This window comes from Camelus bactrianus, chromosome 4 (assembly GCF_048773025.1).
Source record: "Camelus bactrianus isolate YW-2024 breed Bactrian camel chromosome 4, ASM4877302v1, whole genome shotgun sequence".
Taxonomy (NCBI): Eukaryota; Metazoa; Chordata; class Mammalia; order Artiodactyla; family Camelidae; genus Camelus; species Camelus bactrianus.
Window position 1 is genome coordinate 32,019,324 of NC_133542.1, and position 72,089 is coordinate 32,091,412.

Here is a 72,089-nt window from a genome sequence, read left to right on the forward strand (position 1 = left end):
TCTCAGAACCCTCAGGGGTAAAGGTTTAAGTCACCAGCCAAGTGTAAGCCACCGAAACCTGTCTAGTTAGTAGCTGAGGGTAACTCTAGCTAATAGGATGGACAGCGTAGGAGGGAGATGATGAGTAAATACTGCAGCCCCCAGAAGATTCTAGTTTGTCCCACTGCTCACCCTCTTCTAACTCTCCCCTTAGGAGGTGAATTAGAAGGAACGATGGTAATTTACTATATTTAGTTTCTGGTGTACAACACAGTGATTCAGTTATATATATATTTTTTCATTATAAGTTATTACCAGCTATTGAATATAGTTCACTGTGCTCTACAGTAGAACCTTGTTGTTTATCTATTCTGTATATAGAAGTTTGTCTGCTGATCTCAAACTCCCAATTTATTCCTCCCTCCCCTCCCACCCCCACTGGTAATAACAATGGAGGAGCTGTTCCCCTGCTATGGTTGGGGAAGTAGATTTGTGCTATACAAGAGGTGGACCCTGGCAGCCCTGGGTCCAGCCCTGCTCTGATCTCTCTTCAGGAGAGAACCTGCTGTAAGAGGTGTAGTCGGCTGAGAGCCTGCAGCAGCCACAGCTTCAGGCTCCACCACAGCATTCATGCCGGGGCTGTGCTCTTCCTGGGTTGCTCCCAGCCAGTAACAGAGCACCGAGGGGATACTAGAGCCAGGCCATGACTACACAATTCGGATCTCCTTTAATGAGAATCTTTGCTCTGGAGCTCAGTGTTGGCCTAACCAAGAGTTTCTCAGCACTCTGCTACGGCCTAAAGATCTTTCTACCATATTCTTCTCCCTCCCGTCCCTCCCTTCACAGGTCTCAGATCAGCATTATGGCCCGAGGAGCTTCCCTCTTACTCCTGGTCCCTCTCCTTGTCTTTCATAGGCTTTCCCTCCAATAAATGTCTTGTCCTCCTGCTTCTGTCTTGGCATCTGCTTCCTGGAGAATTCAAACTGGCGTAATAGGTTTAGGTTAGTTGGTTAATCTTTTCTCCATCTTAAAAAGAGTTTCTATAGCTTTTAAAGGTAAAATGAGGGGAATAATTAGAAGTTATTAATTCATTAATAAGCTTGGTTATGAAGTCTTTATTGCTCAGAAATCATGGAAGTCACAAGCCAAAATCAGTTACTAGTTTCCAAAGGAAATACCTCTCATAAAGCCTGAAAACAAAATTTAAATAAAAACTTAAACCAAGAACACGTTAACTGTCCTTATTCTAGCTAAAGCCCTGGGCTGGTACGTGCTGCTTGAGTTCTACAAAACCAAAGTGCATTGTAAATGCTCCATGTATAACTAATTTGTGCTTTAAGTGATATTAACTAATCTCTGTTTTTATTTCTCTATCACATGTTGACATGATATTTCATTAAAGGTGGTATTTTAAATGACAGTCGGATACCCTTTCATTTTGGTGATAAGATTTTTTTATGTGGCTCCTAAGGGTGTCACCAAAGAAAGTCAATTAGGAAAAGGTCAATTTTGTGTTTATTAGACAGTAACCACAACATTCTGAAGGCACAATTAATGTGTAGACTATATTTGTGCACTTTTTAGCAAATGTATGGTATTGAAAAACAATCCACTCTACTCAGAAGCAGTTCTTTTTTACTAAAGGAAAACGTGTTGGCAACTGCTCTGTTTCCATGGATTTATGATTCTAATAGGTCCTGAAAATAAAACCCAATCTTTGCCAAAATCTCACTTATGCTTTATATCAATAACATGCCCTTTATCCCTGCTTATGCGTTTGTGAAACAGAGAAACAACACCAATTAGTTAAAAACCCATTAGTTAGAACTCTAAAGAACTGATTTGGAGGGAGGAGAGATGTGTGGGAGCTGACACCTAACATTTTATTTTTATGAAAAAGAGAACAATTACACAAAATCATAATGAATTGGAAAAAAAGTGAACATTTTCCAGAATACATTTGAAAGTGTATAGTTCAAATTTAAACCATTTTCAATATCTAATGATAAATTACTGCAGGTGACCGCAAGCAACAAGGGAGATAGTTATGTCCAAGACAGTCTACTTACAGAAACAAGTGTGTTACACCTTTAATTCTCTAATTCTGATGACTGCAAAAGGGGGGACCAGAAGGTTACAGGGTTTAATCCTCAGTTAACGGGAAAATAAAATCAACAACTTGAACTCTATTCCTTAAACAAGGAACTCTTAATTTTAGCTGCCCCTTAGCATGATCTAGAGGAACTTAACCAAATTCTCAATGTCCAGGTCCCATTTCAGACTAATTAAATCAGAATCAGTGGGGTTTTTTAAAACTCCACAGGTGATTTTGATGTGTGGCCAAATTGAGATCCACCATGTCGGATACTATAATTATTTTATGTTTTAGTTTACTACAGTTAAGCTTTAAATGAAATTAAACAACAAATTAAATCTCTACTGCTGGATGAAAGCATATTCGCTAAGTGACCTTTAATTTTACTAGAGTACTGGAAAAAGAATGAAATCCAAATGCCTGACTAACATTGTGTCTGATGGTCTTCCCATCCTGGGGGTGGCCAAGTGACCCAGTTCTAGGCATTGAAATAGAAAGAGAACCCTGCCAGGTCTTTCTCTTTCCCTCTCTCTCTCCCCCCCTTTCTCTTGCTATGAATCACTCAACATTTACTATTAGCTGATAAATTAATAGGTATTATCAGTTTTGAGATACACAGCAACCCCAAAAGATAAGTGCTCTTACTCCCATTTTACATATGCGGAAATTGTGGCCCATACAAATTAACAATCTTGTCTACAGTCACACAGACCTTGGATCCTAAGCCAGATACATCTGATTCCTATACCAATGCTCTAAATTACGTTACTATAAACCTCTTGGATATGTACAAATCTAGTTGTTCTGATTAAACTGCATGCTATATCATTTAGGAAGAGCAATTTATGCTTCTAGGAATACATAAAATGCTCAACATTTAGATCATTAGATATTTGAAGAATCAATTGGCTTAACTTAGTTAACTCTAAAATTATAGAATAAACTCTTAGTTGTTTTGCAAAACCACGGAATACTTTAAACACTCCAAACAAATAAAACACTCAAGTCAGCCCACTTTTGGACAGCACAGCTACATGGATGAGTCTGAGAAGATATGTGGTGCTGCTATCTGTGGCACTGAAAATATAAATATATCCCCTCCAAGGTCTGTGAGGTAGGGTATATTTGTGAAGGGTTTTTTTTGTTTTGTTTTGTTTTTGGCTAGCACATATCATACTATTTGCCTAAGAGACACTGCTGCTGGTCCTCCTGCAATTCTTGTTCTGTATTCTCTCCTCTTGGGCCTTTACTGGAGAATAATTGAATTAGAGAAAGCAGTCCAGAGGCAGCCATGTTGAGTTTGGAGTCAGACTCACTGGATCAAAACTCCTGAATGTTTCTCCTCTCCATAACATGAGGGCAAAAGATCTATTCAACTGCTCTTATGAGACTTAAATGAGTTTCATCCAAACATACTTACAATACTTAAAGCAGACAGTAAGTCTTTATCAAACGTCTGTTGGCTGAGTAGTGGATAGCTGCCTGGGAAGTAATGATGGCCCCTCCTCTCAGGAAGCATAGTCTAGTGTGTTAACCAGCCTCAAACCTAATTCCTTAAGAGGCAGGAAACTCTGATCTGGAAGACAGTAAAATCTGATGCTCGAAACCGATGGGATCAAGTCCCATTTCTCAACTTTCCAGGTGGCCCTACAAAAGATATGTCAGTGTTCCAACCCCCAGAACCTATGAAAGTGATCTTACTTCAGAAAAGGATCTTGGCAGTTCTAATTTAGTAAGGTTCTCCAAATGAGATCGCCCTTGATTATCCTGATGGGCCTTAAATCCAACGACAAGTTTCTTTATAACACATAGAAGAGGAAAAGACGTAGAAGAGAAAGTCATGCGAAGACAGAGGCAGAGACTGGAGTTAGGCGGCCCAAACCAAAGAACGCCTGGAACCACTAAAAGCTTGAAGGGGGCAAAGAATTCTCCCCTTAAGCCCTCAGAAGGTGCACAACTTTACCAAAAGCGTGACTTCCGACTTCCAGACTCCAGAACTATTAAAAAATAAATTCCGTTGTTTGACCCGATCAAGTTTGTGGTGTGTTTCATCTGTAAAATGGGGATAACATCCTAATTACAGTCTCATTTCCTTAAATGGACACTTGGATAACTTCAGCCTGGAGGAATGCGCAGATATTTACAACCGCAAACATATCTTAAGCGCTTGTCCTGATCAATCACTGTGCTAGGCGCTTTCCATGTATGACTTAGACATCTCTATTTTACTGATCAGGGAACCAAAGCGCAGAGAAATTCAGTAATTTGCCAAATTTGCCACACAGCTAACCAGCGGAAAAAATCAGGATTACAATTCAAGCCCACTCCCGAGGTATCCCTTTAAAGCCCCACGCTAGACTGCCAGTAAGGATGCAAATGAACACACTCTAGCAGCGTTAACTATTTTAACCTCAGTTCCGGCTACAGAACAGCCACGCCAACCAAGTCTCCGCTTCCACAGTTGGTCAGCCCTCGCGAGAAGCCTCTCGCCGGAAGCGACAGGGTTAATGACGTCACTTTCAAGAGCCGCTATCACGTCCTCGCCCCACGGATGCTTTCAAGGGCCAAAACCCGCTATGGCGCAGCCCTCGCGCCTCTGGATGAGGTATAAATAGAAGCGGACCAATAGAAATGCCAAATTTCCGTTTTTCCAGCTAAGCCCCACCCCTTAACCCCAGTTCCGGGGCAGAAGAAGGGAAAACGAGGCTAGGGGGCGGGGCAAGGAGAGGAAGCGGAAGCCTAGGCGCGGAACTGAGACCCGCGCCTGTTTGGGCCACACGTGTGAGGTGAGTGCCGCGAGCTCTGTGGCTGCTCCCGGGAGGGCTTCGCCCCCTGCGTGGCCCTGGAGTGGGAAGGTCTCTTGGCTGGAGGTGTTCACACCTGTCACCTGCCGCGCAGTCTTCTGTGGCCTTTCCTACTCTAGGGGTTTGGGAGTTGACGGGAGCCTGGCGACAAAGGCAGGTTTTCAGCTCCTTTCCCTATCATGCTGCCTTGAGAGTGCTGGGTTAGCTTGAGCTACGTTCAGCCGCTAAAATCCTGGCCGGTGCTAGTCGCTCTCAACCTTTCTGTCTTGTGTTTGACAAACATCCACTCTGCGCCTGTTCGGTGCTGGCTGCCCAGTTTACCACCTGAATATACAGCTGCAAATTGTAAGCCCTGAGAAGAAAACGAGCTGGGTGCTGAGGTGGAGATTAGTCTGAGGGAGTGATTTTTAAACTGAGGACTAGAGCGTAGCGAGAGGCAACCCTGCAATCTGGAAGCCCAGGGAAAACCACTTTCAGCAGAGGCAGTAACTTGAGCTGAGTCCCTGAGGTGGCAGCTGTAGAAGGGGGACCAATGTAGTTGAATTAGAAATTCAGCGATACAAGGTACAGGGGTAGGGTGGGACGAGGCAGGGCTTTGAAGGCCACAGTGGGAGTTTAGGTTTACTCTACGATAGAAAAATACTCCCATTTGTTAGAACACACTGAAGGCTTATAAGCAAGGGAGAAACACAGTAGGTCCTGGTCCTTTTTAGAAAATGTATAATAGTTTGGATTATTATTGGTTATATAGTTGGAGATTATTGATGATAGTTTGAATTAGGGTGGTGGTAGTGGAGATCGAAGTTGGTGGGTTACAGGTATTTTTAAAGGAGACTCAAGAAAATTTACTGAAGGACTGAATGTAGCAGACGAGGGACAGGAAAGTTAAGTCTCAGGTTTCTTCCTTGAGCAGTGGAGTGGATGATGTGCCACACCTGAAATGGGGAAGAATGGGGAGGGGAGAAATAGGTGAGGATGTTATTGTTTTGAATGAGGATTTTACTGTTTTGGGGTGGTTTGCAGTGGAAAGTTAAAGAACTGTGTTTTGGATCTCTTAAGTGTTAAGGTGTCTGGTAGACAAGTAAATGGAGATTTCAGGTAAGCAGATAGATACACAAGTCTGGAGCCCAAGGAGACATTCCTAAGGGAAAAATCGTTTGGAGCCCAGCATAGAAAGTCATAGAACTGGACAAGATCACATGGGGAGAAGTGTGGAGAGAGGGGAGAGCACTTGAGGAATGCCAGCATTTAGAGGTTGGGTATTGAATGTTCACTACTTTAAAAGTACAATGCTGAGTCTGCTGAGAGGAGTGAGAAAACATCAGTCATAGGTCCCTCGACCGATGGGAAATCTTGCTGTTTTCCTTCACAAGGCAGAATTGGGCTCTCAGCTCTGTGACTCTCTAAACACTTTATATATACTCAAGTTATAGTGCTTAATTATGTTGTGTTTCAATTTTCTGCTTGCTTGTCTCCTCTGTTAAACCACAATTTGGTTTTTTCCTATATGTTTTTAAAAACCCATCAGGTTTCTAGCACATAGTTTGTAGGTATTCACATTTCAAGTCCAAGGTGTTATAAGACGGCCATCAAAATATGCCATGGAGATGAGGAGAATCATTTGGGAGAAAAGGAAGTTGTATGGAGGAGGAATGGTAAGAAATTGTCAGTTAGTCTGGGTTTGAAGGATGCCTAGGATTTATATAAATGGAGAATGACTTTAAAGTTTGGTTCCTGAAAGAGAATAGTGAGGGAGTAAGGATGATTTAAGTGTGGTATTTGTGATGTGTGTAATTTTTGAATGACTGTGAATGCCAGACTGAGTTTGAAATACTTCCTATAGGCAGTGGGAAACTTTTGAAAGTGTTGGAGCAGAGAAATGGTGTGAAACAGATGTGTCAGTGGAAGGTTAATCTGGCAGCAGGGAGTAGATCATAGCTAAATGGGTCTAATGGCAGAAAACAATCTGAGAAAGAGATGAAGAGCCTAAGTGGGGTAATAGAGGGAAGGGGAAAAGAGGAAACAGTTTCAAAACACTGGAATGTGGTGGTTGGATGTGATAGTACTGGGTCCCCAAGAGTGCATTTTGCCAAGTGAAAGAAGCAAGACCCAAAAGGCTGTATATTGTCTTGTTCCATTTATATGATATTTTTGAAAAGGCACAAAACTAGAGGGTGAAAAAGCAGCTGTCACTACCAAGACAGGGTGATTGCAAAAGGGTCTCCACAGGGGACTTTTAGGAGTTGTGGAACAGTTCTCTAAGAGGCTGTGGTGGAGGATGCATGATTCTGCATTTGTCAAAATCAGCACTGTCCACCACAAACAATGGACTGGAATGTGCAGATGAAAGAAACCTCAGCTGACATATCTGGAAATGTAATGCAGACTGGGACAAAATGAATCTAACTGCTACAAATGTATAAAATAACCTTGCTGAAGGAGAGGAGGGAAACTGGTTGACCTGGGTAACTGGAAAACTGTGTCTTGAATGGATACTGTGAGGGAAAAGAAATAAAGAACTGTCAGTAAACACAGTATTTTAGTTGGCAAATTTGTTTCTCATGGAGGTACGGTTAGCAATTCTGAAACTACTTTACATGTCTTCTAGGACTGACCAATGCACAAATAAATCATAGATCCTAGGAGGCAGGTTTCTCACTGTCAAAGAAGTTACTAATAAGCAAGAGAGGAAGACTGGAATGAACCCTGTGGCTCGTGATTAGAGTTGGAGACATTAGTACAAACTTGCTTAATAGTTAGATATGAAATACAGGTTTGTGTGTACACAGAGGTTAGTTACATACGTACATTACCCAGCCCTGTCTGGTGAAAAGTTGTAGAAGCAGTGACATCCCAGTGACAAGCACACCTAGCTCTTACATCTCAGCAAAAGGAGCCAGGGTTCCTTCAAGAAATGGCTGATTTTAGGGCTCATGCAGGGAAAATAAAAGGTAAACTTGAAACAAGTGCCAAGAATTAAGGACATGCTGAAAAGAAAAAAGGATGGACCATGTCAAAAGGACACAGAAGCAACCTGAGAGATTTCAAAGCTGAAACAATTTGAGCAACAAAATAAAGATACTCTTAGTCTATAACCCAAGTAACAAAGTATCTGTGAGGCCATACTGATGTAAATAACTGATTAAAGACATGAGAAGGAATGTATTTAATACAGGAGAAGGAATAAACTTTCCCTACAGAAGAATTCAAAATAATAAAGGAGATGTAACGGAGGGAAATAGAAAATCACCATTGAAACACCAAGACCCACTGGAGAATGCTGAAGTCAGTGGGGGACCAGGTATTTGCATGATCTCAAAATATATCATCCAAAATACTTATTAATTGCTGTGGGGATGTTCGTATATTGATTCAAATTCTTTAATACTCCCCCATCTAGGAAGTGGAGCTTATTTCCCCTCCCCTTCAATTTAGACTGAATTTAGTTGACTTCCTTCTAATAAATAGAGTGTGGGAAGGGTAGCCTAGTAACTTTGCAGTGAAGAAACCTGGCAAATACTACTTTCACTAAGTAATCAAGGTTAATATCACTGGTCCTGTTGATACGATGCTCCCAACATGACGTGATGAGAAGGGCCCCTGCCTCTATGGTATTATTCCGCCAAATCTGTAACGCCAGTCAAATCATGAGAAGGTGTCAGACAAACCACAGATGCAGGATGTTCTACAGAGTGCTGATCTCCATGAAACTGCCTCAGTCATGAGAAACAAAGACTGAGAAACTGCCACAGGTTGTTAGGAACTAAGACGATTTGATCATTAAATGCAGTGTATACTGGAACGGAATCAGGACATTAGTGGAAACACTGGCAAAGTCCAAATTCAGTAGTGTCATACTAGTGTTATTTCTCAGTTTTGGTAAATGCACCATGACCAGATTTTAACATTAGAGGAAGCTGTGGGGTATACTGGAATTTCCTGTTACCTTACCCAAGTCTTCTCTAAAACAAATTATATCAAAACAGTTAAATAGACAGAGAAAATGTATCAGTGAATGAATTTGGGGAAACTACATGCACAGAAGAGCTGAGGGATGCAGATGTGGTTATGAAGGCCATAGCCAAGTGGTAAAGTGACCCTGCAGTCGCTAATGTCCAAAGGAAATGGAGCAGTTCAGGGGCCATCCATTTTCCAGAATCATAGTAAAGCCTAGACTAAGAGCTGCTTTTTCCATAGTGTTCTTTGGATCCCTACTGGTCCCTAGAGATGTTCCAGGAAAAACTGGTTCAACCGTGGTTGGAAAATCCCTGCATGCTTTAGCTTGTGCTTGGTGATAAATGGTTTAAAATAGCAGATTTAAAGAGTGCCCCCCCCCTTTTTTTTACGAAGAAAGAAGCTTCATTCATTATTTTCATTTAACTCACTATTTCCCAAATATGTTTCACTCTGGAACTGTTTTTTTCTCATTTACCTATTTAGCTTGAGAAATTTGTTGTTCTTCAATGGAAAATTCTTGTGTAGGAATACCTGGAATTGTCTAGGGATCCCTAGCATCTTACTACAGAGGGTCAAATTCAGAAATTTAGAAATGAGTTGAATATGCAACTTTGGAAGTTACAGAATATACAAATGAAGCATAGTAACTTTTGCTCGGGGTACAGTCTGCTGATTTCAGGAGCCTTGGGTAGCCGAAGAGGTATCTGTTGTTGCCCTGTGTTTGGTGGGGTCTCTGTACCAAGAAGTAACCTGTTAGGCAGATTAATTAAAAGGAAGTATGAAATATTTCAACAATCTTATTTTGGAGGTCATTGAGAATTACTTTGTTGCCTCTTAGAGAATTAACAAATTAAACATTTGAAGCTAGTTTTCTGTTTTCCCTACCTTGGGTTACATAGGAAACTTTTAGATAATCTTTCATTAAATTTGAATATGTGATGAGTACAATGTGTTTCTTGTTCCTGTCTTTTTAGGGTAGAGACCAAGAAATCAAATGGTAATACTGTCAGTTTGTCCTCAGAGTCTTCCACACAGGCTGTAGGAAATGCAAACACTGACAGTTGTATGGTGCTTAGTGTAAATAGTAGTCTATTTTTAGCCATTACTATTGCTAAAATGTTGCCTCCAAAACATCACACATTAGCCAAGATGTGTCTGTGTGTGTGTGTTCTTAGTTTTTGTATTGATACCGTGTTTATTTTCAGTTTTACAATCTTAGAAGCAGTGATTGCATAGTTCCTGGACTCCTGGTGCCTGTGATGTACGCAAATGATTTGTCCTGCATTTGTGATCTCAAGGAGTGCATGTAGCAATGACTACTTAATGACTTATTAGATGAGAGCAGTTCAGTGATCCTCTTTGGATTTTGTCTTTGTTTTACAGAGTTGCTATGATGGAAGTCAAAGGGAAAAAAAAATTCACAGGAAAAGGTACAAAGACATCACAAGAGAAAAACAGACTTCATAAAAACAATGGTAAGACAGCCAAAGCATGCTTCCCATGTGGTTGTTTTGGCCCTCGGAGGGAGGGGTTGGGATGAGGGGGCTTGTAGCAGAACAGCCAGGGTAAGTGGTGGGTGAGACCCCTTTCTCAGCTCGCGGTGCTGTTACCTCATGTTAGTCACACTAATTCATCACATTTTATTTTAACATTTGATAAATTGTGGCTAATTAACACACCTACTTGTAAACCAAATACTCTATCTCCAGGATTTCTCATTGTGATGTCTTTATTATTCCATCAGGTGTCAGTATTGCAAAATAGAAAAGTCAGCAATTGTGTAAATAACTAGTTTCCTAAACAGTCTTTGGTTTGTTTTTGTTTTAGTTTTTGTTTTTGTTTTTGTTTTCTTAGGGCATAGCTCTTGGAGTTTTCATCTCATTTGTTATGTACTTAATTTGCAAGCTTTGTTAACCAAAGATTTTTATCAGATAAAATTTTTTCAAAGCCTATGAAGAAGTTTCCAAAACTAGAAATTTTGAAAAATAAACATTTTAAATTTGTCTATATGATATACTTTCTAAATTTTAAATGTTCATTTTATTCTTAGGCTGCTGTTACATTACTGAACCGTGAATACACATGCACATATATACAAGACCTACAAAGACATATAAATAATATCTTGACCATATGCCTATAACAGAAATATGGCTGACAACAGTTATCTCTAAAATTATGGGTAGTTTATATTATGTATTTCTCTACTTTGTAGGTTTTCTATAATGAACCTGTATTATAATTTTATGATCAAAGAAAGTTTTTAAATTTTGTTTTGATTTTTTTTTAAGTCCCCTTCTGCTCTATATTTGAGATTAAGACAAAGTAGGTTTCACTGAAGAGTGTGTAATTTTCTGTAGCATATACAACCCAGTGGATAAAAGATCTAGGCCCAGGGTCATTGAACTAATAATTACTTATTATTGTCACTAGATTCTGGTTCTTCGAAGACATTCCCAAAAAAAGTTGTTAAGGAAGGTGGACCTAAAATCACAGCTAAGAACTTCGAGAAGAGTGCCACAAAACCTGGGAAAAAAGGTGTGAAGCAGTTCAAGAATAAGCAGCAAGGGGATGAAGTACCAAAGAACAACTTCCAGCAGGCGCGTAAGTTCAACAAGAAGAGAAAATTCCGGCCAGACAGTAAAAATGGTAAGGAGTAATCCTCTTAGCGTCGTTTCCGCAGAAGCCCTGCCTGCCTGAGCTGCTGCCTGAACCTTTGTCCACGGGGACCCCAGAAGTCCGTTAGGGACCTCCCATTCTTGTTCCTCGACAGGCAGTATTTGGAGTGGAGGTGGTTGTGGCACGGTAGGTAGGGTTAAAGAAGCGACAGAAGGCATCTTCTCTGGCCAAAATTGTTCTCTGGTGCTGAGAATTCCTTACTTCCTAGGCCCTTGCTAAATTACCCTAGCTGTGGAGTTGGGCCAAGTTGTAATGCTTTGTACGTTGGAACCGCAATAAAACATTCATTTCTGTAGGCTTAAATTAATGAACTCGTTTATTCAACAAATAAATACTTGAATTTTCTATGCGCTGTCCTCAGAGATGGCGATAAAAATTCTTAGCCAGTAAAGGTGCGGGCCCCAGCTAACCAGCATGGAAGCTGGCCCTAAATAACCGCTGTGTCCCAGGTAGGTACCCACCTTGCTAGGGATGCCCTGGTAAACGAGAAGCGTGCGGCCTGCCGTATGTAGCCTAATATAGTCAGCCCAGCGGATGGCTCAGGCCTGGGGAGCAGTTCCAGGAAAGGTGTAGTATACGCGTGATGGGTTTGGCTTGAATTGGCTCAGGATAGGGTGCTGAGTGATCAGCAGTGTTGGCAGGGCTCCTATTTGTCTATTGAAACAAACTACTCGTCTCTTCATTAGGATGCTCAGGGGGTCATTTCTAACCCAGAGGCTTGCTGTCTGTTGTAGAGCCTGCCCTTGCTGTGCGTTGTCCTGCGCTGCACTCAGACAAGCAGTTTCCAGGTCCCCTGTGCTGACGTACACACACCTGCTCTGCAGCATTCTGAGAATTTCTCTGCTGTCTTTCATCCTCTTTTCCTCCCACATAGTGTATCCTTAACCCTGCTCCTGCCAACTGAGACCGCTGCCAGGGGGCCACGTTAGTCCAGTCCCTCAGCCCTGGTCCCTGCTCTCCGCTCTGCCTAGGGCCGCTCCCTGGAGGGATAGCAGCCTGAAGACAGGGAAGCGTTTCATTATTTCTCATTAGGCCTGTAGGATTCTTTCGTGCTCCAGCCCCCATCTCTCCTCCCCTTCTCTTTCTGCTTCCCTTTCCTAGCTTCCCTAGTAGGTCCTAAATCTTCCTTTCCAGCCTTGAGTTCTTGACACCTGCATTTTTAAACACACACATTCTTATCCTAATGTGGTATAGCCCTGCTTCCATTTGCTGCAGCAGACCAGTTCCTGGCATCTCAAAATGGAACTCTGATTTTATTTTCTTATACTTTTATACCAGCAACTGAGGCTGATTGGATACCAGACATCCCCAGAGTTGTTTATATCTACTGCAGCCTAGCATGGCCTGTGTCAGGGGTGCCCATATGTCTGTGGAATTAAGTGAGCTCCAGATCAGTTACTATCCTCTGCTGTATAGTACCTGATGCCCTGATATTAATGCTAAATATGCCCTTTGTTGCCTGTAATTCTCCATTACCAGGCTGGGAATAAATGAGTAAGCAGTAAGAGGAGTAATTAAATACATGGTAGTATATTGTATGCTGTTAAAAATTATATTCTTGAGAAATATTTAGTTTCATGGAAGGATGCTTGCAACTTAACAATGTTTAAAGATACTAAGATTCTGAATTTTTAAAGAAAATTAACATAAAACATGCATAGGGAAGAAGGCAAGAAGAAAATGTTAATCCCTAGGTTTGAGGATTGTAGGAGAATTTTGTTTTTTACATTTTCCAAGCATTTTATAATGAGTGTAGTTTCTAATTAGAAAGGGAAGTATTTAGGAATAACTAATTCTCCTAAGAGTTCTTTGCACGGTCCTCATGTGAATAATGCCCATTTTATTAAGTTGTTGTTTTGCCTCATTGGGCTTTTTTATTCAGTTGATAAGTTACTCAGATGGTGAAGACAAAAAATAACAAATAGAATGATACCTGACATTTACGGCATGACCCTAACTGGAGAGAACTTAGGGGTTTTGATTGTGCACTGTCCTGGGTAAGAGACAGCAGAGACTGAAGTTTCCGGGTCATCTCTGGGCTTGAATCATGGCTCTGCCACCTAGGAGTTGTGACCTTGGACAAGTACTTAACTGCTTGATGCCTCTGTTTCCCCGACATGGAAAGGGATAATAAAAGTACGCACCTCACAGGGCTGTTAGAAGAATTAAATTGCTAAATGCGTAACAGCACTCAGAATAGTGAATTTTTGAATATTGTTTTTCCTATTGTAATTTGGACTAATTTTTGTCTTCATTGAAAACTGATTATACCTAAAGTCTGATTATTTTAATGGTCTAAAGTAAAATTTTATTTTACAGTTGAAAAAAGATGCTTAAAAATTTTTTAATTGCTTTTACAATCCTTTTAGTTTCCTTTTTTTGTTTTCTTAATAGGTACCCTGTTAAGAATCAATAAATAGGTATTGAATGAATGAACAGTTGGTGTCAACCAAATTTAAAATGTGTAAACTGCTCAGAAAATGAAATAAAGTATAAGCTGATAGGGAGTGATGTTTTTCTCCTGGCTTCCACAATAAGTATTCATCTTGATTAGTGATTTCTGTGTGCACCGCATTTGTACTTGTTTATGGCACTGAGAATGTTAAATGAAATTGAAAATAATTTCTGTAATGACTAGAATCAGCAGCCAAGAAGCCCAAATGGGATGAATTCAAAAAGAAGAAGAAAGAGCTGAAGCAGAGCAGGCAACTCAGTGATAAAACCAACTATGACATTGTGGTTCGGGCAAAGCAGATCTGGGAGATCCTAAGAAGGTAATGCTACCTAATGGCGTCATTATTAGGCCCTTTGAGGTGGTGGAGGAGTAACAGTGTCCCTTGTAAGTAGTGTGATGTCCTAAAATAAATGACGTAGCACTTGGGTTATTTAGGGAGTACTCAGACACTCCGGTAGAGGCATCGGTGTTCGGATGTCTGCCCATGGCAGAAATGTGTGGGATCATTAGGATGGTCGGGTCTGTTTATGAAAATGTATGAGAGTTAAAATGGGTTTGACATCCTTCCTGAAAAATTTCTGAGAAAATGAAGGACAATTTCTTAGCCGCTTGGTTTTGAAATAGTTGAGTATTTGGTGTCTTGGACTTGTTTTATTATTTTCTTTACTTTTGAAGTTCTGGCTGTCAAGATTTAGACTGATACATAAAATTATACCTTGTGAGATGAGTTTCAGCCTTTGAGAAAATTACTTTTCTCTGGCTGCTCTGAAATAGTAATTTTAGTGTCAAAGGTTTGCTGCCTTTGAAGTGAAAATCATACCGAAGTAGGTGAACATACATAGGCTGGTATGGTGTTTAGTTTGGGGTGTTTAAAATAATGTCTTTACTTAGGCTATGTTTTCTACCTCTTCTCATTTATAGAAAAGACTGTGACAAAGAAAAAAGAGTGAAGTTGATGAGTGATTTGCAGAAGTTGATTCAAGGGAAAATTAAAACTGTAAGTAGATGCAGTTTTAACAGTTGAAACTGACTCACTCTCAGTAAAGGGTAGTTGACTATTCATGACAGGTGAAATTGGTTTTGTCCTTAATGTATTTGGGCTCAATTTTCAAATACCTTTTATAATACTGACTAAAAAATTTAATAGTGAGGGAGGGGCCTTATTGCTGGGAAACTGTAAAAAGACTGAAGTATTTGGCTGTTCATTTTTAAATAGTTTACTTAAAGTAAGTCAGTGTTCTTTTAGAGTGGTCTTTAGGGATTTATTAGTTCAGCAGTATTTGTTGGAGTGTCTTGTGTGAACTCTTCACACTTTTGTACATTCCAAGTTGCTGGCTATTTTGTGTATGTGATATGAACGTATGATTACTTTCTTTTCTTCCCTGCTTTTATAAGCATCATGCAAAGATGTTTAATAAATTTGGGAGTTCTAAAGTGATTTTCATTGTTGCTGTTTAGTCCTGTTTTATAGTAAACTTCTGTTGACTCTTGTATATTTGGATAAATACTTAGTGATACTCACTTGTTAGCCAACAGACTCAGTATCTTTGGAGACCCTGGAGGGCAGTCTTTGCCAAACCATGTACATGGGTCTAACCAGATGTTGTGTTGCAGTTTGAAGGACTGTCTTAAAATAGCAAGCTCCCAGCTGCTGCTTCCTTACAAAGCCAGCAAGATCATTTTAGGATAGAACTCCTCATCTCTAGCAGTAGTCTGTTATCCTCAATTTACAAATAATTTGCGCTCAGGATCCTTCCCCAGTTACTGTTAGGTTATTAGTGCATTCCCATAGACTTGGGACTGAGTCTGGTATTCACATCCTCACTCTGCTCTTTAGAATACATGTGCCTTTGGACAATAACAGCCTGTTTATTGATTATTTGCTGTGTGCTGGGAATTATGCTAACCAGTGCATATTTTGTGTCCTTTAACTTAAGTCATCATCCCTATTAGACATTTGATACATCTGGACTCAGGGAAGTTAAGTTTCACCCCCAGGATCACAAGGGTAGCAAGTTATTTAACTTTTCATGAATTTTATTTTCTCATCTATAAAGCGCCAATAACAACAACCCTCTTTTAAAGTTGCTTTGAGGTCTCAATGAGAGAAATATACTTAAAGCACATATGTTGGTTATATAGTAGGTAATCAATATATGCACAAAACAGCCTTTTTTTAAAGAAATTATTTTTTAAGTTTTATCAAAAATGTTTATGCAAATCTCCCGTAAGGAAATTCTGAAATCCATGATTTTGGGTGAAGATACACCTTCGCCTTCTGTTTTGTTAGAATTTAAAAATTTGAAGACAGAGCAACAAATAATAAACACTATTAAAGTAGACTCTTAACATAGCATATAAAAATTGTGTATGACTTATTATTTGTAGTTATCATTTTAGAAAACTGATCAGCAGCTCCTTCAGTGAGGATCTGATCTGTCCAATAACTGTGAAGGGGATTAGACTGGAAAGTCAGATTTGAAATAAAACAACTTTTCTAGAAATAAAACTGAATATATGTTCAGGGGTTATTATGAAAACGTAAGAATTGAAGTGGTTAGCTCATAATGTGATTGCCCCTTTGTGTCTAGATGTAATTATTTATGTAGTGGGACTTTGGCTGCCAATGCCAAACATTCTTACACCATTTATGTCTTAAAAAAAAAAAAGATCGAAAAAGGAAGAAAAAAAGAAACCATCAGGGAGAACCTGCAGCCTTGTTAGACCGATGTTTCTGTAGCGATAATTGTCATGTATAAAAAACAACAGTAACAATAAAGCGACAAATCATTATTATTGAGAAAAAAACCAGAAAATAGAATTATTGAATTGGAAAAGTCCTCTTTTAGGGAAAGTAACTTTCAGAGAAATGAGAAATGCAGTGTGTATAATCACTGGGTAGGTTTGGTTTGGCTTTAATTCTAACGATAGAATCTTGCAAGATAGTTAAATCCCTCCCTGTCTCAGTGCCATTATGGTAGGCGGCCAAGCCAAAGAATGCCATTCTGTACAATTAAAACAAGAATTTCTTCTCTGAAGTAACCTAGGTTTGATTAGCCATGAAGATCCTACTTTTTTTCCTAACAGGGAATTCTTAAAGAGGCAGTAGCACAACATAAATAAGATGACAAAAAAGTACGTCTTCAGGGAAAATTAATCTAAAGACGCCAACTGTTTTCCTGCAGATTGCCTTTGCACATGATTCAACTCGAGTGATCCAGTGTTACATTCAGTATGGCAACGAAGAGCAGAGAAAACAGGCTTTTGAAGAACTGCGAGGTATTCTATATTGAAGATAATTGTGTAACCATTTGTGGAAACTAGCTTGTCTACTCTTGAAATAACCAAGACTGTCCTGGGACAGAATTCTCTTGAGAGGAAGCTGTGTGACTTCTGCCAGACCAGTTCTGTTTTTATTTGTTCTTTGCCTGGAACAAATAGAGAGTTAACTTGTTTGTGGTCCCAGGATTGTGTGTTTATGTGGTTCTGTCCTTGATTCTGGAGGACTGAAGTGAGGTTATCTAATCATTGTAATGTGTTTTGTTTTTCAGGTGATTTGGTAGAATTAAGTAAAGCTAAATATTCCAGAAATATTGTTAAGAAATTTCTCATGTATGGGTGAGTTGTTTTATTTATAAAATATATTTTTACTAGTTTTTTAAAGGTGTGGATAGCAATTGTGTGCAAATAAATGTTACTTAAAAGCCTGTGATTCTGACAGTAGCTTTAGCAGATGCTTGTGATGTTTCCAGGGAGTGTAGTCTTCAGAACAATGATTGAAATTAGTGTAGAATGGGGCCACTGCCTTTAGCATCCTTATGAGTCTATTGTGAAGCCCTGGAAGAAGAGAAATGGTTGTGATGAACTTGTGATTAGTCACCAGTTATTTCGAGGGTGGAGTGTTGGGGATGGGGGAGGGGTAGATGAGTAAACTCAGAGGCAGGGTCACTGGGTTAGGAAGTGTCAGGATGGGAGGATTTCCTAAATTAGGTGGAATTGATACTTGTCTTCCCTTCTCAAGTATAATAAGGTGACAGAATACATTAACCAACAATGAAATGTGTAGTTAACAAATTTTTAATAACTGTATTCCTGACTAGAATTATTGGCTGCTTGATTGTTTTAGGATGGAATAGAAATACTTGTCATTAAGTCTTTTAAGAATCCTAGAATATATTCTATTCATATTTTCCTGCATCTTTGACTTTTACCTTCTCCTTTTCTCCTTCTACCCTACTTCTTTCATGCTGAACAATTTAATCACGGGAGCTGTCATTTACTGAGTGCTTCCTGTGTGCTAGTTCCAGTTCTCAGTGCATCTGAACTCATTTATCCTCCCATCAGCCTTATTGCTTCTGTTTTACGACTGAAGACACTGAGGTGCAGGGAGGTCCAGTAACCTGCCTAGGGTCTCTCAGCTGGGAAGCAGCTAGCTTTCAAACCTAGGCAGGCTGGCCCCTGAGTCACTTAGAAAGCTTGAGGTAGAAACGCAGGGCAACTTGATGTTCCTTCTCGTAGCATGTCTCTAGGTTAGACGCCCCACGCACACAATGATGAGTTGGTCTTAAGAGAAGTAAGTTATGTTTTGTTGCCTCCCAACTTTTCTCCTTCTATCATGATCTTTTCCCACGGTTACGTTGGGTTCAGGAGTAAAGCACAGATCGCGGAGATAATGAGAAGTTTTAAAGGCCACGTGAGGAAGCTGCTGCGGCACGCGGAAGCGTCAGCCATCGTGGAGTACGCCTACAATGACAAAGCCATCTTGGAGCAGAGGAACATGCTGACAGAAGAGCTCTATGGGAACACGTTTCAGCTCTACAAGGTGATGTTGCAGGGCGTTCTTCCCAGAGTGCTTACTTCTTCTGTATGCTGTTGTTTTCACAATGTATTTTCACTTTGGTTGGTCCTTTAAGAGACTCTCATACCCTTTATTCTCTGGGATTATTTTAGTCTCTGGTGTAATGAGCAGGTGATCGTACAATTCCTCCTCCCAGAGCACCGTCTTTCAATCCCCTGTAAGTTAAACTGTTCTTGCTTCTACTTCCCGAGTACTCTGTGTAATGCTTCAGTACGTCTGTTTCTACAGTCAGATAGACCAAGGAAGAAGATTCTTAATAGTCAGTGAAGCTTTGTCAGCACTCCCTGACCAGCTCTGGTTGAATCAAGCTCCCTGTCACTACCTTCTCCTGTGTTTCTCCACGTTGTATCCAGGGAGGAACCAGAGTAGGGAGACCCAACAACCTTGGATTTAGTACAAGGCCAGTAAAGGGACTGGGACAGTTAAAGCATCTCTTTCAGTCCTTAAGACACAAATACACACGTTTATCTCAAGAGTGATGGATTAATTCCTGGGTTGCCTCTTCTAATCAGGTTCAGCTCCTAGGTTGAACTTAGTGCTCTGTTTCTTTTGTACCAGTCAGTATAAGAATATCCAGCTCATTACAGAACAAACACATAGTGGCAAGAATTTGTTAACTGACTGCTTGATCTCGTGATTAGGTACGTGCTAGATGCTTGGCAGGTATGTACTGGCTGGTTGAGTTGGTTTGTTACTCAGCTTTGCTCTGTGGGTACATTGGTGGGTGTACAGACAGGATGAGATAATCAAGAATTTCTCCTTGAGGGTATCTGCTGCCGGGCTCTTGTTACGTAAATATGGGAGATCTGAAAATTATTTTAAGTTTATGTAAAATGACTGATTTTCTTCGTTCTGAAGTTGAAGAAACTTGATTAAATTTAGAGGGGTTTGATTTTTCTTTTGCAGTCAGCAGATCACCCAACACTGGACAAAGTATTAGAGGTACAGCCAGAAAAACTAGAGCTTATCATGGATGAAATGAAACAGATTCTAACGCCCATGGCCCAAAAGTAAGAAAGCTGTTTTTGTTTTGTCTTAACAAATGGCATTCACAGGAAGAAAGTTTTATATAGCCTTTTCTATAGAAAAGGTGGATGGTTTCCCAGTTACAGTCAGTTATTTAAATCGGATTGTGGGACATAAAAGCCCCTGCGCATGGTTGTCTTAGCATCTGTGCCACAGAGGAGTGGTTTGGGCATGGCCTCTGGAACCAGACTTCCTGGTGTGAATCCTCAGTTATTCACTATGTGACCTTGAGCAACTTAACCTCTCTGTGCCTCCGTTTCCATATCTATAAAATTGGGATAATAATAGTACATATTTCATAGAATTTTATGAGGATTAAATGGGTTAATACTTCCAGAATGCTCAGAACAGTGCTTTACCATTAAAAACAACATGTTTTGCCATCTGCTTGGGTACTCCGTGTGTACTTGAAGTCTTTGGTGCCTCTACTGTACCCCTGAATTCACCGAGTGTCACACCAGGAGGCGTGGATCAGTTAGGCATTGTGGCAGTTGCTGCCACTAGACTGATCTATTCAGGTTTTAACTGCTAAAATTATTTTGTGAAACTAACCCACATAAAGGAGGCTTGTCGAAAAGAAAATAGCTATTAAAAAAAAAGTCCAAATGTGGATTTCTCTTTACATGTGCAGTATTAGGTAAAAGAATATGGGTGTCCTTATTTAAGAAAGTCGAGTGTGTTTTGAATAATTTCATGTTTGACAGTTAGATACTAGATGACACTAAATATTTTTAATAGTCCAGGTTTTTATTTTAAGTCTTAGTATTGCTAAAGATACAGTCTATCGTATGCCAGATTACACTCACTAAAACCATTTCACTTGTTTTGAATATTTCAGGACAACCAAGGTTACCTACCTCTGTATTATTGCAGTGCCAGATCTGATGTATTTTCTTTTCTTTTCTTCTGTTTTCAGGGAAGCTGTGATTAAGCACTCACTAGTGCATAAAGTATTCTTGGACTTTTTTACCTATGCACCCCCAAAGCTAAGATCAGTAAGTTCTTGGTTTTGATTTTAAACTGGAGGGAGAGCTGTGTGAAAAAGTGAAATACCGCTTTGATGTATATTGGCTTTTGAAAATTTTAAAGAATTATTTTCTTATTTAGGAACGATAATACACTAAATTTCCTTTGAACATGTCTGCTAATTCCGTTTAGCTTTTTTGCCAGAAGACACTAGAATTGACCATAGTTTTATCAATTTCATTGAATTGTTATACTTTAATTGTAATCCAGAGAGTATCCTCTAGCTTAACCTAACCAGAAAATTAACTAACTAACACATTGGAGGAATATTCAGCATTCAGGGAGTTTGAAATTCACCTGTGTTGATACCAAAAAAATTTATGTTGACTTTAAGAGGTTAGGGGAGGACACTAGGTAAAACTAAATGGACCATGAAAAACTGGACCTTATATGAGAGTGAAGGTAAATTGCACTGCCCTTCAAGACAGTGATGGGACTGCAGATGAGAATTCATTTTGTCCTCTGATACTTGCTTGCCTTATCATTACTGTGAACTCATTGTCAATTTGTTCTCATTCTGATAGTAAGTAATAACCAAATAATAAGACTCACTTTTTAAAAAAATATACCAGGTTAAACATTCATAGGAATTTTGACCCTCTCAAAACTGACATGCAAAATAGTTTTCCAAGAGCAGGCACCTACCTAAGAATGCTGCTGCTTCCCTTTGGGGGATTTCCCATTCCTGCACAGCATAGATCTCAAAGTTCTAGATTTACTGAGGCAGGAGTTTATTCTCAGAACTGAGAAAAATGATCAATTGAATATGTTCAGTAGTGGAAAGACTTTATCTTGTTAGTATTGAATGTGTTTTAGTAATCGCAAAAAATCATTGGGAACTTAGTGTGAATGTAAAGTAATCAGACAAATCTTTCTGGCCCTGGGGCTTTTTCAAAAGGAGACTTAAAAAACCTTTGGAGATAAGGGAAGCATAATTAGAATATATATATAACTCGCCAGTTGGATAACTTTGAAGAGATTCATAAGTTTAGGTATGTAAGCTGAAAGCTGCATTCTTGAGATTCATCCTTGCTAAGGATTATAAAATAGTTAAGGGTGAAATTGCTCATTCCTTATTGATAAAAATGGGATCTACCTTTCTCCCTCCTGGCAGGAGACTTTGTAATAAATTAATGATTGGATTTTTACTAAAAGTTCTTTGGTAAGTGAAGGCCTAGGCTCAGTGTTACTACAGAGATTAGTTCTTTGAGAAATGTTAAGTGTCTTTATTGTGAATTACTAATACGATTTCCAGAGGTAATCCAGTGATAAACTAAAAAAGAAAATCTTTTTCGGCCAGAAATTAGTGTTTTGGTTTTCTTTTTTTTTTTTTTTAACATTTTTTATTGATTTATAATCATTTTACAATGTGTCAAGTGTTTTTGTTTTCTCTTCATCATATATTTGACTCTTTTAGGGAAGAGTTTGTTTATTTCATCTGGCTTTTCTGTTAAAAACTCCCTTCCTTCTCCAGCCAACTCTTAGATTTTTTTTTTTTTTTGAAAAATTTAGAATGTACTATACGCATACACTTGACCCCTGAACAGTATGGGAGTTGGGGGTGCTGACACTCCCATCCACCACCAGTCAAAAAATCCATGTATAATCAATCAGCCCTCCCATCAGCATTTCCGATTGTGGATTTACCCAGCCGCAGATCGTGTAGTGTTGTCATACGTGCTTACTGAAAAAAATCCACATATAAGTGGACCCACGTGGCTCAAACCACATTTGAGGGTCCACCCTACATAGTTTTTTGAATAGTCGTTGGTAAAACTCAGGTATTTTAATAGAAATTGACTGTCAGCAGTATTTGCTGCTTTTAATGGAAAAGAATGTTTCCAGAAAGAAGTTGCATGTTTGCATGCCTATCTACAGAAGTAAAAATTAAAATATTTACTACGTATACTTTCTTCCTTTCATTCTCTGTGCATAACTGCTCCTTAGTAGACAGATTTTGAAAAGGCAGAAAGAGTAAACCAAAGCGCTGACTGCATTTATCCCGCAGGAAATGATTGAAGCCATCCGAGAAGCAGTGGTGTACCTGGCGCACACGCACGATGGCGCCAGAGTGGCCATGCACTGCCTGTGGCACGGCACGCCCAAGGTAAGCGTGTCAGTCAGGGCTTGGCTTGCCTTTTCTCCGACTTCCAGTCTCCTTTGGCTTTTGTGCTGTTCTGCATAAAAGCATTACCTTTGCAAAGTTGTGCCTCAGGAACTCACTGAAATCGGCTCCACTTTGGACCGTGTGATTCTCCTCTACTGGGGTCTTCCTTAAAAAGTTTGAAAACCTTGAGCTGTCATTGTACGGGCAGGGCTCTGTCATACAAGTGAGCACAGTGTTTCTGTTAGGCTTAAGAGTATAGAAGTTGTGGTACCTGTCAGGCTCTTTGATTCCTCATTTACTGATCTTGTTGCCCAGAAGGGAGAGGAAGGAGAAGATACTGAACAGCCACAGGTGTGCTCCTGTGGGTCTTCAGTACTTTGAGGGAAAAGGTAAAGATGTGTATTAATTACAGACGTTTAACAGAAATGATCCTCTTTTCCTTGATCAGTATAATTCTGCCTTTGAAAGACAGTTGTACTTGGTCTACTTTTTAGATTAATGCAAATTTAATTTACCTTCAACAAATAATGTATTGAACGCCATCTGTATGCTAGACCTGTATGCATTTGAAATCAGTTCAGACCTTGGAATAGGGGAGCTCAGTTCTTATTCTAAGAGGAGCTTGTTTCACTAGGTTTGCCTGGCAACTAATAATTTTATGGTTCCATATTTATGTCTCAATGGGTTGTCACATGTGGGTCTAAGATTAGAATAACTCTGAGCGGGTTTGTTACAGTATGTTACATTTTTTTTGTTCTGACTGAATAACTATTTTCACTAATGAAAATTATGCAACTCTGATGAATGTTTAATGTTATAAATAATTTTTAACTACAAAATACTGTACTCTATAACTAAATCTATAAGTTCATTGAGACATTTTTCTTTTTTAAGGACAGGAAAGTGATTGTGAAAACAATGAAGACTTATGTTGAAAAGGTGGCTAATGTAAGTATAGTAAGACTGCGTATTTCTTTTAATTATTTTTCATGGTAAAAAGAATCTCTTATAGAAAATTTGAAAAATTGAGAAGAAAATCCAATAAGAAAATTTCTTATTTTGTTACATCCTGTTTCTATGCATGTGCATGTATTTTATATATTATTAAATTTACACAAAATGAAATTTCTCCTCTTTTTATTTACATTGTACTGTGACAATTTTCCGTTTTTATTAGGTATTTTTTGAAGACCTGATATTTAGTCTCTAGGTAAATTGTACCTCAGAAAGTTGTTACCAATTTTCATTACCACCAAAAACATAACAGAAAGTGAAATTTGTCTCTTTTTCTTAGATTAAATTTGTAGTATGGTCTAAGAAAATTCTCGTTAAGTTTCATAGTTCTTTGGAATCTTTTGGAGATTCTATAAAAGCTTTCCTGATGAAATTAGATGATACAAAAATTGTTTTTTTCTGAGGGATTAATTGCCTCAAAAAATAGTATTTCTATGTATTGAAATACTAAATAGTAACTTTTCCCTGTGAAAAATCCAACAAGAACTACTGCTGTCTAGTGAATCCTTGATATAATAAATGCTGATTCAGACTCAGATAAATTGGTGCTGTGTGACTATATACATACCTGTTGTCTTCTGTAGGGTTGGAGACGAGGAAGGGAATTAGTATAAAACCATGAAGAAGGCAGCTAACTTGGGTATAACAAATGAAATAAGAGATTCTCTAGTGAGTTGTTTTCAGAGTATAAAAAAATGCCATGACCTGTAATTCATCTCTATGTAAATCCTTTTATATACAATCTTAATTTGAGTATTCTGTTAGAATGAGTAAAAATAGAATGTTAATAGAAAGTTCTAAAAGGTATTAATAGTAAAAGATATTCTTTAGTAATAAAGTTAGATTGTTTTAATTTTACAGTTTGGTTACATCAGCAATATTTTTGGAGGGAACCTAATCCCAGCCAGGCGTTGTGATATTAACAGGTTAGCAGGGCAATGCCTTTTTTATCTCAAGGATTTGCTTCTAAAGGGGTGAGATAAATGAATAAAACCAATGGATTTGGTCTGTGGGTTATTTGGAAGTATTTGATTTCCAAATATTAGGGATTTCTTGACATACTCTGTATTATTTCAATCTTTTAAAGTTTATAATGACTTTATTTTATGGCTCAACATGTAGTCTATCTTAATATCTCGAAAGAATGTGTGGTGCAGAGCTGTAGGGTGTAGTACTCTGTAAGTGTTGGTTAGATCAAGGGGCTGATAGTGTTTATCATTTTCTAGTTCTGTTAGTTGCTGAGAGAAGCATGTTAAAACTTCCAGCTGTAGTTGTAGAATTGTCTGTTTCTCTTAAATTCTGACCCAGCTTCTGTATTCACCTATCTATCTCACACTTGTCAATAAGTTTATATTATGTCATTATATGACATTTAACCTTTCCCTACTATTGAACACTTGAGTAGTTTCTAGTTTTTTATTATTTTTATTTTTATTTTTATTTATTTTTATTTTTATTTTTTATTTTTTATTTTTATTTTTATTTATTATTATTATTTCAAATAATACTCCAAGACATAGCCCTCATTATCCTTCATTCATGCATAGAAGCACGCCTGTAAGGTGCCTCCCTAGACGTAGAATTGCTGGGTCAAAAGGTACATGCATTTTACGTTTTTGTAGCTGTTGTCAGTTGCCCTTCAGAGAGGTTGAGCCACTTTACATGCTCACCAGCAACATAAATGTGCCTGCTTTTCCCCACACCTTTGCCAAATTTGTATATTATCAAGGGTTTTCAGTTTTCTGTGTAGAAAGGTGGGAAATGGTAATTTCATTGTTTTAATTATTGTCCTTAATTAATGAACATTATACTTCGTATGCTTAAAGCCATTGGTACTTCTTTGTCTGTGAGCTGACTCTTCATGTTCTTAGTCTGTTTTTAGTTGATTGTTGGTCTTACACATTGTAAAGATGTTAGAGCTTTGTTATTTTAAATGTTATTACCTGCCATGTTGATCAGGTCTGGCTCTGAATGAGTATTGGCTGTTATGAGAAGGCAAATTCCTCTCAAAATAAAAAGAGATTATGTTATCATCTATGATACAAAAGAAGTATACCACAAGCTCTGAAAAAAAATTTTTTTTTACATAGAGTAGAAATTTAAATCTTTGAACAATATCAGCATCATGAAAATAATTCTGTCATTTCAGGATTAACCATTGTGAAAGTCCTAATGTATATTTGTATCATCTCATGCTACTATACTTTCTTAAATATATTTTTATTAGTGTATAGTCAGTTTGCAATGTCAATTTCTGGTGTACAGTATAATTCTTCAATCATATAGGAATATACATATATTCATTTTCGTTTTCTTTTTCACCATAAGGTACTACAACATATTGAATGTAGTTTCCTGAACTATACAGTATAAACCTGTTGTTTATCTATTTTATATATATTAGTATCTGCAACTCTCGAAAGCACTTGTTTTCATCTTATTCTCGTATTCATTATATAAATATATTCTTCTAGGTTTTTTTAATATTTCTATTTTAATTATATAGAATTATTTTAGACAAATTGGACAATGTACAAAAGAAAATGAAAAAAATCATTTGTGATCTTTCAACCCAGAGATGACAGTGTTTTTCCTTGTACAATTTTTTGTGTATGTGTATTATTTATATTTTGTATATATAATTACATCTGAGTTTATACCCTTTCTTTTTTATGATTGGAATACTCTACATAGTTATATATTTATTTTTACTGAAGTATAGTCAGTTACAATGTGTCAGTTTCTGGTGCACAGCATAATGTTTCAGTCATACATATACATGCATATATTCGTGTTTTAATATTCTTTTTCATTACAGGTTACTGCAAGGTATTGAATATAGTTCCCTGTGCTATACAGAAGAAATTTGTTTTTTCTGTTTTATATATAGTTGTTAATATTTGCAAATCTCAAACTCCCAAATTATCCCTTCCCATTCCCTTTCCCCCAGTAACCATAAGTCTGTTTACTATTTCTGTGAGTCTTTCTGTTTTGTAAATAAGTTCATTAGTGTCTTCTTTACTCTATTTAGTTTTATTTGTTGTTTTTTATTTTTTTTTCACTTGTCCTTTTAATTTGAGTTTAATTCTCAAGTAGCTATCCATTAACAGGATACCTATTTTTGAGAGGTGTTAGATCTTAGTTAAAAAAAATGAATCTCAGCTATTTGGTATTGAAGAATGTGCTCTTCAGTTTCTTTTTCTTAACCAACCTAGAGTATAATTAACTAGGTGCGATATGAGAGGACATTTTTTGAATGTTTATCTGTCTCATTTAGATTGTGCAGGAAAAGTTACGGAGTTGGTAACCTTTATAAAGTAACTCCAGGGAGGGAAGAAAAGGGAGAATCTATGCATTTTTTTTTTAACCTTTACTGGCTTCCAATTGTTACAGGGCCAATACTCCCATCTGGTTCTACTGGCGGCATTTGATTGTATTGATGACACTAAGCTGGTGAAGCAGATAATCGTATCAGTAAGTAATTCAGATGGTCTTGAAGTTAAGTTAAATTGTTACATCGTCTACGGGCATGTAAGTTTGATTTCACACATAGATGTGTAAAGACCTTGAAGCATGCTTTCTAACAGTATTTACTATTTTTTAGTTGCTTTAATTAAGCTTATTTTTGTGGGGTTTACTTTATTCCTTTAGAAGCCATCATCTTGAATTTCATATTAATAATTAATAAAATGTGTAAATTAAATATGTAAAATTCTGGTTACATTTGGGTAACATGGCTTTTTAGACCATATAACATACTAAAAATTAACAATGCAGTGTTTGAATTTGGTCAGAAATTTGTTTACATAGCAGTTCTTCAGTTATTCAGGAACTCATGTCCATCCAGATAGAGGATACCCATGACCTTTCTCTCTCCCCCTTTGGAGAAGCTACCTGTGCAGTTTCCCAGTTTAACAGTACTCTGTCCCGAACTGGGCTAGAGAAGAAAAACTGAAGAAGCTCAGTCAGTTGTGCTACTTCTTCGAGCTTCCATGAAAGCCTTCTGTAGAGTCAGATTGAAATTCTTTACTAAAATTAAAATACTAGCTTCCTTTTTACATTTCGGCTTTTGAACCTGGTGTAGGGACCATAGAGTGGGAATAATTGAATGCAGTTTACTTGACCCTAATTTTGCCTTCAGAAAAGCTGTTCTCTTAGAAAAACTCCTCCAAAGTAAAACTACATTATGAAATAATTTCCCTCATTCTGCAGTGACTGCCGCTTTTTCTGACTTTTGATTCTGTGATCCTCCTTCACTTTTCTACCTTTATTTAGTTCTAGCCTGCAAGTGGTGTCAGGTATGTGACAGAGGTGGCAGGCGGTGACCAAACCTGGAAACGTTTTACAAATCACATAATCTGCGTAGACATGGCTTATTCATCTGAAAATTGATACACGTGGATGGGACCCTTGCAGAAATCTTAGTGACAGAGGCTGTTTCCACACCATCTTCAGGGAGACACATATGGATGTTCAGAAAGAGAATTTACCTGTTGGCGTGTGGTGGTGCTGTGGCCTCGCTCTGGAGCCTCTGGACCAGTAGAGCTGGGTGTAGTAGGAGAAATGTCCCCGCTAGTGGAGGGGTGGGGATTTGTTTTCTTAGATGCCAGCTGTAGGTCCCCGTGTGTGTGAATTTCTCATGCCCTTGCTGTCATTTTCCAGCTTTTCCCCGGACTATTTTAAGATTGTGATGACTTTCTCTGGGATAGGATTGTGGGAAGAAACAAGTTGGCAAGACTTTCATGTCACAGACTGAGTGTTTTGACATGTTCCTTGTGACTTTATTACCCTTTTGACTCCAATCAATAATGATTGTTTTTCATTCCAGTGACAGAGATGTGAGGCCATAGATTGGCTAATGAATAAAGTTGTTTCAGGAAAATGGAAACAGACTGCGCTATTGAAAGCCTTGCTTTTGTTTAATATTTTCATGACAACTAAAATTTGCATAACTGTTCCAAATGGATTTTAAGAGAAACCAAACTTCCTTCAGGATTTGCCACAATTGTCTGCTAGCTTAATTTTTTCCAAAGATTTATCCCACTTAATGTGGCTGTTGAAACAGTTTTAATTCCTTGTGCTTATCAGTTTGATTCCCACAACTATTTAACCCACATTCCTAGTGACTTTCTCATACTGAGGGCAGGTTTCCCTGAGAATGGCCTCTTCTGCTGATGTCTTGCCTCGAGCTGACAAACGCTCAGTGGGTTCTGTGTATCATTAAACTCTGTAGCTGGTGATGGAATTCTGGAATGCTAATTGCCCTTGCGTTTCCCCCGCCCATCCACCACAAAGCCTGTTGCAGTATGCAGTGCTTTTTAAAAATAGCCAAGAAAGCTTGATGTTGCTAAGCATTCTGTCCCGGGTAACCAGACTTCCTGAAATGTCAGGTTGAAATCACAGCCTGGTCAGCTGAGCCCTCACCTTTCAACATGGATACACACTGTTCCCCCACCTACTTTACTTTCCAAAGTACCCTGACTTAGAAAAGTTGATCCTGGAATTGTTGGTGTGATGCGGCTGCTTTGACAGCAGTGCTCCTCTAAGAAGGAGGAAAGTGCTGGCCAGTTGCTGTTTGAGAGAGAGTAAGTACTGATGCTTTCTTAAAAATACACTACTTTGAGATACTATGCACAAAGGTATAAAGAATAGTAACAGTGAACACCCAGCCTCCCACCTGATCTGACATAAAGAAATACAACTTGACAAGTACAGTTAAAGTTCAAGCCCTTTGTGTTCCCTTTTTTTTTTTTTGGCCTGTTTCTCCCCCACCCCATACCCACCGTGATGGATTGGTGTTTATTATCTGCACGAATTCCCTTATCCTTTTGCTGTATGTGTAGATGTTTATGGGATTATTTTGCATGTTTACAAATTCTGTATAAGTGATGTCTTGTGTGTTTTGTCCTGCAGCTTGTTTTTTGCTTTTGGCATTGCACTTTTGAAGTTCATCATCACAGGTCAGCAGGCTTTTAAAATAAAGAACCAGATAGTAATTATTTTAGGGTTTGTGGGCCATATATGGTCTCTGGTGCATATTCTAACGAGTTTTGTCTTTGTTTTTTAACAACTCTTTAAAATACAAAAACAAACAAACAAAAGTGTTCTTAGCACACAGGATGTACAAAAACAGGCTGCAGGTAAGAGCCGACCCACAGGCCATGGTTTACTCACTGCCGTTCTAAATTATTCATTTTTCAATGCCGAATAGTTTTCTACTGTATTAATACACTGCAGTTGATTTTTCCATTTTTCTGTTGATGGACATTTGGGTTGCTTACAACGTTTAAAACTTTAAACATTCTTATCATTTTTTGCTATTCTAAGTAATTCTGTAAGCATTCTTTCACGTCTCCTCGTTTCTCTGAGGCATTTACTTAGCAGAACTGCGGGTTGCCAGATACGCTGCACATATATAGAGAGTCATGTGTCTTTGTTTCCCATCCAGCCACTACAGAACCTGTTGCATTATGCAATGCTTTTAAAAATAGCCAAGAAAGTTTAGTGTTGCTAAGCATTCTATTCACAGTAATTGGATTTCCTGAAATGTCAAGTTGAAATCATAGTCTAATAAACACTCCTCCTTTTCTCTTTTAAGATCCAGCTCCAGTTCAACCTCCAGACAATGTTCTCTGGTCTCCCGGCCAGACCTGCTCTCCCTATCCTCTTAGTGCCTGTGGTTTTTGTCTTTGCCACCCATTCATTTGGCAGTTAACCGTGATCTGATGCAGGGCTTACAAACTCAGCAGCACTCACTGACCAGGCAGGTAAACGAGTGAGGCAGGCCAGGAGTGGGGTTGTGCGGGGAAGGGAGAGAATGCTTGCCCTGTCCAAGGTGGCAGCCACCCCTCGGCTCCAGCCCCTGGGAATGTGAGCTGGTAGATCTTCCAATATTTTTTCTTTTTAATTGTGATAAAAATGACCATCTTAACCATTTTTAAGTATGCACTTCAGTAGTATTAAGTATATTCACTTTGTTGTGTGACCAATCTCCAGAACTTTTTTGTCATGCAAAACCCATTAAACCACATTTTTGAGTGCAGCCAAAAAGCCGAACTTCTGGATAAAATCACTGTATATTTTTTTAAAAATTACTCAGGAAGGCGCGGTCACTGCCAGTGCTCTAACCTTTTTACACTTCGTTTTTATCCATTATTTAAATCTCTTATTTTTATTTATTAAGTTTGTCTTACCTCATCCACTAGATTTTAGCTCTCTACGGTCAAAGTCGGCTGCGTTTCTTTTTGTTCCTTACGCACAACTTCCTATAGGGGTGTGTGCATCATGGAGGGGCCTGGTTCTCAGTAATGCTGCGTTTTGCGTGTCTTTCTTTCTTCCACTGAAAATGCATATGCGCTGTAACCCTACTTCCAGTGTGCACCTTTCATTTTGACCTTTACCTTTCCTTTTTAAAAGAAGGTTGGCAAAACAGGAATGCCAAAGAATCTGACTGGGATCCAACACAAGGAGAACGGCTACACATCTTCAGAAGGGAGGTCTTTGGGTCTTCCTGTGCTTCTCTTGTTTACATACCTTCTTTAGAGTAAAACACAAGAGGAGGAGATTACAAGTGACCCTTGTTGTGACTTGCTCTAAGTTAATTCTTATAAGAGGGAGCATGAAGTTGAAAACCTTTACATTTAAGCCTTCATTGCTGGGGTTCTCTCTCTTTCGAGGATGCCAAACTCACAACCCCAGCATCTTTATTTAATCTCCTTAGTTAAAGATGCTGTATACTGAGAGGTGTTCTTCATACGAACAGCATTACTTTACAGCAGTTTTCAGTCTGTAGTGTGAATTTTCTGATTTGCTCCAGTGGTGGCCCACAGGGCAGGCAGGTGTATCATTTGCTTTTGCAGATAAGGGAATTGATGTGTAGAGAGGTTAAAGGATTTGCCAAGGTCTACGCAGCTTGAACCCAGAGATCAAATTCAGCACAAAACCAACTGCACTATAGCTGCCTCTTGTGTCTCTGCATGTTAACTCTTCTAGTTAGTGTTCCCCAGGTGATCGTTGGGAAATTTCTCTCCTTTTTGTGCATAAGCCAGGCTAAAGAGAAATGAATTTACTGTATAATTTAGCAACGCTCATACTGTTTCCTTTTATTTTTTTCAAGATGAATGTTTCTACTGGTAGGAATCTAAGAATTGGGGGGGGGGGGGGTTGGGGGGAGAATGAAAAGATACCACATTTTTAAGTAAACATTTTTTAGTTTCATATGATTGTTAGTTTATAAACATTGCATTCTTTTAAGAACCTTAGACCAACACAAGTTTAGATGCTAAATTCCTTAATTACAAACTGAAGGGCAGTAGAAGTTCAATGAATTTGAGGACTAGTTCTTGAGCAGTATTTTTGCATGAATTTTATTTTATTTTATGTGCATCTTGTGTTGAGGTGAAACCATTTCTGCCCAAGGCAAGTGCGCTGCACTAGTCCTTAAGTGTAGAACCCACAGAGAAGGTCACGTATGGTGAGGAATACATGGCTGGCTTCACGCCACCCCTTTTCTTCCTTATACCAAGAAAAAAATTAACTGAAAGTAAATAGCAGCCATTTATAGTTCTTCACTGCATACTTCCCCTCACACACACGTACACACTTTTTTTCCCTCCAAAAAAGCAAGTGCTTTAAAAGTTTAAAGGTGTAATACCCCAGAGTGCTTTTTAAGGACAGCAAAGCTGTGGGGGTGTTTTAATGATTGTAGAAGTTGGTCTAAGCTATGTATCATTCTCATTCTCTTCTTTCAACAAATTAAAGCATTTGTCTTCTTTTATGAGTCAGTTAAACCTTAAATAGACAAAACCACACTAAAAGGTAGCCCATATTTGTGACACTAAATGCTGCTTTATCAAAAATGCATATACTGAGTCTGCTTTGGGGCATGTTTGCCTTGAAACTGCAAAAGAGCTCCCATCCCCGTGATAAGCTATATATATTTTTTTCCCCGTCTTCCTCTTTATTACTTAAATTTTAAGTTTATTTTTTCTTGGTAGTTGAAATTTATATTCCTTTTGAGGTGGTTGGATCTAATGTACCTAATTTTTAGCTTTTTTTGCACTAAAATTACTGATCTCACTGTCGTTAGTGGGCACTGAAGAGAACAGCAGATCTGAGTATATAGTCTCGTGGAGAACTCCTTTCCTTAAGAGAGGGGTGTCTTGTTTTCTTCGAAAGAGACTAGAATTGGAGTCAGGGGACCAGGACTGGTCACAGGACTTTCACTGACACTCTTACGTCCTCCTACAAGTCACCTCTCCCCTTTCTGGGTTCCTTATGTATAGCCTGGGTGGTTGGACTGAATTCTTTCTGTGGCCCCAGCCAGTTCTGAAGAATCTCTGGCGTTCAAACACACATGGCTTTGAATATTTATTAGGTTTGTTACAAGAAATAGGAATGTTACAGAGGGAAAAGCTTGTGATTTTTCTTTTGCATATTTTCTATTAAGAATAAAGGAATTTGAAAACAGTGACTTTTCTGTCTTTGCAAACATCACCAGTCTACCCAGCAGCTTAGCTGAGGTGGGGATGACATTGCCTTTGTTCCTTAAATTCAGACAACTAGAAAAGAAGGTTACTGTTCTTGGTAAGTTGATTGGAAATGTCATAGAATGCAATTATTTGTAACGGCTCCATGGAGTCTTTCTGCCTTTATTTCCCTTCCCTTTCTTTTTGTTTTCAGTGAGTACTTTAAACAGCCTTCATTTGCCATGAATAAGTAACCTAACTTTAAAAGCCTTTATCCACTTGTTCTATTTAACAGAATTTCTTTATCTCCCTTCACATACATCTCAGTGGGGAAATTCTAATAAGAATGGCCTTCATCAATGCTGATGCTCCATTTAAGGGCAGCTGCAAGCTAACTATATCTGCTCAGTGGCCCCAGCAAGCAATGTCCCAAGTAATAGTGGCCTAAGAAATAGTGTTTACAATGAATGAAGATGACTGCTTTAAATGTTTTCTTCAAGTCCTTGAGCTTGGTCAGTTAGACATAAATGGGTTGCTCAGCAGTGCTAGTCTGAAGGAGGAGGCCCTTCTGTGTTCCAAGGAAGGAGGCCCTTCTGTGTTCCAAGCGCACACCTCTGTGCTTTAATGAAACAATGCAGAACTAGTTCTGTATTTGTCATTCAGTACCTCGGGGAAGATAGTTACGAATCCTTTACCTTTCAGGTTCCAAGCATAATAGACCTTAAACATAGATTTACTGTTGGTTTCTATTATTTTACAGGAAATCATTAATTCCTTGCCTAACATAGTAAATGACAAATATGGAAGGAAGGTCCTGTTGTATTTACTAAGCCCCAGAGATCCTGCACACACAGTACGAGAGATCATTGAAGTCCTGCAGAAAGGAGACGGAAACGCACACAGGTAAGGGTCAGGAGCCTGGCTGGAGCCCTTTACCCCTCCGCTCTGATTGTTCGTTTTGAGTGGCACTTGCTTCCAGAAATGTTCGCATACATGTACACCTCTCATGCTCTCTCCCTTTCTAAAACTCAAAGGTGCATTCCATTTTTAAGCCTCTAGTTTTGACAGGTTCTTAAAGTTTTTGTTTGAAAAGGAAATCAGCATCATGCCGAAAGAATGCCTCTCAGGTCTGGCATACAGTAGGCATTCCGGTGTGTGGTTTGTTTTGGTTTTGTTTATTTTTAAAGCTGTTGGCCACTTAATCAAATACTCTGGGGATTAGAATCCATAAAGTAATCTAAACGTGTTGTCAGGTAAGATATGTTGTTGTTATTGTAACTTGAGTTTGGATTGGTTCAGGACTTTTTTCGTATTATAGAAGACAAGCTTCATGTATTGAGTGCTCGTTCTGTGCCAGGCACTATTCAGATTCTGGAGACACAAAGACAGATATCCCGCCCTCAAGCTGCTTATCTGCACACACAGGAGAAAGACAGCCAGTTACAATAGAGTGTGACACTGTTACACGCCCTTAGAGGTGTCTGTGATAACAAAACCTCCATACTTCCTTTGCCATTCATCTTACCTTAATTCTTCATTCAACGTGTTCCCACAGTAAGAAAGACACAGAAATCCGGCGACGAGAGCTCTTGGAGTCCATTTCTCCAGCTTTGCTAAACTACCTTCAGGAACACGCCCAAGAGGTGGTGCTGGATAAGTCCACGTGTGTGCTGGTGTGTGCCATCCTGGGAGCGGCCATTGGAGATACCCAGCCTGCCATGAATGCCATCGCCAGTTTGGCGGCATCAGAGCTGCATCCTGGTGGCAAGGATGGAGAGGTGACGTGCTATCACGAGACAGGCAGGAAAGCTGCAGTGGCTGCAAAAGCTCCAGTCACTGAGAACACTGCCATAAAGAGATGCACGATAGTCATCCCCGCACACCTCATACCAACAGTGCACTTGGGAATTCTGAATTCAAAACCCAGTGCTGCTGTTACACTGTCTTTCTCAGACTTCTGAGGACTCCGCAGGACCTGCAGAGCGAACACAGAATCCTCTTAGTGTTGTCTGTGATTGACCCAGGCTGTCTTTCTGGCATGGTCTTTGTCCTTCGTTCTGTTTTGAACTTCCTGTGGATTTTGCCCTTCTCTCATGTCTGTACTTCTTTTCCTCAGCATCAGGTGCTGCCTGGGTTTCCACTTTCCTCTGCTCTTCTTGTGGAAAGGCTTGTTTGTCCTTCAGGGTCCTCGGAATCCTTCTCCAGGAAGTCTTCCTTAATTCCCTCGGGATCAGAAAATCTTTGCTCTTTCTGATCGCTCCTGCGCATGCTATTTGGGCCTCGTGTTATTCTGCCTTGTAGCTTAGGTTTATTGTTTCATGAGCCTCATGTGTGCTAGGCAGCGGTCAGCGCTTCCTCCCCTCCCCTGCCCGAAGAAAAGGCATACCATATTGAGGAACACAATATTTAAATAAGTGTGTACACAGATCATTATTTAATTTAGAGTAGAGATAAGTGCTGTGAAGGAAAACTCCAAGTTCAATGGGCTTGTATACGAATGGGAGGCAGCCTGTCTTAGAAAGACTTCCTGAGGCAGTGAAGGCTGGGCTGACATCCTAGGATTGGTGGCTGAGGGAAGAAAGAAGATTCTAGGCAGAGAGAAGAGTACATGCGGCAGCCTGGAGGGAGGCAGGAGCTCGGCCTGTTTGAGAATAGAGGGCACAGGGGGTTGGAAGTCAGTGAGCAAAGGGATGATGGAAGCAGAAGCCGGTCAGTGGCAACCCTGCACCGGGGTGTAAGCCGATGAGCAGACACGTATGGGGAGCCTGCTGTGTTCGGACATGCGAGACGGGGAGAGAAGGGAAGTGGGCCGTGACTCTTTGAGAGGGCCTGGCGCTACTCGTAGAGCAGATCGTCTTAACGCACTGGGGAGATGCATGCGTAGTGAAGGCTCCTCTGTGGGGAGACGGAGCCCGGTGTGTCCCAGGCTGCACGCCGAGAGCCTGGATGCTGTGCCAGCAATTGATGCGGCCCTTGGAGAGGAGCACAGTGGAGCTGAGAAGAGGCTTCCTAGCCGGCTCATCAGGCAGTGCTCCTTGTGTGCAGGTGGCCCCCTGTACTTAGGCACCGCTCAGCACCAGGTGTGGTGTTTCTGCTGTAGTGTTCTGTCCTTTAGGAGCCTGTATTCCTCAGAACTGCTTATGACAGGCCGGAAAGTGGTTCCCGCGATCTCAAATGAGCCCTGTGGTGGTGCCGTTCAAACTGGAGCTCATGAAGCCAAGTATGACTGCCTCAGTGGCCGTGTTAGCTTGAATAACCATTTCATTTCAGTTTGGGGGTTGGAGTAGCTCTCCGGCCCCTCCAGGTGTAGAGGTCATTCTAGATAAAGACCTCTTAAGCCGTGCGGAACTTTCAGTTTGCCTGAGTCCTTATCTGTCTGTGGTGATACAGGATGGATGAGAACAGCTTTTTAAATTAACTTGTTCTTGACTCCTCACAGCTTCACATTGCAGAGCATCCTGCAGGACATCTAGTTCTGAAGTGGTTAATAGAGCAAGATGAAAAGATGAAAGAAAATGGAAGAGAAGGTAGGCTGGAAACCTGACCTTTCCTAGTATTGTGTGTGGAATTTCAGCAATGTCTGGCATCCCTGAACTTTATGCTGGCCTTTTACATTCAAATGAAGGTTTGCTGAGTGTTTAGAAATGATGTCTGTGAATAAGAAATGATTTAGTGGTTACAAATAATGCTGCTTCTCCTGGAAGTTTGTCTCCTAGAATCCTTTCATTTTCTTTCCCTTTTCCACCCTCCATCTCTTCCCTCTCTCCTCTGCTACTTCAGCCTTCAAAACGGGCTTGTCCAGTGCTCTAAAATGCCATCCTGTTCCCTGAGGATGGTGAGAGCAGAGCAGCAGGGCCGGTGTATGAGTACCATCGCCCCAACTGAAAAGCATGATGTTTATCTCTAGCTTTGAAGAAAGGACAAGCAGAAGAAGATGATCCTCACAGAGAATTTTGAACTGGTGCCTGTTTGGCTTTGAAATACATATGACCAAAGTCCTTGGCACTTTTCTGGTTGTTCATGAACCTGACAGCTGCTCTGTAGAAACGCAGCTCTCAAGAGGAGGGCAGCACATTTTATCTAACTGGAAATTTACATATCGCTTTCCTCTCAGTCCTGCCTTTGACCAGACCCTCTCTTTCTAAATTAAAACTCCCTCTGGTATTTTAGCCACTAAAGAGATTTCCCCCACTGAGTTGAAACAGTTTGGGCTTTCTGTGACTGTGTCTGGAAAAAATGACAATCATAAATTTATGTCCTGAGGCAAGTCACAGTTGTAATGGCTGCTGAGGCAATCAGTGTGGCAGTGGAACTCACTTCTCACTCCGCCTTTAAGAATAGGGACCTGGGCCTGTTTCTCACTGTAAATTTTTTTATAAAAGAGAAAGCTTCTTGTAATAAATTTTGAAGAAAAAAAATAACATATTGAGTCATCTTTTTCATTATTAAATTTGGTGCATAGCTGAGCTGAGTTTATGTCAGAAAAGTTGTCTGGCTTACTTTTAACATATGAAGAATTTTTCTAGTGACTTTTCTCCTTACATAAATTCTGTTGGGACCTGATGCATTGGTCATTTTCATGTAGCACTAAATGAGTGGCTGGCTGTCTTGGTTATCTGTTGCTGTGTAACAAGCCACCTCAAAACTTAGTAGTTTTCAGGACTACAATCACTGGTTGGAGTTTGGTGGAGCTTGCTCCTGCTCTCAGTGATCTGGGGCTGCTTGGCTTGGAGCTGGAGTACCCACTTCTCAGTGGCTGGCGGTGGCCAGGCCCAGCAGCCTCAGTTCCTCTCCCTAGGCTGTCAATTTCCTTACAATATGGTGGTTAAGTTTTAAGAGGACAAAGTAGGTGCATGGTAGTTTCATGAGTTAGCCTCAGAGGTTATTTAAGTTCACTTGGAATGTTCTCTCTTGGTTAAGTCAGTCACAAAGGCTCACCCAGTTTGAAAGGAGAAGACATCAGTTCCACCTCTAGATGGGGGAATGACAGTATTCTAGGAGAGTACACAGGACGGAGATACTCTTGTGGTCACCTTTGAAAAGCACTGTCTGCCTCACCAGCTGATTTCTGTCCCTCTTTGGCACATGCTGTGAAGAATGTAATAGCCATAGGCCTCTCGGCTTTTAAAGGCTCCTCACGTTTGAGTATCTTTGAATGACTTGTACATGCTACCTTCCCAAGACGTTTGCCTTCAAGGTAGGTTGTACCTGCCTCCATCTGCGCTAAATCCTAGTCTTCAGAATTTCTCCTTTGTCCAAGGATTAGTTACACTGAGATGGCACAGTGAATAAGATGATACACCAAGACCTTGGGAATCAGATGTACTATAATAACAAAAGATGAATGATATTTTTGATGGTTGAACAGATGTTCAGTGGTGTAGTGAGAAATTACTAGGTGTAAGCCAGAATAGTCATTTGACCATTGTGTTCATGATACCTTCCGAGTGAGCATTTTCCATGAGTGAAAACTTGATTTTAACCAAACACAAGGTGCTGCTGTCAAACATTTACTTCCTGAATAACTTTCAGGTCAGGGTTAAATAATTAAATAGTACAAAGAAATGCAAACATGACCAAATAAGCGTTTTATAAGAATTCATTGTTTCTATTGAGTAATTACTGCTAAACATAGCTGAGGATTTAGATCAGAGTTGGAGGAAGTGGCTGTATTAAAAGCACATTGTGTAAACCTGAGCTAGAGTTTCTGTGTTAAGTGATATTGGGTGAGAACTCTTTTTATTAGCTTTCTTATTAAAACATGTTTCCAGATTTAAGGGTAGTAGAGAGGAAGATTGGGAGTTTAAATCTTGGTATGTGACATGCATTAAGTTTTGGTTTACTTTACAGGCTGTTTTGCAAAAACACTTGTAGAGCATGTTGGGATGAAGAACCTCAAGTCCTGGGCTGGTGTAAATCGAGGGGCCATTATTCTTTCTAGGTACGTAGAAGGTGTGCCTTTCTCTGCCCAGGGTGCTCATCCCCGGTGCCAGTTCGTGCAAGATGTGCTTCCTTGACATGTATTTCTGGGCTCTACTGTCTGTTTCCAGTGATCCAGTATTGCTCTCAGTCACTCGTGGTCTTGACAGGTGTACCGAATACCAAAGAGCAAATGTAACTCTGGCAGTCCTTACAGTACTTTTCACGTGCCCTCCTTTGAATGTCAGGGATCGTAAAAGTATGGCATTCACAGGGTATTATTTGATTGTTTCACCACATTGACGGCTTTGATCAAAATGTAATTGTATTCTTTTTAATGAATTAATTTTGTTCCTGTGAAAACTGACAAAGTTGTTTTTTAAATCATGACTGACTTTACGTATAATTCTTTCTGAAAGGATTCGAGAAGCATTTGCTACTGAAGTCTGCATGCTAATCTTTACTTCTAATTAAAATGATGGAGAGCTGCTAATCTGTGAATTGAGACATATGCTTAACTTACATGCTATTATCTGGACTTAGGTTCAGATTATAATTTTCAGGTCATTGAAATTTCCATGCATTCCGTTACCAGATAAAACCCTTCTTTTAAGGATACTCATTTTAAAACAGGTTTGTGTATTGTTTTGAAGCAATCAATGTTGATTTTTTTTTTCCACCCTGATGTGTTACTAAGATTTGGAAAAACAGTTAACAATCTCAGCTTGAATTTCCCATAGTATTTCACAGGCACGATACTATGCAATTTAATGTGTATTAAATGTTTATAAATGTTAAGGGATTTCTTCAATATGCATTTTGATTCGGTACATATAGACCACATATACTCACAAATACACACATTCCAGGGGGGCTTTCATTTCTTCAGGTGTATCAGTGTCTCCAAATACATGGGTGATACAGATCATTGGTTCATTTCTCATTAAAAGTAACTAATTTTCCAGTTGATGTTGAATAGCCAGAGTCCATTAGCTGAAACCTGAACCTTTTTGGTATGAACTTGCTTACCAGGCATTTGGAGTGTTAACACCTACTGACATGTCCTTTCATTACACTAAGAATTCTGACAGTGCTGTAAAATTAATTTTCAAAGATTGCTCATTGGTCAGAGCTCCCCTTGGGTGAGTTTCAAACATGTGAAGGATACTGTAGGGTTATTATGGAATGCTCCTTCAAATTGGGGTATGAAATATCTGAACATGAAAATCTGATCATGAAATACCTCAGGTTCTAAAGGGAAGTAGAATGATAGATTAATTTTATATATATATATATATACTTTTTTTGGCTAAATCTTTTTCGCAGTAAGTGAAAAAGCATCGTTCTGGGTGAGAAAAGAAAATCAGCCTCGTGTGCAGTCTGAAAAATAACTTGGAAGCATAATGCTCTAGCATTTAAAGGCATGGGCTCTAGACAGACTGCTTAGGTTCCAGTCCCAGCACACTGTGTCGCCTTGGGCAAATTATTCAGATTTTCTGAGCATTAAATTTTTTTGGATGTAAAATGAGATAAATAATAATCCGAGGTTATAATGAAAACTAGGTGAGATGATGCGTATATATTGCTTAGATTATGTCTAATATGTGTGTTCAGTAAATAAACTTGTAGTACTGTGATGTGTTAGTGACTATGTGCTTAGTATGTATAGAATGAAAACACCTAGTGAGTCACAAGTCTCTCGAAAGCGCACGTTACTCTTCACTCTGCAGATGGCCAGCGGTGCTTGTTACTTGTCTTCCACGGGCAGTAGAGTGCTGCTTGGGACTGCTGGCTTCTCTCTGTCAAAGTTACTGGGACTGGGGTCTTTCAGAATGCCAACTGACTTCTTTCTAGGATGTGTTTCCTTCGTCAGCATTGAAATATGGTTGTGAAGAAGTCTGAGGAGAACAGGAAATTCTGCCCTAGTGTTCATTCACTCAGCGAGCATTTTTAGACAACCTGCTCTGTACATGCAGTGCCGTGAAATAAAGAAAACACAGGGTCCCTGCTCTTGAACTCCTCTGGTTGGAGAAGGAAAGGCAGAATTCACGTAGGAAATGGTTTTAAAGCAAGGTGTTCGTCCTCTGACAAGCGCAGTGAAATCGGGAACAATTCTTCATGGATCGGAGCCACTCTTACCTTTGCTTGTGTGACTGCAGCAGAAAGATTCCAAAATGTGTTTTGTTTATGTGGTTTTGGAATATCGGCTCCTAGCCCCCATCATTCATCTGATGAATGAGAAAAAAATGTATTTATCATTACAAAAGTTGTCTCACAAACCGGTGAACCTTTTATACTACTGTGTGTGGAGGTGGTATTTGCAGATGATCTAAGGATTTTTATGAAATTTAATTTTTTGATTGTTAATTTTTATCTTCTCTCTTCAGCCTTCTCCAGAGTTCTGATCAAGAAGTTGCAAATAAAGTCAAAGCTGGTCTGAAAAGCCTGATTCCCACATTGGAAAAAAACAAAAACACCAGCAAAGGAATAGAAATGCTACTTGAAAAACTGACTGCATAAGTGGAAACAGTTAAGGACAAGTTGGAACCATTTTTCCTCTTCTGTTCTCCCAGTGTGGAAAAGAAGCGCTAGGGTCCATCGTCCTGGTACTTTGGGTGCTCTCTACTTGTGTTTCTTTGTATAAGAGTCTATTTATAAAATGATTTCTTAAAATGGCTTTTTAAAAAAAAAAAAACCCCAGCCTTCTCCTTTATCATACTGGTAGTAAGCAAATCACAATGTAAAAGATGTAGCAGTCGTATACAGTGGGACCGACCAGATGTACATGAAGTGGTTGCATGCGTTGATTCAGGGGAGAAGGATGTCTTCAGTGGGCAGGAGTCTGAGAGGCTTCGTGGAAGAGGAGGAACCTGAGGAGGCCTCAAAGGAAGGCAGGGTGTGGTAAAGAAAGCCCCTGGGAGCACTTGGCGGGAGCAGTGAAGTGGACGTCAGGGAGCCTCAGGGCGTGATGGGCCCGGGGCGGGGGATCCTCTACAGGCAGGGCAGCTGCACTCCCAGCCGCATTATGGATTGGGCTCCACGTTAGATTTTGTTTGAAACAAGCCACTCCAGTATGTTAAAACTTGTAGGGAACAAGGTGCTTAGATGAATTGGGATCACAGTGGGTAGTAGTGTCATGGTCAAGGTCATAGGGAAAATCGTCTTGCCTTCGGAACTGGGCCTTCCAAGTTCCAATAAGCTCCTTGTAATGAGACTTTCTCTCTTGGGACTTTCCCTAAAGTAGTTGAAGCCTATAGGGTTTGAGTGAGAAGAAAGGAGTTAATAGTGCAGAAGTTTGAGTTTAAGTGCAAGTAGGATGTTTGAGTTTTAAAACTGTACTTGGCTTCCCAGCAAGAAGGCTTGGAAGGATTGGTAGATCAGTCAGGCTCCCGGGGCCCTGCCGGTGGTGACCTGACTGCTTTTGATACGGGGTCGTCATGCTTTCTCTCAGCAGACTTCTGTCACCAGACACCCACTCGGGTCTGTGACAGATACCCCTGAGGAGGATGACTGTGCCTTTCCTGACCAGACTGCGGGGTCCCAGGACTACTCCCAGCACACAAGCTCCCAGGACTTCACCTGCCACCCTCTGTCCTGCTGGGTACATTGAGCTATCATTCTCTTTTGGCCTGGATTCTCCCCATCCCCCAACCCTGCCAGGTCTCAGGGTGGAGGCGGACAGCTGGGGAAGCTGGGGACAGGATGAGGAGGTAGTGGGGAAAAGGCAACATTAGAGCTTGCTCTTGTTTGACTAATATATTGTCACTATCCTTTTTAGGCATTTTCTTTTTTAACTTCCTAATATAGGAAATTACAGATGAAGGCTTTTCACCACCACTGTCCCCGTACTTCTTTTCTCCCCGTCTCCCCAATAGAATTGCCTCATTTTTGATAAATCAGTGTTCAGTTTATATGATTATGCTGACATAAATTGTTAAATACTGAAGGAAGCGGTGAAATGTCATTACATTTCCTACACCATTTTTTTTTCCTGGAATTAATTATTACCTCATTTGTTTTCATTTGCTTCCTTTTCTACATTTCTGTTATTAATTTTTCTCAAACTGTCCATCAGAATTGTGTAAACTCTTTTCCTCTTTCTTCAACCTGGCGAGGCTCCTGCGTTACTGGTGTCCATCCCTTTCCACTTGGCTCCTGTATTCTGACTAGTCTCATTCAGTGTTTCCCATTCAGTGTCCCTCGAGGGAGTCATAGATACATTGAGGTTTTAACAGCCTCATCTGTTACTCCACTGGGCCATACAAACTTTCCCCTTGTGTGACCTAATACTGGGGCCCCCTTCCTGAAGTCAGTGATGGATTTAGGAAGGAGCCTAGCCAATGAACCTTAGAAAAAAAGTGTGTTCCTGGGGAAGGTTCCTTAGGTCACAGACTCATAAGGAACAGAGTCCCTTTCCTGCCGGCCGACTTGAGTATGTGCAGAAAGCATCCTGAGGATGGCTGAGCAAGAAGGTGAAAGAACCTGGAATTTTGACACTGAGCTGCTGAATAAATCAACTCTCGGAGCTGCCCTCCTGAATTTCCTGCTATGTGAGAGAAGAAACTTTCGTTTATCTTTTAGGCCATTTTGAGTTGAATCTTTAGAGACTTGCAGCCAAAAATATACTAACCTGTCTCTGAATACTAATTTCTACAGTAACACACCAGGTCACCTGGGAACCACTGGCTGTCTGGGTATCTTTTTTTTTTTTTTTTTTTTAATATTTATGTATTTTCTGGGAGGAGATAATTAGGCTTCCTTATTTATTTTTGGTGGAAGTCCTGGGGATTGAACCTCTGGGTGTCTTGAAGAACTGTGGCATCTCCATCGCCCTCTCCCTGGGCCTTTCCTTCATGTCTTCTCTGGGAAGCCCATTTCTAGTACCCCATGGATTTTGTTTTCCTGCTTAGCGTTCTCTTTTGAATGGGGCACAATCTCCATGAGCTTCCGGAGAAAGAATGCACATGAGGTAAAATTTTAAAGTCTGAATGTCTTTATTCTCCCCTTTCATGCCTGGGCACCTGGATGTAAAATTCTAGTTTAGCTGGATATAAAATTCTAGTTTGACATTCAGTTTGCCCCAGAGCTTTGAAGGCGCTGGCCAGTGTTCTCTTCGGCCCACAGAGTGGCTGTAGAAGTCCAGTGCCGTCCTCCACGGGCTTTTATGTGTGGCCTTTTGGTGGCGGGAGTCGTTTCTCTGAAAGGTTTCAGGACCTTCTTTATCCCTGGCTTTCTTGTATTTCAGGATAATGCGCACTGGTGTGTGTTGTGTGTGTTGTGTGTGTTGTGTGTGTCTGCTCTTCATTCTTCATGCTGGATGGGTCCTTGAGGAATTTAGAGAAGCCCTTCTATCTGGGGGCTGTATTTGTGTTGTCTCCCTAATCCCCCTCCACACACACACACCCCCCACCTGTTTTTCTCTATCCTTCTCTTTGAGACTCCTATTTTTCAGATTTCAAATGTTGATTTGGTCCTCTAATTTTCTTTTTTCAATTCTTTGGCTTTTTGTTTTGCTTTCTGGATGAGATAGCACCTCCACTCTCTACCAGCCATTCCAGTGAAGTTTCTTTTCTTGTTTCTTGAATAAAATACCTCTTTGGCCTCTGGGCATGTTGTATTTTCTGTTTCTTTTGTTATATTTTACTTTGCTTTGTCTCTTTTCTGCGGGCTGCACTTTTTATTTTGATCTGTGATGTTTGAGACTTTCTGGGAGAGCTCTTTGGCTCTTCTTTATATAATTAAGACACTAGAACCTGATCAGAAAGGGGGCAGCCTGTCCATTTCTCTGGACTGCTGACTGTTCATGGCATAGGTGACCAGGCGTGGATGCTGTTTCCCTGGAGTCCTCCACATTTCAGGATCTGTAGGCCTTTTGTGGGGCCATCAGTACCTCCGAAGGGAAATGCAGCTGGTAGTCAGTACCCTGGTTGCTCAGTGGTCAGTGTGCAGAACCTACCTGCTTTGACTGCAGTGCTGTCCCTCGTGCTCTGTGGTACATCCAGCCCCCTAGTCTAGAGATATTGAACCAACCTGAGTCCACAAAATAAACTCTCAGCCTTCTCTCTGCCAGTGTGTGGAGGGCTAGTCAACCAGCTTTAGCCAATCGCCCTGTTTTGCATCCCAAGCCTCACCCTGTCTTCTGGCACTTTGCACCTCTAATTGCTGGGATTTTCTGTAGATCAGAGTGAGAATTAACTTGGTTCTCTGCACGTGCTTGGTACTCAGCTTTCTCAGCGCTGCTACTTTCTCCATGGCTTCCTCCTCTTCCAGGTATTTGTTGCTGTTGTCCACCCACTGATGGCTTCTCTCCCGTCACTTGGTTGTCTTGACTTTATACCATGTTTATTCTTAGCAGAAATCCAGAAATGGTTTTAACCAAATTAAAAACAACCTTCCTGGCTAAATGAAGGATATGTTATCTTTGGAAAAGCTTACTGGATTTGAGAAAGCCTTTAATTTTAAAATTTACCTTTGTAGTTTGCAGATTGCACCAACCCCGTGCTTTCGCCAGGGATCAGACACTGCCTAGAAGGAAGGAGAACTTGCTTCCCCTTGAAGCCTGTGTTTTAAGTGGTGTGTGTTTGCCTACAGGGATGAAGCTTCCTGCATGTCTGAACTCAAAGGATTGGCTCTTTACAATAGGAGATGGCACTTCTGTTGCTATTTGCAATGAAATTTTGAAAAGGTTACATCTTAATTATAGCAGATTAGTGACTTTTAAGAGTATGTCTAGCAAAGATAAGGGTGTGTGTGTATTTTTAGAATAATGGTTAAGAGAGAACAGGGTCTCAAAAAAAGCAACAGTTAATACTGAACCGCTAATGAAACTATTTCTAGACCAAAACTTAATGAACTCAGATGAACATAAAAATCTGCCACTTGAACTCTTTTCTCACCTATGAAATTGTTTAACCTAAGGAAACTACGTTTATAATCATCTCCATCTGTTACAGGCTGAATTAATTGTGTCCCCTTCAAGTTTGTGCGTGGAAATCTTAGCCTCTCTCCACCCCCTCCCTCCACCCCCAATACCTCAGAATGTGACCATATTTGGAGGCAGAGTCTTTACAGAGGTAATTAAGGTAAAGTGAGGTCAGCTGGGTAGACCCCTGTCCAGCATGACTGGCGTCCTTGTAAGACGGAATCAGGACGCACACAAAGAGAAGATCGTGTGAAGACCAGAGAGGCGATGGCCATTCACAGGCCAGGGAGAGGGGGCTGCAAGTGGAGTGAACCCTGCTGACCCTGCACCTTGGACCTTCGGCCACCAGAAACTGTGAGGAGAGGTTTCTGTTGTCGAAGCCACCCAGTCTGTGGTGTTTGTTACACAGTCCTGGCAAACTAATACACCATGTTTCCTTTTTGAAATGTAAAACCATCACCATCTGTGTGCCCCCAAATTCCCTAACCTTTCTCCCAGTTGAATTCTTAAGGGTTTTATATGAACAGTCTTAACCAGGAGATAGATTGTGTTCTTCGGGTTGCCTGTCTCATATGAATAGGAGCTACGTGGCTGTTGTGCTCAGCATTCCGGAGTGTGCAGACGCTGATTGCTGTGTGCACGTTTGCCCCCAGAACAGCACCTTGGAAGATGGTGCCGATGTTTCCACTCCCTTCCCTGTGAAGGAGTGGTGTTCGGAATCTTTCATCAAAATGTTCCCTAATTTTTAAACGGGGACTCTGCCCACTGCTGAATGTAAGTGGATGAAGACTGCTTCACAAACGTGGTAATGAGAAGTTTTGGCCAGCGCTCTCTTGTTCTTAGGGGAATTCATCCTATCCTGGGAGCAAATGGTAGTTCTTAGTTGTGCCTGCTATGTGACAGCTACTTAAGTGGAAGGTGATGGGAGTCTGGTAAGGTGGTGAGAATCGTCTGACTTTGTGATCTTGATGACTGTAATTAAGCATAACGAATAATTTAGATGTTTTAAATGACTTCCAGATGCTTGAAAACAGACTCTCCTTTTAGACAGAAATCCTGCATGTGAAAGTCCTGTTCTTATTGATAAACCTGCCGGTAAAGCCATCGGCCTGCTGCTGTTACATTCAACGTAGGCAGTGATGGAAAGAATAAACCTGATTTTTAAAGACCTGTATAATACCAAGAAAATGCTTTTGAGGAAATGGGCAAGTCTTGGGTTTATTTTTCTTGCTTAATCAACTATTTTGCCCCATCTGTACTGCCTAATAACCTAAGTCTAGTTCTAAAAGTAGATTTGTTGGAACCCATTTTATCTGCTTATAATAACCTGGTGGATGTGTTTTGGTCTGGCTGGCACCTCTTTGGGGGTTCCCTTCTGCCCACATTTCACAGTCATCCTATTTAGGTGGGATGAACCCATCATGACCTGCCTTCACCCGGTACACATGACCCAGGTCTCCCAAATCACACTACCATTCACTTGACCACAATGATTACTTAGTGGGTGAAGTATTCTTATTAATAAGTAGCCTCAAATCAGAGTCTGGCATGGGACCAAAATGAGAGCATTTAGTGTTCTGAGGAGTCTTCTGAAAGACACCCTCCTTTCCCCTGGGATCTCACGCTCCTGAACCTGTCCCCTGGTATTGGCTGCCTTGATACTATATTTCATCAATTCTAAAAATGCACCCTTTTCCCCACATTTTACACATTTATCTTACAGTGGATGGCATCTTAGCCAGCTTTTTTTCTTAGTGATAACATAAAATAATGGTGGGTCTTAGAATCAAGGCATGTGGCAGTTGGTAAAATAAAGTATTCCATCTTTTCCTCTCTACATAAGTCTGCTTTGCTTTTCTGTAGTAGCTTTTTACCCCTCTCAAAACTTTTCTTTATTGCTGGACTCCTAGGTGTCTTCTGCTGTATAATTACACTCAAATTACACCCCTTTGGAAAATGAAAATCAGGTAAAATTAGAAGCAGCGTAGGATAGCGGCTAGGAGCATGGTCCAGAACCACATTGCGATTTGAAGCCTGACTGGTAACTGGGCGTCCTTGGTCAAGTTACATCACCTCTCTGCTTCTGTTGTCTCCTTTATAAAAAGATGAAGCACACTTCACTGGGCCACTGTGAAGACTGAATGAGTTGATATATGAAAAGGACCTAGATCTGGGCCTGAACACACAGGTGGGGCTCCCTCCCAGGGCAGGTAGAATCGTGGGAGATTTTGAGCTTGCTCGATAGGCCGCTGTTGTCTCAAAGCTACGACTTGAAGTTCGAAGTTCCCGTCTTTGAGTTTTGTTTTGTTTTTTCACATCAAGCATTTCAGCAACTCTTGCCCCAAGATGCAATATTATAGTTGTACTTTTGAGTATGTATTGGCTAAGAAATCACGTAGAAATGTCCATGAATTCATTACCACTCTTAATATTATACAATTTAAATCAGCTGTGTACCTTTGGAAAACTGTCTCTCCAGGTGGGGCAAGGTAGGGATTGCAGGCCCCCTGCAGTCTTTCCTGCCCACGTATTAGGAAACAGAGTGAAAGTACTTGAGTCCAAATAGGCTTCTTTCAAATGCAAATAACCCTTGTAGGAGCAGCACGTTTAGTTTTGATTAACACCTTCCTTCAGAGTCTGTCAGCTTATTCAGTAGAGTGCTGAGAGCTAGACAGGTTGGAGGGTTTGTTTCTTTGGGGAAGGAACAAGGGATAATTTGAGGTCAGTCACCTGGGCCACTAAAGCCTGGGGACAGCAGAGAAGTACAGAGTTTCAACTTGGGTCGTGGACTTGGCCAGGAGACACGGCGGGCCAACTCCAGGTGATTGTTTTGTGGAGGAAGTAGCCTTGGATTTGTGTGAGAAACTTGGACCCTGCACGCGTTCTGCCACTTGCTAGGCCGGTGATCTTGGTCCTCAGTTTCCTCATCTATAAAACAAGCACCTGCCTCATATTCCCTCAAAACTTTTTTAAACAATAAGGTTCACTGCAAATGTGAGGGGTTTTTGAGAGCGGTACCACAGTGAAAAGCGCGTGGAGTTTGTTTTCAGAAGATCTGGCTTCGAGGCTCGGCCCTGTCTCTGAACGGGAATGTGGGTAAGTCAGTCTTTAGAAACTTATTTCTAATTTTTTGTTGGTAAAAATAGCGATAGTACCTGAAAACTTCAGAGGGTGGAGGTCAGAATCAAGTGAGGTTTGTGTATGTGAAGGTGCCTTGTAAAACTTCGTGGGTGTTTATAATTCCCCTGTAGATTAGAGATTCCTTGCCTTGTTTGGTCCCCAAGTCACAGCGTTGCGGTGTACAGATTAAAAATAAAAAAAACAGCTGCGCTACTATTAGGTAAAATGATCTGAAGCCTAGAGATAAGCCAAAAACATTCATCCCATTCAAAGACACACTAGGGTGTTATCTACAAAACCACAAGGCTATTTGACTTTTCTAGAGGATGTAACTTTGCTTGACATACTGTTCTATTAAATAGGATCCAGACTCTGGAAAAATGGATGGTGATGTGTAGAATATCAATAAGTTGCAAACAATTTCTGTCTAAAGCAGAGACAGCTGCAAAGATTAGAGTTGTATTGCCCTGTAGAACATTAACCAGTGTTGATCTAACTTTGTGGTCTTTGTCTAATAGTTTTTCTTTCATGAATGAATGAAAATATATATATAGAGAGAGAGAGAGATGACTAACAAGGAAAGCATACCAATGTATTCAGTGTAAGTTCTGCATGACAAGGGGGCCTTCATAAGGAAGCGAAGACCTAGAGAATCAGTTAAACCCGAGCATTTCTATGCTCGGTCTGATGAAGTGTGGACAGTTGTGGGACAAAAGGGCTAAGGGTAGTAACCCAGGAGACAGCAAGGCCTGTTCCTTCAGATTCCTCTCGATGTCCCTCCACCTTCAGAGACGAGGATGCTCCTTCCCCTTCAGGTAGGAGGGCACCTCTCGCTTGAGGGTCTGAGGACCTGCTTCAGGGGAAGAACTGCCATTTTTCTAATTCCTTCAACTGAAACATCCAAGGTGCCGTATTTTGGTGTTATGTGTCCTGAACCCCATCAGTGTTACCACCCTGCTTGTTTTCTCATTAAGGAATTTTATCAATCTTCAATGTGTCATGTTTGTATGAGAATCATCTTTTTCGTGTTCTGAAATATTTTGACATTCTAAAGTAGCTTTTTGTTTCCCTGTTGCACTTTCGATGTAATTGTCTGGTTTTGCAACCTTGAAATACAGCAAACCCTCAAGACTGATTCCCTTCTTTTCTCAAAGGTGTTGTCCAGCTGATGCTGGCAGACTATTTCCACTTAGCATTTTGTCGTCAGCTGCGGTCATGATGTGACTGTTCTATGGAAAGCTATTCTGTTATATTTAGATTGCATTTTAAGTTAAACTTGTTTTAAGGAAAGCCTTAGAGATTTACAGTTTTAGTTACTGAATAATATTAAGACTTCTCACCAGCTTGAGATTTTTAAGGGAGATTCAAATACTGAGGAAAAAGGCCTGATGGCTAAATTTCCTTGTTCTGATTAGAGTCAGATCAAGGCAATACTACCCATAGGTAACTTACTTGAGAATTATTTGAATCAAGAAAAGCTGTGAAAGAAAAAGGCAACATGATGGGGAAGTTTACTGCCAGACTGAGGTGGGCAAAATGTACAGCATATACTTCAGTGAAAATGTGCTACTTTGAGTTAAAATGTCTAGGCAAAGTTCTGCCGAGACCAGAAGCACAGTCAGAGGACATGAAATTCCAGCAAGTGGAGAGGAATATTTTCCAGTCCATATTTAAGTCAGTCCGCAATAAAAATCAAAGTTAGTGTCGAAGAGCTCTGCGATGCCTACATATGATAGATCTTTCAGTCTGTTGTCTTTTTCAATACCATTAAGGCAGCTTCTGTCTATGCTCAGTTTGTAAATATATTTCATGTCCCCATTACCCCAGGGTTCCCCCTCTCTCCCTGTCAGAGGTACAGGTCTGCCCACTGGCTCCGTTCCTTGTCTCTGGGTGTGGCCAGAGGTGCAGGGTGAACAAAGGGGAGAAAGAGGACCAGTAGTTGAGGGGAATAACCTTCAGCGACTTAAGCAGGAGTGCCCAGCCCTGCCCCCGGTTGCAGTGGGTCGGGGATGTTCCGACTCACCTTAGAAGCAGGTAGGACCTTGTGCTTTGATGCCGTAGTACAGTAGATCCTGCACTGGGATAAGGTGAGAGCTAGCAAAAGGCTAGGAGGGCTGGCCTAGGAATCCGAGGATTATTATGGTACAGTGGAAAGATCTTTGGACAGATACAAGTTCTAGCCCCCAACCCACCAGTGAATCAGGTGGTTTTGAGATGGGATCCTCAGAGTCCCAGGTTGCCCTGAGATGCCTTGGGGGCAGCACTGTGGCAGGAGGTATAGCAGATGGAGCTCTTGACCAACGGCCTGGGCTCCAGCCAGAGCAGCTCCGCTTATGTCTGTTAAATGTGCAAATTTGGAGACCGAGTTCTTTTTGTGACAGGGTTCTGCTGTTTAAAACAAACAAAAAGCTAGAAAACTACCGGTCAGCATCATTTCCAATGTCCCGTCTAGATGAAATAGTCCGTAATTGCCTGACTGCAGTCACCTGCACTGTGTCCTCCACCACGAGCAATCAGCAAGCCAGGCCAGAAGGGAAGCATTAGGCTGGAAGCAGATTCCCTGGGAAGCCAACGAGGCTTAAACACCAAGGCTGCTTGCTTGCTGGGCCTTCCAAAGCCTGCTACCTCATTTTATATTCATTATTTAATTTTTGTTTTTGAGGGGAGCTCCTAAGTTGTACAAGCTTTAGGCCCCACAAACCCTGGATCCTCCCTTGCATTAAACCCAAGCTTCTTAATGTACGGACATCACTGCAGGCCCATCCTAGTTAACTGAAAGTGCAGCCTCAGAAGGAACAAACCAGCCATTTGGAAAGGGGTGGGGTTGCTTTGCAAGCTCAACCTTATTAAGTGACGGCAAGGCCAGTGTTTTACTGTTCCTGCTAATGAAGAATGGATGTAAGATACCAGTTATTACTCATTTTCTTTGTTCTCCCAACACTTGTCAGAGGAGCATAGCTTTGAGGCTAAGAACGCATACTCTGTAACAATTCCCTGTAGAATACTGTCATATGATACATTTAGCACAGTGCCTGGACATAAGCAGTACTCATAAGTTTCAGTTTTCCTTACTACCACTATTGAGTGATAAGTTGAGACAGAAACAACTAATTTCCTATCTCAGTACCTCAGAAACAGAACCTTAATTTTTGGCTGGGTGACCTGTGCCCAATTCAAAAGCATTTCCTCCCTTCTTTATGTTAAAGTGTTTTGCCAGTGAGATGCAAGAGTAAATGTACTCAGGAAGTCATGTTAGAGGAGAATGAGTGCCCTTCTCCGGTTTTTTCTCTGTCTTGCTCCTTTGAACTTAGACGTGATGGTTGGAGCTCCAGCAGCCATAGTGGATCGTGTGGACAAGGTTGTTACCCTAGAGGTGAAGGAATGAGCAGAAAGGAGCCTGGGTTCCTGACAACCTTATGGAGTTGCTTACACTAGCCTTGGACTGCCAGCTCTCAAATTCTTTTATAAAGGAAGGATTCTCAAGTCATCTGGATGGCTTGTTAAAACAGATTTCTAGGCCCTGCCTGCAAAGTCTGATTCAGTAGGTATGGTTTGAAGCCCAAGAGTCTGTGTTTTTAACAAGTTCCCAGGTGATACAAATCATGTTGGTCCCAGGGCCACATTTTGAAAGCCAAGGTTTTATGTATTTAGGGAAAGAAACTTTTATTCTTTAAGCCACTGTTTAGGGCTATTCTGTTATTAAAGATGCATCTATTCTAATACATTATGTAACTTTAGTAACTAACTCTTCTTGCTCTGCTAATTAATAAAGAGCAGCCACATGATTAAAACGCCACTCAAAGGGAAACAGGGAGATGGGGTGAACTGCAAATTGACTATGTGGCTTCTGCACCATTCATTAGTCAGATGAGTACTGAGTACTTAGCATATTAGTATGTGCTAAGCATATACAGAAATAACTAAGACATGGACCATGATTTAACTGCAGTTCCCGCTGAGCTGATATTCATGTGGAATCCCGTTGTATCAGACTCGTAACCAGTGTCTGCAAGACAGTGATGAGCAAAGCCAGTGATTCCCCACTGCTCAGTTAGTCTGGAAATGGGGAGAGGCACAGGGCTAGGGGATCCTTAGAGACCATTGGATGCAGTGGTGACCAACCTCACCTGCCTGTTGAAATCACCCAAGGAGCTTTAAAGTACTGATGCCTGGGTCCTGTCTCTGGGGACTTAGTTTAATTGGTCTGAATTGTTCAAAGTTCCCTTGGTGATTCTACTGTGCATCCTAGGTTGAAAAGGGCTGATCTAAACCAACCTGGAGAGATGAGGTGACTACTTCAAGATAGTATAGAGGGTCAGAGGCAGGTCTCCTGTTACCCAGCCGAGTGTTCTTCAGACCTGGCTGGTCCTTGAAACCTGCTGGAGGCCAGGTACACGGCCAAGTTAATTCTCCCTCGCCTTTAATCGTTGATGACATAGGAGGTATGGTGCTGTAAGCATGCATCTGCTCCCAGCTCAGTGACAGAGAGCTCGCTGCAGCTCATCGGTTTCCCTAACAAGATTTTCCTTGGTGACAGCAAAGCAGATCATTTTAATTAGCATTAGATAATGAATTTAAATGGCATTGAAGTAATTCCAAAATCTCTGTTAACTTCCCTAAATAACATCATGCAGGAGGTACTCTAGTGGGATTTATTGTTGAGAAATATCTGTGGTAAGGATACAGGCAGTGAGTCTCCTTACATGAGAGCACCTACCCTGGTTTGACTTTGAGCGTACAGTCGATTAGAACCAGAGGCTCTCAGAGCTGCAGGGGTTGAAATGTCTTCTGATGGCCTTGTCCCTCATCAGGTGTGCACATCTTCTTTTCCGCTTGTCCCCATGATGTGGCTGTGACCTTCAGCTTAGGCCTGCTGGTAACAGGGAGTTCATCCTCAGTCTGCTGAGAAGCCCCCTCCCCTCAGAGTGTCCTTCCTTAACACTCATTTAAGAAGGTTCCCCCTGAAACTGCCTGCCTTGATCTCAGTTCTTCTTTCTGGGAGTTCACCCCCCGCCCTTCACTGCCACGGGAGCAGAGCAGCATCTCTGGGGGCATCCTAAGGGATCTGAATAGATGTTGTGTTTGGGATGAATACTGCTGCTGGACGCTGACTGAAGGGGCTGGGAGAGTGACACGTTGTCCTTTCTGCCCTGCAAGAGCTTGCAAGTGGATTTCCCCTCCCCCTAAGTTTGAAATTGACAGTGGATATTTTTGATTCACATTTCTCTGGAAGGAAAAAAAGGAACAGAAAAATCTTGCCAGCCTTTAAGCCACCAAATCGTGGGAGCACTCAACTTGTTATTACAGTGCCAGTGTCTCCTGGGTCATGTTCTGATTTAGAGGAAGAAGGGCCCTGCTTCCCTTTCGTAACTGGCCTGACCTCACTGGACAGGCTGTCCCATCACTAGACCTTAGCTGCTCTGTGGTAACACGAGGCAGTAACGTGAAACTGTATCTGCCAGAGACTCAGATTCCAGTTCTCTTGCATCTTTTGAACATACATTTCATAAGGTGAGATAGTAAAAGCCTATTACCTAATGGCTTTTCTACAGGCCAAGATAAGAGTATTAATTTTCTAGAATTTCTGGAGTTACTAGAGAATTATTGTTAGAGGTACTGTATAACCACATCCCATGTTTAAGTTACGATTGCTCTGATACCAACTGGTGTACTGCCGTATGCTTTTGATGCTAGTCACCCAGAGTCGGTGTCATATCCATAGGCTCGAGGGCATGGTCCCCAATAAGGCTGCCCTTTCTTTAGATGCCAGTTACACTTTAGGAGTCCCCAGGCTACTCCCACTTCTGACCACTGGCTGCACAGTTTCCCACAACCACTCAGGTTCAGTAATTCACTAGAAAACTCCCGAAAGTCAGGAAAGCACTATGCTGCGATTACAGGTTTATTGTAAAGAATACAAATCGGGACTAGCCAAATGAAGACATGCACAGGACAAGGTGTGAGAGGGCCTCAAGTGCAGAGCTTCCATGCTCTCTCCTGGTGGAACGTAGCACCCTCTCGGCACACCCATGTGTTCACTAATCAGGAAGTTCCACTTAGCTAACCTCTCAAGTTTTTAGTGGGGTTTCATTATGTGGGCATGACTGATGGAATCACTGTTCATGGGATTGAACTTAATCTCCAGTCCCTGTCCCCTCCCTGGAGGTTGGGCTGACTCAAAGTCCCAAACTCTAATCACATAGTCTTTCTGGGACCAGCCCCCATCCTGACTCATCTCATCTCAGCATAGAGTTTTACCCAAGTTGCTCATGAATAAAGAGACACTCCTATTACGTCGGAAATTCTAAGGATTTAGAGCCTTACTCCCAGGAACCAGGGACAAAGGCCAGTCAAATTTTTTTATTACACAACAGGATGATTGAAGTTAAAGTCCTTGCAGAGGAGTAGAAGGGAATAGTGAGGTGCTGCCAACTGTGCACCTGCTGTTACACTCAGTCAGTATGTGCCCCAAAGTGAAGGTGTGATAGGAGACTTGAGTCAGTGGCTGCTTTATTTGGTCTCCACACACATCTCAATGTTTTGTGATGCCAGATTTTGAAAGGCTGTGCTCTCTATTACATTGTGCCTTATTGAATACATTATGCATTTATACATACATATCACATATACAAAGCCATGATCTATATTAGCCATTCTTTGTAGGTAATTTTTAAGGTGATTTTGGCCACACATGACTTCTGCTTTGCTGGCTTTGGAGCCTAACCTCCATGTACAAAGCCTTTCCACTGTGCAGTATCCCAAGCAGGTTCTTCTATACCTTCCAGAAGCTTCCATCCAAATCCTGCTTGAACGTTTCTGGTGACAGAGAGCTCCTTGATTTGAATCAACCCTTCCACTTGTTGGGCAACTTCCAGGGTCAGAGAGTAATTTCTTTTGTTGAACTTAATCTGTCACTTGATCCCATGACTACTCTCTAGAGTCACACAGAGAACACCCCATGTTAGAAGAGGACTTTTAATACTGGAGGACAGAGATCCCATATGCTCTTAAGTCTTCTTTTCTCCTAAGCAAACATTCTCTTGTTGCTTCAGCCATTGTTTTTACATTTTCATCCATACCTGGTTTTAGGACCTTCTCGTGAATATTCAATATCCCTTGTAAAGTGCAGAGCCAAGAACTGAATACAATACTCTAGGAGTAGTTAAGTAATTATAGCATAGCTCTTACACTTCCTGATTTGACGCTCTGTGCCCATTGATTCAGTCATCCTGAGATTACACTTCTTTGGCTGAATTATATGACCAAGTAAGTGCACTTAGTGGACACGTGTCCCTTGGATGCTCAGCGTCCATTTCCCTTTCTCCTGGTAACCGCATCATGATTTGGCCGCCCACTTCCCCGCTGTCAGTCTGTCCCCAGAGATAGGAACATAACCCAGGACTGAACAATCAAAGCATTCTATTTCCTTCAAAGTGATTGGATCTTTTGTTTAAATTATTGAGGAAAGGGGGCTCTCTTTCCACTGGCATTGCACTGCCAAGATGATAAAAGCCTTGGGTTACTACTGAATGAAGCCAACATGGAGGAGAGCAAAACAGAGGGAGAACCGAGCAGGGAGGGAGCCTGAGTCTTTGTGACATCATTTGAACCAGTGTCCAACTCTGCCTAAAGCTCTGATCTGGACTGTCCAGTTACTTGAAATTGCTGGGGTTTTGTTTGTTTTCTTAAACCAATTTTAGCTTTCATCAAACGAGTCCTAACCCATATATCTGTTTTCTTTTTAATAAATGTTTAACAACCAGTTCTTGTGGGGAGGGGAAAGGAAGGGCCCTGATTTATAATGCTTGCTAATTTCTGAAGTCCAGATACCCTTTCACAATCAATTACAAGCTAACATGTCAACCTGCTCACAAATTTTCTAAAAATTTAATGATCAGCTCTCATAAGCCAGCTTCAGTACACTACTGCTTCTGTGTCTTTACTCAAGTTGTTAATAAAAATTTTGATCAAAACCAAGCCAGGGATCAAGCTCAGAAGCTAACTAGAGAATTCTCCTTTGTTGTCCAGGTTGTCGTGGATACATCAATCAACACTCTTTGGGCAAGCCCAACAAGCTACGAATTTAACTCTTTTTACTAATATCCAGCCCATGTTTCTGCTTTGTCCAGTATCACGAGAAAATGTCAGAAATTTTGCTAATGGCAAGTCCTTTCCATTCTTGCATCCATCTGCTCTGCAGGCCCAGTCACTGTGGGAAATGAATTCACCTTGTCATGGGCTTCATGGCTTTCTTGAAGGACCCATGCTGCCCTTGAAGACCGCTGCTTTCCATTCTAAACGGCAAACTACCTGCTAAATACTCTGGGCTGTGATTTTTATTGCCTGCCAATTGTTTCTGGAATCTGTCCTTCTCACTGCTGAGGAAAGTTGAACATGGTCTGTGTCCAGTCTTTATCCACTTTCACAGACTGTTTTGGGTATGTGCCACGGGAGAAATTGGAAATGATTGGAGTTGGAATTTTGTCTAACCTTTGTCATTTTTATTGTAATTTTGCGAGCACCTATCTTCCCTCCGACAGATCTGCAGTTTCTTATGGGTCAAAAGGCCTAACTTACATAAAGAAACTAGAGTTCTTTTCTAATCTGTTCTTCCATCTTGAAATTTGTGTCTCTCTTAATAGTGTTTCCTGTAGCCTCTAAGAAGCATGCTTCCACTGGTAGAATTTTGTTTCTCTCTCCTTCCGCTTCACCCAAATGCTGTTCACCATGTCTATTTCAGGTCTGTGGATTTTCAACTAAGCCTACACCCTCTTAACATTTCATGTGACTCTTCTTAATCCTCTGCTAGGTACTTCTTCTGAATGATTCCGCTTTCCGTGGAGTCATACTTTAGGTGAGATCCTCAACCCACAGATTTCCTTGATACCTGTTAAGACTCTATTTCTCTCAGATTAAAATTTCATGTTTACTGTGGTCATTCCTGTCTTCTGTGCATCATTAGAGAGACGTGACGTCATACGTGCTGCAGCTGGACCCCTTCTCTGTGGTTTCTTAGTGGGAATTATTGCCATTTTATCTAGTTATTTTCCTCTACTGCTTTCATCTTTCAGTTTAAGGAACTCTGCTTCAGGTTAGAGATCATGAATTGGCAGGTGCATTCTTTCTGACCCCTTGGTGACACTGATATCCCACACACCTGGCCTGGGACTCAGCGTTCTCCTCGCTCTGCCACAGCTTTCACAGTCAAATCCTGTTCCTGGACATCATCTGCACAGCCAGCTCTTCACTTCCCAAATAGCCTTTATTCCAGCTGCCCTTAGGGAAAAGAACGTGAATGGAAGACCTACGCAACCAAGTCTCTCAGCTGCCAAACCAGGAGCACTAGGGCAAAATGGCTGTAGCATTCGAACGGGGGTCACTGTTCTGGATCTCAGGTCCCACCGTGGCTACCTGTTGACTCTGTGACCTCGGACAAGCCACTTTAACCCTCTAGGCTTTGCTTTTCTCATTTGATATGTGAAAATAGTTATGTCTGCCCGGCCTATAGCTCAGGGTTATGTTCGGAATGAAAGAAGATGGTGTACAGGAAAGCGTTTGTGAACTGAGCTACGGTTAGTAACAGCACCAAGGCTTGCTGTGAAATTGAACCAGATTTGTGGAATTTCAGCTTATCGTTATCCACTCATAGAAGGTCTCATTTCACTGAAACAACATCACGGTGGAAGGAGAAACAAGACTAATAATCAGTTTGCTGAACTCTTTAATCTTCGTTCGATCTTTAGTTGCCGTCTCTGTTAGGAAAGGCATTCAGCTAAACACAGAGCAAAGGAGCCTTAGGACTAGTGGAACTGTTTTCATGTTTAGACAGGTCTAAATAAAACAGTGCCCACTGATAAGCACCGCAGTTAACTGCTTTGCTGTTACTTTAAACGAACATTTCTCTCCATTCCTGGCCCCTGGGGAGAGGAGGAGGGAGAGAGATTAAACTGTTGGTTTGTTTTCATATTGGTAATTTACAACTGATAAAATTAATTGCTGCCCTTATCAGTGGATTCTTTAGAGGGTTTGTTTAGAATCCACAGGTTACTCGTGAAGTCTCAAGGAAGGGAGAGGTGCCAGATTTGGGCTTGGCCTGTGCTGTATTTTCTTACCAATTTGAAGTAAAGACTATCGACAATAGACTTTGACAAGGGATTTACAATTTAAAGCAAATAACTTAAAAGTTATTGATTCCATGTGAATATTATTTCGTGAATAACATTAGGAGGACAAATGAATGTCAGAAAATCCTAGAGCGTGGAATGAGTGTGTGTGTGTCCCTCACACCTGGCCAAAGGTATTCCCGTACCTCTGATCTCACTGCCTGTGGATCTGTCATCAGATCTTCACCCACATAACGTGATTTTGCAAGATAGACCACCAACAATGAAAAAAATACAAAAATATAAAGCAAATCTGGGGAGGGGAAAGCCAACTGCAATCATACCAAATTAACACACCCCTCTGACTCTTGTTCACATGTAGAGATACTTACCACATGGCAACAATAAAATTGAGCAACATTGTAAGAAAAACCTTTTTCTAGAAAAATTAAAACGGCCATCAGAGTAGATAAGTCTAATTTTCAGTCATGATTATGGATCTGTGGCCACCAATCCATGTGTTGACATCAGAGTCCTTGACATACCTGGTGCCAGACTGGGAGGAGCCTGGTCCTAGGTCTGAGGGGGTCACTGTCATCGCCAGTGGTGCTTGAGAGCCAGTCCTCTGCCATTTGGTGGCCACTGCTCTTTCCAGGCGTCCCCACAGCATTCCTCCACTCTGACCTTGAATGCTGCTTCCAAGACGCAGTGCTTAGAGGTCCTCCACGGGGACTCCAGGCATGGGTAGTGTGACCTTTGAAAACACAGGATTCTGTGTTCCGAGGCCTGGAGGGTTACTCTTGCCCCACCAGACTGAGCCAGTTCCCCCTCTAACTCCAGGGACTGGCTCTCATTCCCTTCCTCTTTGGTTCTCAGCATAATCCCTATCCCCCACCTACCAACTTCCAAATACAAAATCACGTAGTAGAGTCTGCTGATATTTCTTGATTTTGATTTCGAAATACCGAAGTCCTAAATAATCCACTGAGTCAAGAGAATCAAAACTGCCAAAAATAAAAAGCAACAATAATGACAGCAAGAAACAAATATTTGGTTATCCTGCTTTGAAGGAGGGAGTGGGTGGTACAAGTTACCTCTTCATTATCAGAGTCTCCTACACTTGCAAAAATAAGTTTCAGAAAAAATTAGCAAAATAAATTACTCGGTCATATATGAAAAAGTACAAAAACATAGTCATAATGTTAGGTGCCCTGCCTAACAGCCTGAGAAACGGGGCAAGATAGAAAAGCTGTGGAAGGAGGCCAGCTTGTAGCCAAGTCTGGGCCCTAGCGGGGCATGACCTCAGTGATGTCAGGGAAGTTCACGGATTGTCAGTTTTGTGAACGCCGAATCACAATTCTGTCCTCATCCAGAGAATGGTTGATCTCTGACTGACTTGTTAACCGAGCTCACAGAGCCCAGGGCGTAACCCAGAACGTCAGTCTACTGACTTGTATCGTGAACATGCAACTGTCTAGCAGATCAAAGTTTGTGTTCAGGCACTTAATGAAGATTCACCAGATGTCTGCTATGCACCAGGTGTCATGAATACACAGCAGAGAACAAGACAAAGAGGGTCTCTGCCCTGGCATGGTTAGCATCTGTCAGTCTGTTCATTCTTTCTCTGTGGGAAAACTGTACGAAAAGCCAATTTATGATGAGAGCTGCTTTGTGAGCTTGAAAGGTACAGGACTTTAAATGGCTAGTGGTGTCCTAGCCTGATAGTGCAAGACAGTACACTTGCCGGTGTGGGCATACGGGTTAAGACCCTTCCTTCTGGAAAATGCTAGAAATAATGTCTAATTTGGAGTCCATCTCTTTATTAACCATTCAGACCTCTCTTTTTTTAATTATAATTTTTTTAAAAATTGAAGTATAGTTGACTTATAATGTGTTAGTATTTGGGTAATAGCAAAGTGATTCAATTATACATATTTGTATATTCTTTTTCATATTCTTTTCCATTATAGTTTATTGCAGGATACTGAATATAGTTCCCTGTGCTATACAGTAGGACCTTGATTATCTATTTTATAAATAGTAACTTGTATCTACTAATCCCAAACTTCTAATTTATCCCTCCCCCACTTTTCCCCTGGTAACCATAAATTTGTTTTCTATGTCTGTGAGTCTGTTTCTGTTTTGTTAATAAGTTCATTTATATCATATTTTAGATTCCACATATAAGTGATATTATATATTTGTCTTTGTCTGACTTACTTCACTTAGTATGATAATCTCTAAGTCCATCTGTAGATGAACTGCAAATGGCATTTTATTCTTTTTTATGGCTGAGTAGTATTCCATTGTACATATATACACCACATCTTCTTTATCCAGTCATCTGTTGATGGACAGTTAGTTTGCTTCCATGTCTTGACTATTGTATATAGTGCTGCTATGAACATTAGGGTGTATGTATCTTTTCAAATTAAAGTTCCCTCTGGATATATGCCTAGGAATGGGATTGCTGGACCATATGGTAAGTCTGTTTTTATTTTTTTAAGGAACATCCATTCTGTTTTCCATAGTGGCTACACCAATTGACATTCCCACAGTGTAGGATGGTTTCCTTTCCTCCACCCTCTCTAGCATTTATCGTTTGTAGACTTTTTAATGATGGCCATTCTGACTAGTGTGAGGTGGTACCTCATTGTAGTTTTGATTTTCATTTCTCTAATAATAAGTAATGTTGAGCCATTTCGTGTTCCTCTTGACCATATGTGTGTCTTCTTTGGAGAAATGTCTATTTGGGTCTTCTGCCCATTTTTTGATGGGATTGTTTGTTTTTTTGATATTGAGCTGTATGAGCTATTTGTGTATTTTGGAAATTAAGGCCTTGTCAGTCTCATCATTTATACGTATTTTCTCCCATTCTGTAGTTGTTTCATTTTATTTATGGTTACCTTTGCTGTGCAAAAACTTGTAAGTTTAATTATGTTTCACTTGTTTATTTTAGCTTTTATTTGTATTGCTTTGGGAGACTGACCTAAGAAAACATTAGTATAATTTATGTTAGAGAATGTTTTGCCTATGTTCTCTCCTAGGAGATGTATGGTGTCCTGTCTTATGTTTAAGTCTTTAAGCCATTTAGAGTTTATTTCTGTGTATGGTGTGAGGGAGTGTTCTAAATTCATTGATTTACATGTGGCTGTCCAGCTTTCCCAGCACCACTTGCCAAAGAGATTGTCTTTTCTCCATCGTATATTCTTGCCTTCTTTGTCAGAGATTAATTGACCCTAGGTGTTCAGGTTTATTTCTGGGCTCTTTATTCTGTTCCATTGGTCCCTATGTCTGTTTTTATGCTAATACCACACTGTTTTGATTACTGTAGCTCTGTAATACTGTCTGAAGTCTGGGAGGGTTATTCCTTCAGCTTCGTTCTTTTTCTTCAGTATTGCTTTGGCGATTCTGGGTTTTTGATGGTTCCATATAAATTTTAGGTTTATTTGTTCTAGTTTAATGAAAAATGTCCTGGGGAATTTGATAGCAGTTACATTAAATCTGTAGACTGCTTTGGTAGTATGGCCATTTTAACAGTATTAATTCTTCCAGTCCAAAAGCATGGGCTATCTTTAAACCATCTTTAATTTTCCTTATCAATGTTTTATAGTTCTCTGCTTATAAGTCTTTGACCTCCTTACAGACCTCTCATTTTGTGAAAAATAAAAATGTATTTTAAAAGTTTAAGGAATAAAGTAATATCAACATCCCTACCACCCAGTTAGCCACTTATTAGTTAGCACATTTATTTTCAGGCTTTCCTTCTTTTTGAATCTTTTTTTTTTTTTTTTTTTGGTGGGGGGAGGTAATTTGGTTTATTTTTTAAAGAAGAATCATTCTGTTGTTTTGGTAAACATGACACATGCTCGATAATTCAGAGAAGTGCAAAGATGAAGGGACACTCAAAATATGCCACCCAGAAATACCTATTAATGATATTAGTTGAATACTTTCTTATGAACAAAACAGTTTAAAGAAAAGGTAACTAGAGTTTATTAAAAAATAATATCATGCTATATATGTTATTTTTATTTTATTATTTTGAAAATACATTTTGCTTTTAGATGAAACATTAAAGTTTACCTAAGTTAACAGCAGAATAGGAACAAGTGAAAATAAAGAAATTTTATTTTTTAACTATAAGAGAGAGCATTTCTTGAAAGATGAGTTAAGTTTTTTAAAAAGCAACTATGAGAAATGTTAAGAATTCAGAGCTATTTTCTAAGTATGTGTCAATTTTAAACTGTCAATTGCTTCCCTGTTAAGAAACATAACAATTGAATACCAGTACTTCCTCCTATCTCCCTTTTTCCAAGTTTCTGATTTTTGTTACATTTGTCCATGAATATAAATGTATATGTATGTATGTTTTCATGCATATATGTGTTTATCTAAAGACTAACATTATAACATTCTGTTGTAACCATTATTCTCGTGACTGTTTGGTATTAGTTCCATATTTAATTTGATTCGATATTTAGTTCTTTTGTTTTTGCATCTTCATTTTTTAGTTCTTTCTTCTGAGTTATTTCTTAATTAGCTAGGTACTGGAACTATATTTCCTGAGTTCTTTCATAATTTTAGATATTTGTCTGTTGCTTTATATTTGAATAACATCCTGGCTGGGTATAATATTGGATCCCACTATCTGGTCCCTCAAACTTTGTGAAAACTGTTTCCCTGTCTTCCAGCATTAAAATTGTGCTGCAGAGAAGTTTGGGTTGAATTTCAGCCTTTGTAGGTTATTTGATTTTCTGTCACCGTGTATGCTCCTTATTTTTGATGCTCATTGGCTTAAGTAGGCCAGCTCTAGAATTTCCCTAATACGGTCTACTCCACTGATCTGAAGATTCAACTTTGTATCTTAGATTAGGTTTTTCATACATCTTCTGTTTCATGTGTAGGATTTTCCATTTCAGAAAACCAATCATCTTAATGTTGGATCACCTTTATCTATAGATAATCATTAGCCTCTGTCTAATTGATTTACTGTCTTTCTAGTTATAATATGCTTTCACTGTGATTGTCTCATCTTTCCTCTCATTTTCAGTGTTTTATTCAACTCCTTGTGCCTCCTATTTTATTAGTTCTGTAGTTGGTTTGGTTCCTAATGTATTTATTATGTTATTCCTTATTCTTAAAATCGTTATTTTCATGTCATTCGTCTCTCATCTTTAGAAGCTCATGTTTGGGCTATTACATAGGTAAATAAGTGGATAGCAGAGCATGAATGTTTATCCACATATCAAAGGTGAGGAAATGATTCTCCTCTGGAGCCTCCAGCAGGAATACAGCACCGTGGATATCTTGCTTTTAGCCCAGGGAAACGTACTTTTCACAGTTCTGACCTCAAGCCCTGGAAAATAATAAATTTGTTTTGTTTTAAGCCACTAAGTTTGTGGCAACTCACAGCAGTAATAGGAAAGTAATACGCTGCTGTTTGCTTTTCTCCAGATCTTAGGGCATGTGTGAGAAGTCCTCGGATTTTGTAAACTCAGTAGTGCAGCTTTTGGAACAGCAGCAACTGGGTTAAAAGTCAGGCCCTTCTGAACTACCCCACACAAGGCAGCATTTTCTTGGCTCCCAGTTTGTAATGTATTATTACATTACATTATTATATTACTCGTCTTTTCTTTTTTTATTACTAGTGATCTGTTTTAGGTTGGGTTAACCCATTTTTTTGGCTCATTCATAAGTTTGCTTGAGGAGGGAATATTTGATTCCGTTTTAACCCAAAAATCTCTTGACAAATCAGATTCAGATATGTTAATTACACAGTAGACTACAGCCCTTTTTTTCTATTCTATAAATGTGGTGTCATTTCTTTTCTCCAAATGATCACTTCCCCAGCTATATAAGGATTTTTAGAACATTTCCTCCAAACTTGAGTCATCAACAGGTGAGCTTTCTATCATGTGAACATCTGATGGCTTGAAATCGAGTGTGAGAACCCTCAGGAAGGCATGTGCACAGGGCTGGAAGGCTCTGTGACATGGTGCTTTGGTTTAGCTGTGGCAGTTTCCACCCCTATTCAAATTAATTTTTAACTATTTATGCTCAATATTCAGACTCCATCATATTTTTATAATTTTTTCCAAAAAAAATCAAAATGGGAGAGGGAAGAGACGAGAGGTCTTATTCTGTTTCTTTATAGCTCAGCAGTATTATAGCCATGGTCAATGCTGTTAAACTTTGGAAAGTTTAAATTTTCATTTACTTGCAGAGACACCTTCACTCTGGCAATTCGGGGAAAGAGCCATGGATGAAAGCCACTCAGATACCCTGAGATGGGAGGAGTAGTCCGTCCCCCGGTTCACACTCCACCCCCATCCCATCCCATCCAGGAGATGCCTTGAAGTCAGCATCTCTCTCCAGCAAACAACCACTGTCTTTGGTCCCCTCAAAGAGCGCCAGCAGCAGTCAGACTTATCTTGGCTGATCAAGACACAAAATTGGTCCTTCTAGTACTAATATCCCTTGAAACAAGCAGCACCCCTCTACCTGATCCAACTTGAGATGAGAAACTCAAGGGCAATGAACTCAATCCACACTGGGAGCTTCAGAGGCAGCTGGAAAAATGAATGGAGACTTTGAGATGAAGGCTGCATCGGGAAGTGTGAGCAGCTAAACCCCAACAGGTGAACAAAAAACCCAGCCTTTCCGTCTTGACAGCCTGTCCTGGAATCTTAGAACCTTAGATGCCTACTTCACAACTATGCAGAATAAAAAAAAAAAATCCGAGGCCCAGAGAGAGAAAAGATCTAGCCCAAGTATTCCAACAAGTTCTAGGTGAAGGTGAGGATTATAGCCAGGCTTCCTGTCTCCAGGCCAGTTCTCATTCTTGCACAGGAATTTTAGAGCAAGGAGTAAGGATAGTGAAAGAAACAGGAGAAGCTTTATTTTGGTGGCAGAGGAAATATAATCTGAAACTTACAGAAACGTTGCAAGACTCATACACACACTCTTCAGCAGATTCACCAGTTGTTTACATTTGCCCCATGTTCTCAGTCTTTCTCTAAATATAGTTATGTTTACACATATTTTGGAGCCATTTGAGAGTGAGCTGGAGATATGGCCCTTTATCTCTAAATACTTCTGTGTGTCTTTCCTTAGACAAGGACATTTTCTTACATAATCATAGTACAGTTCTCCAAAATCAGGAAATTCAACAGGGACATAATGACTGTTCTCTAATTCACCATCTATATTCCAGTTTTGCCCATTGCCCTGATAATGTACTTTACGCCTCCTATTTTTCTGGTCCCGTGTCTAGACCAGAGTCATACAGGGCATTTTGTGGTTATGCCTCTTTAGTCTCCTTGAATCTGGAATAGTTCTTCAGCATTTCTTGGCCATTATGGACTTCGGCATTTTTGAAGAGCACAAGGAGTTATTCCAGCATATCCTCAACCTGGGTTGGCCTGCCTGGCCCCAGAGTTTGCTGTGTCTGAGCAGGAACAGCACAGAAGTAATGCTGTGTTTCAGATGCTCCAGGAGGCACCTTCAGTTCGTCCTATTTTTGGTGATGTTAGCTTTGATCTTTTGGGTAAGGAGGGTTTCTTTCCCTTCTTAATTTGAAGCTACTTCTTTTTGAATTAATAAGTAATTTGGAGGGATGCATGCTGTGACTGTGGAAATGTTATGTTTCTCCTCAAACCTTTGGCATCCATTGATGATTTTCTACCTCTACCATTTGGAAGGGTTGCTCTTTAAGTATAGCTGGATAATATCTGGAGTATTCCCTGACGTATTTTTCCTTCTCAATAATTCCTCTTCATTCTGTAGTGTTTTCACTGCTGGGACGAAGGCCAAGGCTCAGCGCCCCCGGGAAGGGTAGGTGCTAGGGGCCTTCAAGAACAGAGTCAGATTCTTGACTCCGTGTTCCAGAAAGAGCTCTTGAAAGCCACAGTTGTCCACTTTAAGAGACTGGCATTTTTACAAGAAGAGAGATGTTCTTTCTTCCTCCTTCTCTTCTTTTAATTTTAAAAGGTTGGCTTTGGTGATTAGTAGCAAAGCCTAACCCCAGTACAATAATTAATTCAGGGCAGAAACTTCAGTAGATGCTAAAACCTGTTGGAGAATAGGCTTGATGCCAAAAGGATTATATTTCAGATTTCTTACAAATTTCAAATCAAGGATGGTACCTTTGAAGGAGAGATCTTGCGGTTGTCACCTTATCCACACCATCAAAGTGAGTATTACTGACATTAAGTGCCTCCTGATAAGATGCTCTCTCACTGTGTTTAAAATGAGTATCACCTATGAATGGTTTAATCTGAATCATCTGGTCTCTAGACTCAGTTTCTAATTTATCAGAAATATGTGGGAGAGAGGAGCGGGTTAAATGAAACCACAAGGAAGCTACCAGACAGATTCAGAATGTGGGACTTTTTCCCCCATAGGGAAGAATAAGGGGCCGTGCTAGACGAGAAGATAGTAAAGAGACAAAACAGCCAAACCTAACAGTTGACCTTGATAGGATTCTGTTTTTAGTTTTTTTGTTTTTTAAGCCACAAAATAGGTTATTGGGATACTTGGAGAAATTTTAACATGGACTCAGCATTAATGAATTGTTGGAATTGTGATAATTGTGAAATCATTGTCAAATTTCTTATTTGTGATAATGATAGAGTAATTGTATGTGAGAATATATTTTTAGAGCGCACCTGCTGAGGGGTTTGGAGGTGTTGTGTCGTAACTGTGGGGAGAAAATTCTTCATCGATTTCTGCACATCTTGTGAGCAAAGATGCTAACATCTTTTATGCCAAACAATCTTTCTGATGACATTTGACTGGCAGGCAGCCTTGGAAGACAGCGTGTCTCTCTCTCTTAAGTCAAAGGGAACTGTTTTTAGAGTGTAGCATAAAAAAATAATGTCTTCCTCTGGGGTAAAAGTCAAGCAGGTTTCCTTGCAAACCATTATAAGAGATTTGGGCTTCCCGAGGCTCGGGTTCCTTAACTGTGACAAATCCACTGTGTGTGCAGCACCCACTCAGGCTGCTCTGTGTTAACACCCTGGGAACTGAGGCCAAGAGAAACCAATGTGAGCAAGAATCTCATGCCACGTGCTGTGCTGGGAGTAGTTAAGTCCTTTTTCTCTGACCCAGGAGCCTAGAGTCTTCTACCAACATTCATAAAACTGTGGTTGTTAACTTGCTGTTGGAAGAACTCATATCTGACAAAGGGCTTGTATCTAACATATGCAAAGAACTAACTCTTAAAGCTCTTAGTAAGGAAAAAAAAAAAAATTAAAAAGTGAATAAAAGATCTGAACGACACTTCACCAAAGAAGACATACAAATGGCAGATAGGCATATGAAAAGAGATGCCCCACATCACAGTCATTAGGGAAATACAAGTGAAAACAATAATGAGACCACTACATGCCTATCAGAATGGCCAAAATCCAAAACACTGACAACACCCAATGCTGGCGAGGATGTGGATAAACAGGAACTATCATTCATTGCTGGCAGGAATGCAAAATGGTACAGCTACTTTTTAAGACAAATTTGGCAGTTTATTAAAAAGCTAAACACAGTCTTAGCATACCATCCAGCAATCACACTGCTAAGTTTTTACCTAAACTAGTTGAAAACTTCTGTGTGCACAAAAACCTAAACACAAATGTTTATAGAAGCTTTACTTAGAATTGTCAAAAACTAGAAGCAACCAAGATGCCCTTAAAAAGCTGCATGAATATGGTACATCTGTACAATGGGATGCCATTCACCAGTAAGAAGAAATGAACTATGAAGCCACGAAAAGACATAGAGGACTGTTAAATTCATATTTAAGTGAAAGAAACCAGTCTGAAAAGGCTATGCACTGTATGATTCCAACGGTATGATATTTTGAAAAGATAAAAGTATAGAGGCAGTTAAAAAAAATCCGTATTTGCTAGGAATTTGATGGGGATGGAGGGTGAGGGACAGATGAATAAACAGAACTCAGGATTTTTAGGGCAGTGAATCTATTCTGTGGATACATGACATACTTTTGCCCAATCCCATGGGGCAGCACATAGAGTGAACCCTAGTGTGAACTATGGACTTTAATTAACAATAATACATCACTATTGGTTCATCAGTTGTAACACATGTACCGCACTGATGTACAAGGTTCTTAATAGGAGAAACAGTGGGTGGCAGTTGGGGGTGAGAGTATGTAAGAATTTTCTGTACTTTCTGCTAAATTTTTCTGAAAACCTAAAATCTGATTTTTTGAAAATTTTGATTTTTTTTAAAAGGTTAAAAAAAAGTATGAGTGGAGAGAGAGAGTGTTAACTGGTGTTGAATCTAGGTGGAGGGTATATAAGTTTTCATTTTACTTTTCTTTCTACTATCCTTCTGTGTTTCCTGATAAAAATGAGGGGCTGGCGCCAGATCTAGAGGACTGGGAACACTGAGTGTGTGTCTTTAGGGAAATAGGTGATGATGCCAGACCAGGTTTTCTGCCATTGAAAGGATGACAGACTCTTTCTTAATTCGGGGGTGGGTGGGAGATGATTGTCGAGGGAATTTAATGAGAAGAGTGAGGGTGAGAAACTGCTGTAATTTCTTTTTCCTTTTTTGTTTTATTGAAGTATAGTTGATTTACAGTGTTGTGTTAGTTTCTGGTATACAGCATAGTGATTCAGTTGTACATATACATATATATATATTCTTTTTCATTATTTACAAAAGGGAAACAGATTCACAGACATCAAAAGTAAACTTATGGTTACCAGAGGGGAAAGTAGGGGGAGGATAAATTAGGAGTTTGGGATTAAAAGATGCAAACTACTATATACAGAATAGATAAACAACAAAGTCCTACCGTAGAGCATAGGGAACTAGGTTCAATGGCTGTAAGAACTACTAGGTTCTTGAGAGGGAGGTCCGCCTTCCTCTTGCCTGATTGGGTCGATACCTCCCAGTAGGTGGATGGAAGGGAACGCAAAACCTCAGATAATGGATGACCTCTGAGGACAGGGGAAATTTGTATCTTGTGATTCCTACGGGTATATTTGAGGGAGACTGCAAGTATCTTAGAGGAGCCCCAGGTTCGGGGTGCTGGTCACAGCACAATGGAGACAGTGGCATGTTTAGGCAGGAAGAACCTAAGATGGCACTCTGCACCTGATCTATGATGCTGTAAGGGCGGGGACAGCAGCCCAATGACTGCAGGCTGCCTGTGAGGCTCTGTGTGAGCATGAGGGAGGCCCATCGGCCAGAAACAGGGGCTCCAAGGGCGAGGGCACTGGAGCAGTGGATTCCTTAAGTTAAGAGATAACGAACAAAGAACACGCGGGATAAGTCACTTCAGCAGAGGATGCCTGCTGAGAAGCAGCCATGGGCCAGACCCCAGCCTTCCACCACCCACCAGGTCATGTGTTACATGACATCCTGTGTGCCCCTGTGCCACTTTTAGGATGAGAGAGAGGAGGGCAATAATCCAAATTAATCAGCATTTCCCCACTTAAGACTGGGTTTAAATCAGAAGTGCATGAGTTACTTCAAAATAACTAGCCAATACAGTGATTGAAGGAAAGCTACAAATTAAGTTACATATTAGCTAGCCTGAATCTGTCCAGAAAGACACTGACTTTATTTAAAACCCTGGTCCAGTTTGTGGATTCTCATTGGGCCTACCTTTCTGTGGCTTTCAAGTCAGCAAAATTCTTAAAATGCTTAAAACTTTAAATGATAAGGGAATAAAATAAAATTGTATAACTGTTCCTATTGGTCTGTATAACAGTTATGGAATACAAGTGTGTCCCCTCTGAATTTTTATGTTGAAGCCCTAAGCCCCACTGTGGCTGTATTTGGAGAAAGGAAGTAATTAAGGTTAAATGAAGTGATGAGGGTGGGGCCCTAGGCTGGTAAGATTAATGTCCTTATAAGAAAGGTTAGAGAGAGGAGGTAATTTGTTATAGCAGTCTGGGAAGACTGATACAATAACTAAAAGCTACTAAAAACAATCACTAATCTAATTCAAAAGGCCTTGAAAAAATACATATTCTCTGTACATTTTCTTGAGGGAACAGCAAAGGGAGAATAATATGGTACAACAGCAAAACTAAAATTATCCCCCCTGTGATTGGTCCCACTTTTCAAAATTCCACACCCCTGGTAGGTCCCCAAAGCTCTCTTTTCTCCTTTCTAAACTGCACTATTCCATATAGTATTGCCTAGCCAGATGTGGCTTTTGAAATGTGGCAAAGCTGGTTGAGAAACTGATTTTTCAAATTCTGTTTAATTTTAATTAATTTAAATTTAAAAAGCCAAAGCACTGTGAAGCATTTTCCCATTACACACACATGCATTGTTTTTGTAGAGGTAAATTTCACTGTAATTGTTGCATCACTTAATTTATCATAGTCTGGGCATTTTTGTTATTCCGGTGTTACACATGAACACATGGCTGTTGTAGTCAGCATCGAGGGTTGCTTCAGTTCCACTGACTTTTTTTCCCCTGTGTATTGATATAGTATGATTTTTTGAACATTTTAAACAGACAGCATGTACTATAGTAATTCCCTTGTAAATTGTGATTGGTAATCAAGCTGAAAT

The 72,089-nt window shown here is 40.4% G+C and overlaps 1 protein-coding gene across 2 annotated transcripts; it reads left to right on the top strand.

Moving 5' to 3' along the window:
- The first annotated feature begins 4,731 nt into the window (after positions 1–4,731).
- Positions 4,732–50,563, top strand: PUM3 (pumilio RNA binding family member 3). 2 transcript variants are annotated; one of them, XM_010967892.3, is made up of 18 exons: positions 4,732–4,860; positions 10,219–10,310; positions 11,269–11,484; positions 14,153–14,288; positions 14,891–14,966; positions 17,155–17,248; positions 17,521–17,587; positions 18,617–18,791; positions 19,734–19,837; positions 20,770–20,848; positions 22,888–22,986; positions 23,881–23,934; positions 27,394–27,474; positions 34,228–34,370; positions 35,023–35,245; positions 36,907–36,994; positions 39,318–39,408; positions 41,774–50,563. In XM_010967892.3, exons 2-18 carry the CDS (start codon positions 10,226–10,228, stop codon positions 41,904–41,906), a joined length of 1,944 nt encoding a protein of 647 aa, XP_010966194.2. In that variant the 5' UTR covers positions 4,732–4,860; positions 10,219–10,225; the 3' UTR covers positions 41,907–50,563. The 2 variants fall into 2 exon arrangements, with proteins under 2 accessions (XP_010966194.2, XP_074217733.1); XM_074361632.1 differs by lacking the exon at positions 4,732–4,860 and adding an exon at positions 6,412–6,533.
- The last annotated feature ends 21,526 nt before the right edge of the window (positions 50,564–72,089 follow it).

Bases quoted from the DNA above. Each gene is read 5' to 3' on its own strand.
- PUM3 (XM_010967892.3), top strand. From the start codon at position 10,226: ATGATGGAAGTCAAAGGGAAAAAAAAATTCACAGGAAAAGGTACAAAG. The intron at 18,792-19,733 runs GTGATGTTGCAG...TTTCTTTTGCAG, and splicing joins ACACGTTTCAGCTCTACAAG to TCAGCAGATCACCCAACACT. The intron at 19,838-20,769 runs GTAAGAAAGCTG...TTCTGTTTTCAG, and splicing joins CTAACGCCCATGGCCCAAAA to GGAAGCTGTGATTAAGCACT.